Source organism: Podarcis melisellensis, assembly GCF_964234715.1.
Source record: "Podarcis melisellensis genome assembly, chromosome: 8".
Taxonomy (NCBI): Eukaryota; Metazoa; Chordata; class Lepidosauria; order Squamata; family Lacertidae; genus Podarcis; species Podarcis melisellensis.
In genome coordinates, this window is record NC_138540.1 from 34913277 (window position 1) to 34974224 (window position 60948).

The 60948-nt window shown below is 43.7% G+C and overlaps 1 protein-coding gene and 1 long non-coding RNA gene across 3 annotated transcripts; one reads left to right on the forward strand and one right to left on the reverse strand.

Annotated features, from left to right (window-relative positions):
* The first annotated feature begins 5238 nt into the window (after positions 1–5238).
* TENT4B (terminal nucleotidyltransferase 4B) lies at positions 5239–60663 on the forward strand. Of its 2 annotated transcripts, XM_081924038.1 has the most exons (12): positions 5246–6441; positions 38200–38323; positions 42563–42609; positions 44261–44381; positions 45527–45634; positions 48111–48239; positions 49363–49576; positions 50480–50606; positions 50714–50817; positions 53114–53295; positions 55659–55823; positions 57832–60663. In XM_081924038.1, exons 1-12 carry the CDS (start codon positions 5651–5653, stop codon positions 58009–58011), a joined length of 2292 nt encoding a protein of 763 aa, XP_081780164.1. In that variant the 5' UTR covers positions 5246–5650; the 3' UTR covers positions 58012–60663. The 2 variants fall into 2 exon arrangements, with proteins under 2 accessions (XP_081780165.1, XP_081780164.1); XM_081924039.1 differs by lacking the exon at positions 55659–55823 and having other exon boundaries at positions 5239–6441.
* On the reverse strand, positions 39292–40788 carry LOC309377180. The gene is made up of 2 exons (XR_014171472.1): positions 40338–40788; positions 39292–40245 (listed from the first exon to the last, which is right to left on the reverse strand). It is a non-coding gene; the product is annotated as an uncharacterized lncRNA (long non-coding RNA).
* Positions 60664–60948: the final 285 nt, after the last annotated feature.

Sequence of the window (60948 nt, forward strand, 5' to 3'; positions counted from 1 at the left end):
CCCGTTTGGCCTCTGACGAAGAAATGACCAGTCCATAATTTTAATGGTAGGTTTATTGTAGCTGTGAGAGACAGAATAACAACAAATTGCTTCAAAACAATTTGATGTTATTGTTGGGGCAGGTTCCCTGGGAATCTCCATAGGACTGTACTTCAGATTCCTTTTTATTCAGCGAAGTGTGTATTTACAAGAGAGAGAAAGAAAATGTTATAGTATCCAAATAGTAATAACTCTCACCTCAGATTCTTATTTTGATCAGACCAGATGATATGCCTTGCTGAGTGAAGGGTTTGGATGCTCAATTTGGGCAAGACAAAAAAGGTCAGTGCTTCTAGTGGAATATATTTGTCTTTTGCTACTGAGCAACACTAATGCCTTGGGTTGTGGGATTCACCTTACAATTGTCATGTGATGTCTTTGGCAATAAGTGTTTCCCCGTCCCCCATCTGTAAAACAAATTCCCAAAATTTGGGTGTTCGACCATTCTTTATGGGTGCAGTTTTCTTCATAGCTATCTACAATTTCTGCAAAAGCCAGATTAGATTGCTGCCAGGCACGCCACTGTAGGTGGTATGGTCTAGCTCAGGCTTGCTGAACCTTGGCCCTCCAGATGTTTTGAGACTACAATTCCCATCATCCCTGACCACTGGTCCTGCTAGCTAGGGATCATGGGAGTTGTAGGCCAAAAACTTCTGGAGGGCCGAGGTTGAGGAAGCCTGGTCTAGCTCAGTGAAGGGGAGCGTGGCCTTCTATATGTTGTTGAACTAAAGTTCCCATCATCCCTGACCATTGGCCATGCTGGCTGGAGTTGATGAGTGTTCTAGTCTAGCAACATCTGGAGGGCCACAGGTTCCCCATCCCTGTCAAGTGCAGAATGCATTTGAGTGATAGAGGGGCACAAGCTACAAGTAAATAGCGTAACATTTTTTGTTACTCGTTCAAATATTTTCACCTTGACAAACTACTTCTTCGTTTATGTGGCTTCATAGTGATTAAGATTCTGTGAATTATTTTTGCTAATGGTTTTGATGAACTTTTGTTTGTGGAGGAAGTGGTAGCAAGGTGTTCTCCAGAAAGGACACTCACATATTTAGCACTTAGTATGCTTTTAAAGGCCTGAAATAGCTGACCTGCAGAAACTAGTTCAGGCCCCGAATACTATGTTGAACAACATTATTATTAATAATTTTTATTGAATTTATATACCGCCCTATACCTGGAGGTCTCAAACAAATGTGTTCTGAAACACATTAGCAACTATAGAAGTTTGCACTTGAAAAGGACTATCCCTTTAGTCAACCAGACAGTTTATCTGGTTTTCTAATAAATCTACCAGTTTTCTAATACATCTACCAACACTGTCTTCACTTACTTGCATGCTGTATTACTGACCTCAGCTCTTTGGCTGCCCCCTCCCAGCATTTAATAAGTGTGTGTGTGTTTATATAACACACATTTCTCATGTTGAAATAATGGTTCAAAAAAGGGACCCGCAGAAGTCCCTTTTTTGAACCTGACCTTGTGATAGTGGAAAAGGGGTTCCCGTTTATCATTTAAAAGATATTTGCGGGGGTGGTGTGGGGACAAAGAAGTAATCTCAATGGATGTTCACATTCTTCCAGTGCCATCTAGTCTGGGCTACACACTTCTTTCACTTTTGTGAATAATAGCAAACATTTTGTATACTACAAAATATGTGAACATGATTAATAAATCTGGGAGGAAAACTCATGGATAAGAGCAGAAAGGGAAGATAACCAAAGCACAACATGAAGAAACAATCAAGTATGTGAAAAAGGAAGGATCACTCTAATGGCAGTGAGTGTGAGGATGACCATAGTCTAGAAAGTAAATTAAAAAGCAAAGAAAGCTGAAGAAAGTCGGAGCCACTGTGCAAGTCAGAAAAAGGCATAATGGTTATAAGCCAGTCTATGGATTGAAAGAAGCTGGGGGGGGGGGGATCGGAAGATAAAGCTGGAAAGTAAAAGGTGCTATGGTTTATGCATTTCTGGAAGCAACGTCATAAGACAATCCTGCAGTGCGGTTGACCCATGCTGAATATAGCTTGTTAGTCCAATACTACAGAGAGAAAGAGTTCAATAAAGCTTGCTTTCCTTACCTGCTTGGGATCGTAAAAATGAGACTAAAGGGGGAAATGGTGCACTTTTATCACAAATTAGTCTCATTTTATTGAATTTTGCAAAATTAGTCTCTTAATACCAGAGACAAATCATTGTTTCCAGATGGAAGATAGAAAGTGGCTTTATATTGGTCCATGTTGCTCAGTATTGTCTATACTGATGGTAGCTCTCCAGGATTTCAAATGAATGTTTCCCAGCCCTACCTGAAGATGCTGGGCATTGAAGCTGGGATGCTTTGCTACTGAGCTGCAACTATAAGATTATTTCCCATTTAATTAAATGATTTTGTCAGGCTTGGTTATTGTTCTGTCTTGACCAAGTCCTTAAATTTAAAACAAAATTGGGGGAGCTGTCAGGACCTTTGGCAAACTGTTATCTAATTCTATATGTGTTAGAGAAGCATAGCATTAGTAGGTAGGTAGAGAGCTGACCAATGCGCTCTAGTCATAATCAAAGTGACTATCTTTAGTATTACGGTACTTCACAAGTTCCACAGAGGAGGCATGATATGAAAAACCAATTGGTATGGTGGATAGAATGCAGGCAGGCCTAAAGGAGAGATGGCATGTCTGTTTATGAAGGTAGTGGACACAGACAGCAACTGAAGGAGAGTGTGTGTTGTTGTCTCACCAGCAAAAGGTTTGCGTGCATGGAGGTGTGTGAGAGCAGTAGGTTGTAAAGTGACATAAATGAACTATTAGAACAGGATGATCTAACATGCAGTCCAAGGGCCACATGAAGACCTCAGTGCCTTTTTTGGCAGCCCTTGGAAACATTTGACACCCTCCCCACAGCTTTTGCACTGCCTTCCCAAAGCCGGGAAAACAAGATTATGGGCTTTGGGGAAAAGGTCCTAGGGGCCTCTAGCCTAAGGTTACCAGACATCCCCGTTTCCTGGGGACAGTCCCCGGATTTACAAATCAGTCCCCATACAAAATCCATTGAAGTTGAAAAGTGTCCCCAGATTCATTGAAAAAAAACTGGTAACCTTACTCTAGCCTCCTTTCCAAAGCCTAGTTAGTGCGTTTCCAGCTTTGAGAAGAACATGGGAGAGTTCTAGGATCCTGCCTGACCCTTGTGCCACCTCCTCAAAGCCTGGTGCGTCACTTATCCCTTTGAGAAGGCAGCATGGTGGTCTAGTGGGGCATCAATTTTTGGCCTCACCGCCTCGCCCTCTGCACAACAAGGCAGTGTGCGGTTTGCAGGTTCCATGTTGAAGTGCTATTGTGGTCCACTTGGTATGAGAAGTTAGACTTCCCTGTATTAAAACAATCATAGGGATGGTTGGGTTGACAGATTTGGGGTTGGGGTAGCATAAAGAAATAGCAGCTTGTCAACAAATCAATTTATTATTGTGTCATTGCAGGCAACTTCCCTATGAAGAAAGGTTGCGATGTCTTGGATATTTTAGTTTAGAGAAAAGATGAGAAAGAGGTGTCATGATCAGGGTCATAGCTAGGGGTGGTGAGGTGGGCCTCCGCCAAGGGCGCAAGCGATGGGTGTGTGCGTGCGCAAAAATATATCCATAAATATAAATGTTGATTATTGCCTCATAAGAAATGGTTTTCAATACAGAGTGAACTGAATTGGGGGGGGGGTGGAGAGTTGGAAAGAAGAGCTAATTTGTCCATGGCTAGAGGGTGCAATCTGGACTGTTCTGCCAGGGGCGCAAGATCACCTAGATAGGCTCTGGTCATGATAGAAGTTTATAAAAGCGTACATGGCATGGAGAAAGCAGATAGAGAAAAGTTGTTTTTCCACTCTCGTAATAGTACAATTTGTGGACATCCAGTGAAGCTGAACAGTGGGAGATGTAGGACAGATAAAAAGAAGAACTTATTCATGCAGCACATAGTTAAACTATGACACTTGCTCACATACATGAGGCAGTGATGATAGCTACAGACCTAGATAGATAGATTAGACAACTTCATGGAAGTTGGAGGTAGCAATGCTTCTGAATACCAGTTGCTGAAAACCACAGGAGGGGAGAGGGCTCTTGTGCCCGAATCCTACTTGCAGCAGGATTCCCACAGGCATCTGGGTGAACAACAGGATGCAGGAATAGTTGGGTCATAAACCTGATTCAACGGGAGCTTCTTTTGTTCTTACAGGAGTACTGTTGCTAGGATTTTTAATGTTCAAAGCACCAGCTAGTTATGGTGAGACTTAGGCTGAACAGTCGAAGTACGCCTGAAAGTTTCTGCATTAAGTGAAGCAGTCCTTTTAAGGTGCCACAAGACTACATTTTGTGTTACACATATTTGAAATGCCTCGGATGTGTGTGTGTTCTGATAAAATGGCCTCTATTCCACAGAAACCCATGCCGCAATAAAATAATAAAATCAGTTTCAGCGCAACCCTGCGCCTGCCCCGCTCAGGAGTGAAGTCCTTTCCCGTTCAAATGGGACTCGCTCCCAGTTCAGCGCGTATACACAGGATGGCAGCCCAAGCCCTCGAAGGCGCCGAGAGATCTCGATTTTGGCGCTTGCCGTAACCAGGACTTAACATGGCTGCACCTCTGGACTCTTGCCATGCTGGGAGTTGCGTGATGGCCCCTTTTACGCGGCGGAAAGAAATGGGACGCGGGGGTGAGGGTGGGGGTAAGACGACACGACCAGTCCCATGATCCCGGGTCAGCCCTTTTAAGGGCTCCCCCTTCTGTGACCCCAGAAACGCGCCTTCCCCTCCTCCGGAAGAACGCGGGAGCTTCTTCGCTGTGTCTGTGTGTCCCCCCACCCCATCCCAAGTGAAAGAACGACGTAAGAGCTATTGTTATATCACGAAATAACGATGGTGATGGTAACAGTAATAATCTCGAAAGGAGAAAAGAAGCGTGCGTGCTTAGTGTACAGCGCGGCCCGTCGCCACGGTGCGACTGCCATGGTGGAGGATGTAACTCCATGGACTGGAGCGCGCCTGAGGGGGGAAAGGACGACGACGGCAGAGGCAGGCTGAGCCAGGCCGGGCCTAGCCGAGCCCTGAACCGCGCACGCTTTCGGCAGCAGCCAAGGTTCTCCCTTCGTCGCCGCCGCCGCCGCCTGCTCCTCCTCCTCCTCCTCCGTCTTCCTCCCACGCCTTTATTACGCGCGGCCCGTGCGGCGGCGGCGGCAGCCACCTCTTCGCCAGGGCCCCGCCTCGCTCGCCGAGAGGGGCGGGGGTTGCTGTGTGCTGGAGGCGGCGGCGAAGGAGCAGCGATAGTGGGAGCAGCCTAAGCAAGGAGGAAGCCACTCAGCGCCCGGCCGACCTCTCTCGCCCCGGACCGCCAGTCATTTCACTGGGCAGAGGAGGAGGGCGCCGCCGCCGCCGACACAGCGCAGCGGAGGAGAGTCTCCCTTTTCTCTCTCCATTGCTCGCCGCCGCCGCCGCCTTCGTCCGCCCGCCATTAGCGCTGCGAGCCGGTGGGCGCCGCCGCGCTCTCGGCCGGCTGGGCTGGGCCGGGCCGGGCCAGGCGGGGGAGGAGTAGCCGCCGCCGCCGCCCAGTCTCTCGAGGGCCGGGTCCCCGTTTGATGGATCCCCGGATCGCCTGGTTCCAGCCAGAGCAGCTCGGCCCCTCGAACCGCCTGTGGATGCAGATCTGGGAGACCACGCAAGGGGTCCGCAATCTCTACTTCCAGCAGCAGCAGCAGCAGCACGAGCAGCAGCGCGCCCAGCAGCAGCAACAGCAGCAGCCCGCCTCGGCCGCCTCCAGCAGCAGCAGCAACACCGCCGCCGCCGCCAACCCCGGGGTCGGCCCGGCCTCGCCGCCCGGCATGTCCCGCGGCCCCCGCTGCGACCCTCAGCCCGACTTCCTGCCGCTCGAGAGCGCCAACCACCAGCAGCACAACCACCACCACCTCCACCGGCGGCAGGCCTCCTCGCCGCAGCCGCCGGCCGCCACCGCCTGGGCAGGCAGGCCCGGCGCCCGGGCAGCGGCTGCAGCCCCAGCGCCTCCTGTCGCGGCCGTCTCTTCCTCCTCGTCTTCTTCTATTACTTCTTCTTCCACCGCCGCCGCCGCCGCCTCTTCTCCTTCCCCGGCCGCCGCCGCCGCCGCCGCCTCTTCGGCAGCTGGCCCTTCTTCGTCTTCCACTTCATCGCCGCCCGCCGGCTCGGGTTCTTCGGCCGCCAGCAACAAGAGGAAGCGCGACAACAAGGCCAGCACCTTCGGGCTCAATTACACCCTCCTGCTCGGGCCCGCCGGGGAGAGCGGGGTCCCGGCGCCGGGGGACGGGCCCCTGGGGAGGCCGCAAGCTGGCCCGGACGAGCCCGCCTACACCGGCACCCCGTGGAAGAAGGCGAACTACAGCCAAGGAGTGGTGGGGTGAGGAGACCAACATGGGGGTTAGGCTGGCGCTTCTTTCTCCCTCTCTCCCAACCCCCAGTATCTCTTTTTTCCACCGTGGAGGGAGGCCTCGGGAAGGGGATCACATCGGGGCGGGGGAAGTAGGGTTAGGGTAGGGAAAATAAAAGGGGCGGGCAGTGTGACTAGGCCCTAGTCAAGGTTATAAAACGGTGGAGCAGTTGCTTCCCGGCAATGTGTACTTAATGTATCGATTGGTAAGAGCAAGTATTCCAGGCAAAGGTTCATTCGTTCACTTTTCCTTTTACCTCCTTTTTTCTTTTTAAGTGTTTTTATACCTTTGGACCTAGAGGTAGGTCCCACAGGTCGAGTCCCAGACGCCTAGGGTGGCAGAAGTTACTCAGTGGCCAGGCTGTGCTATTCCACATGTGCTGGCAGATTCTTCTTTTTTAAGGATCCTTTAGCATTGAGGTTTCCATAGCTGTTCTCCAGTGCTGTTTGAGGCGTCCCCCTCCCCCATTGCTCATAGGCTAGCATTGAGAAATACTGGACAGAAGTAGAAACTTGGCCAAAAGCTCATACCTACAAGCTGGAGTGAAGAACTTGCGGCGGTGATACCAATGTCAGGAAGGTGCTTGGGATGCTAGCTAGGTTAGGCTGGAAAATATATGGTGGAGTAGGTTTGTTGAAGGATTGTTCTTGGGGGCTAGTCTGGATTACATGATTGCCACTCAAGGCAATGCTGTTGTGCCCTTACTTTTTGGCATTGGGGCAGGGGACAGAGTTGTCTTGCTGCAGAGGTCTGAAAGGGCCTGGAGTGTGTTTGGGGATTGGCCAGATTTGTCAGCTGCTCAGGTTTGAATTTGACAGAATTTGGGGTGCAGTTAGCATAATGGCCATTGGGTGGGTGCGTAGGGGAGAACATGTGGCCACCAAGACCCCTGTATTACTGTTTTATTTTTTTGTCTGGAGATCCACAATAACTCATATGAGTTGCGTATGTGAGATTCTTGTAGCATTTTTCATTTTGTTCTGCAGCAAATGATGTGCTTTAATAGGGGGTGGTCTCTTTAACAATGCTGTCTGGCAATCTTGGCCCAGGAGCACATGGCGTGGGAAGCAAGAATATGTTCCTGTTCCTATCTGAGATGCAAGTCAGTCTCTCTCTTTCTCTCTTCCTTCTCTCAAATTGGGATGTAGTGCACCCCTTTCTTTGTTTCTTTTGAATATGGGAATTCCTCTACCTTTGTGTGCTATGTGCATCCGTTGAAATGCAGGAAGGGGGGGAGCTTTCACATCTCCTGTTACGCAGATTATATATTTTTGCTGTGGTGTGCTATTTGGTCATTTCACATGTAAAAGGGGCGAGAAGCACTCAGGTGCATATTTTTTTCTATGGAGGGAAGAAAATTAGTAAATGCATGCTACTCATGTTCTTGAGTACCACAGCAATAGGAGCACATGTGCACGGTATCAAAGGACACGCTGAGGGTTGAGTCTTTCTGTGCTGTCGCAGCATGTGTTCCAATGCATGGTAGTGTGTGGGCCAGGAAGCCTACTACACACAGAGAAAAAGAGCATGGCATTCAGGGGCTATACATTTGGGTTTTTACCAAGGCCTGTGTGTTCAACACATCAGGGAAGGGGATGTTACCTCATCTATTGGCTCCTGCAAAGACTTGATTTTCTGTACAATCCACATTTTCTAAAGAGAATCTTTGTCACTCATAATGTTACATTATGCAAGGTCCCAGGGGATAGGTGCCTTTCTGAATACAAATGTTTTGCCTGTGTGCAGTACAAAGAGGGCGTGGAAGAAAGTCATCTGCGCAGTTGATGCACAACTCCTCCATGGCACGTTACACACACGTTTGTTAAATTAAATGTAAGGTATTTCAACGTGTCTTAAAATGCCCAACCTGTTCACAAAGCCCCATTCTTGTGCCTCCATCATATCCTGTCTGCTCTTTTTGCTTTTATTTTTTGACATTGCTAGCATTTTAAAGTTCTCTAGGAAGTGGCCATGCTGCCTGTTTCTTCTGTGCTTGGGATTTTTTTTTAACTGTAGTAGCATTCCACATTCACTGTGTTTTAGTACACTTCAAATGATTTTTACAGCAATATGTAACATCTGTCAACAATGTGTTAGTTATGCCCATTTAGTTTAGGGGGGTCTAACATTAGTTACAACCCTCAGTGTTCAGCAAAACAATTTAGCTTTTGGAGTTTCAAGGTAGTTTGCAGCTTTTACTTGTTTGATTTGTGTATCTTTAATCATAATAATCTTGTGTATATATGGAAACGTTTCAGTGATTTTTACCTTGACTTCTCATTACTTTCTAATTTTACAAATGCTGGTGCCATTGCAGAGTCAGCATTATTATTTTTCATTGCAGGGTGGACACATTGTCCCATAATCACAGAAGGTTAGAATGTGTAGAGGAGAGAATATTTTAGCTGCATATTTATTGTTGGCGTTGCGTGTGGATTTATTCAGGTAGCAGTATGTCTCTCTTAGAACCTGCTTCAAGGCATGTGGGACCCATATGAACCTTTGCAGTAAATGTAATGTTACCTCTGGAGTGCGAAGTGTTTGCTTAAACTGAAGAAAAGAGTTCCATTTAGAATTCCCAAACTTTCTGTTGACAAATCTGATTTCAAAGAATGGAACTCCTGTAAGTTTCTCCTGCAAAGCAGATTATGAAAAATCACCTCCCCTTCCATCTTGCAGACAGGTATAGAAGTCTTACTTTGCATTTTTATGATATAATATCAATTACTATTGTAGAAATTTGTAGTTTAATGGACAAACTTATTCTCCATGTGCACTGTTTTCTCTTCTGGGGAATCCTGTAATTTTGAGATATGCTTGTACTGTACTTCTGAAAGTGGCTAAGGCTTGATTGTCTGTTAGATGTTGTTTTTGTGCATTTCTTTAAGTACTGTCCCCTGTTTTAGTGTGGGTATTAAATTCAGTAGTTTGATGCTCTGCGATAAACATAGTTTAGATCCCAAGCCATAGTTTGTGCTTGCAAACATGTAACCAAATCATGGTTTAGAGCTGTGTGTCTACTGTCATTTAGGACCATAGGAAACTGCCTTCTATTGAGTCAGACTGTAGGCCCTTCTAGTACAGTATTGGCTATACAGACTGGCAGCCGTTCTCCAGGACTTCAGACCAGGAGTCTTTCCTATCCCTGGCTGAACAGGATTTTACCTGGGACCTTCTGTATGCAAAGCAAATACTCTTAACATGAAGCTACAGCCCTTTCTATCAGCTCATCGCTACTGTCTCTAGGCATAGCAGCCCCCAGATGCCAAGCTGTAACTACAGTCTGTCCATTCATACATCACATCATATCATAGTTCAGCTCTTTTTCTGGGGTGGATGCAAGGAAGAGATTGGAAGTTTTGCTTAGTTAACTGTGTTCTATTATTTATTTTATGTATTCAGGGGTATTTATACCCCACCTGCTAACCAAAGTTCTTGAGGGGCCTAAGCTCAGAATGTGGTTTGTTTCAACTGTGGTTGGGAAACAAGCCAGGATCATAAGCCACATTTTGAATTTGGCTTGTTTCCCAAATAATACTTCAGACTAACCATGCAAATAGAAATGAAAGCTTTTGGTCATGCCAGAGGGTAGAGCTAACAAGCCCAAGGGTCATGCACATAACTCTAAGCCATAGTTGAACATTACGTCCAAATGCAACCACAGTTGGGCATTGGGTGTTGAGAAAGCATAGGAAATAGTGTGTGCTACTCAGATGCATTGACCTGTGAGGTAAACTATGGTAATATTGTGCTCTGTAGTCGCAGTCAGAATAAGGCTGCATAAAAAAAACAACCTCAAGATAATCATCACCTCAGATTAGTAATCATTGCTCAAAGCAGATCTCATGTTCTTTCATTTTGGCAACTCCTATGTTGACCTAAGTGTTATAATGATGATCATTTAAAATGTAATCCTAACAAAAATATGATTATATTTATAATTTTATTATTTGTTAATACTCACTACATCTTCAAACCTTTGCGGATAGCTTTTGGATCTCAGAAAACTGGTCAGTATAATACTTGTGGACAAAATCTTCTGATGTTTTTGTTATGGTTGTAGAGAGCCTTGTAGGCCATCTATTCAAACTCCCTGTTCATTGCAGGAAATCAGAGCGTGAACATTCTGTATGGCAGAACCCACCATTCTCTCATGGGTTTCAGTGTTGAAATGTTCCAACTGTTGTGTGTATGTCCTAAACGCTAGTGTCACGGCCACCCCGGACTGGTCCCAGCTCACAAGAGACCTCACTCCGTTGCAGCTTATTTACAGGAAAACTTTATTGAAGATTTCTGCTTCTCATACAGCTCAGCATTGTGGCCGTACGTCTGCCACGTTAGACCGCTGAAGTCCCCTCTGACTCCTCCCCTCTTCCGCACCAACTTAATAGCCTGGCTCTAGACCACCTCTTCCTCTCCTTTCTTTTCCGCAGGGTCTTCCTGCCCCCCTGGGTTCCCTCTCTCCGTGACTCGCCTGAGGCTGAATCCTCTGCCGCCTCTTCCCCCCTCTTTCTGGCTTTAGGGCCGGGCTCCTCCCCTGAGCTCTCTCCACTTCCGCGCGCCTCTACGTTTGAACTTGGCGCGCGTACGTTGCTGCTGACCTTTCTTTCGACCGCTACACCACCCCCTGCTCTGCTCTCCACCCTTTCCGGCTGAACACCCTGCTGCAACCCCCTCTCTCTGTTCTCTCCTAATCCTGCTCCCTCCGAGAGACTGACGACTCCACCCCCTTTTCTCCGTTCCGGCTGAGACGTCTCTTGCTTCCTCTGTCTTCCACTGGGCTCCTCTCCGCTTCTCCCTTCTCCTCCCCTTTGCTTGATTAAGGTAACCCCCTTTTGAGAATCCTCTGACTCGCTGCTCAGACTCGTGGATTCCCTCAGAATTCCATCATCTTCTTCCTCATCCTTCTGCCCCTCCTCCCACTCGCTCTCCGTCTCCTCTGTCATCTCCTCCTCTCTCCCAGAAACCCTGACATCCATCCCCCCCTCGAAGCCCCCCCTTCCCCCCTCCCGCTCGCCGGGGACCGGTCGTGGAAACTGCGGCTCTTCGGGGGTAGGCTCAGGATACAGGTCGTCTACGTCAATGTTCTCTGCTGGCAGTTCTGTGTAAGTGTATTCGAAGTCGGGTTCTTCCCCCAAATGCTTCTCAGTCTCTGCTTCCATCGCTACTTCCTCCGGTGCTGCCCGCCAAGGACCTATCAGCCACCTCTTACGCCATTCCTCCTCTGGCTGCTCCTCCCACCAATAAGGGGTTTCCGTGTCCACCCCCGAGCACGATCCCCTGGGCGGGCTTGATTCTGGTGTTCTTTCCTCGGGGGAAGAGAAACCCCTGAACGTGCTATCTGACAATGTGGGTGTGAAAAGCCAGTCATCAAAGTACTCAGCTGGCATGGGTCTATGTGGGAAAAGCGCATGGAACTCTTCTTTCAAAAGGGGTTCGTCTAACTCGTAGCCTGGCACCCAACTATTAGCAGCGGCTGGTGTGCCCTCCCTGGCGAGAAAATATTCAACTCCCTCCTCCCCCCATCTCGAGTCCAGTATCTCTGTGACCTCGTTAAGAGGTCCTGGTCTTGGCGATTCCCCCCTCTCAGGCGCCCTCCTACGTGGCTCTGGGGGTGCTCCTGACTCTTGAAACCTGTGTGGGGTTTTGTAGGGAGTGAGCACCGACCTATGAAAGACCGGGTGCACCCTGGAACCTTCCGGAAGGGCTAGACGAAAAGCCACCGGATTGATCTTAGCCTCAACTTGATATGGCCCTAGCTGCCTGTGTCCTAACTTCTTCTTGGCCAATGACCTGGCCGGCATCGCGTGGGCTGCTAACCACACCCAGTCCCCAACCTGGATGTCCTCTCCCGCCCTCCTGTGCTTATCGGCCTGCACCTTATACGCCTGTTTTGCCAGCTCCAAATGTCTCCGCAGCTCCTCGTGCACCTCTTGCAACTCCGCTGCAAACTGGTCGGCATCTTGAGGCCCCCCCCCTCCTGGTGCCGCAAATCTCGGGAAGGTTCTGGGATGACGGCCATTGTTCGCGAAGAAAGGCGTCACCCCGGTGGAAGCGTGTTTCGTGTTGTTGTAGGCGAATTCAGCCATCGGCAGATAGTCCACCCACGCCGCAGGTCGCTGGTTGGCGTAGCACCGCAGGTACTGCTGCATGATCGCGTTGACCCTCTCCGCTTGACCGTTGGTTTGTGGATGCCTCGCCGATGTCAGGTTGATTTTGACGTGCAAGATGCCCAGAAGCTTTCGCCAGAAAGTGGAAACAAACTGGCGCCCCCTGTCGGACAAGACGGACTGCGGAAGTCCATGCACTCTGAAGACATGATCGATGAAGAGCTTTGCGGTCTGTTCTGCCGTCGCCACCTTGGCACAAGGGATGAAGTGCGCCATCTTGGTGAACAAGTCCACCACCACTAACACCGCCGTCTTACCTCTGGAGCTGGGCAGGTCTGTAACAAAGTCCAACGCTACCCTCTCCCATGGTTGCTGCGGTGTCTCCAGCGGTTCTAGCAATCCCGCCTGCTTCTGGTGCACTGGTTTGGACCTCTGGCAGATATCACACCTGGCGACGTAGTCCGCCACCTCTCCTCTCATCTGGGGCCACCAAAAGTCTCTAGCCACCAACTCCATCGTCTTCTCTTTGCCGAAATGGCCTGCACTAGGGGCGTCATGCAACTGTTGCAGAACCTTGGCTCGAAGATCGTCGGTGGGCACGTAAAGGGCACCCTTACGAGTCAAAAGTCCATCTTGTAATTGAAACTCATCGTTGTGTCGCGACCCTCCGCGTAGCTCCTCCATCTTAGACTGCGCAAACTGATCCCTTTGCAACGCGCGTCGCACCGCGTCCAGGTCGACTGCGATGGTAGCGCACGTCCACGCCTGCGGTGCGAAAATGTGCTTTGCTGCGATTGGAGCTGCTTCCTCCAAGTATTGCGGCTTTCGGGACAGCGCGTCTGCAATAACATTGGAGTCTCCTGGGATGTATTCTATTTTGAAGTCGAAGTCCGCAAAGAACTCCGCCCAGCGCATGTGTCGCTGGGTCTGCAACTTAGCCGTCCGCCAATACTCTAAGTTCTTGTGATCCGTGCGGACCTGCACCGTGTGCTTGGCTCCTATTAAGAAGTGTCGCCACGCCTTGAAAGCTGCATGAATGGCCAACAACTCCCTGTCCCATATGGTATAATTGCGCTCCGCCTTGCTGAGCTTCCGGGAGTAGAACGCACCCGGTCGCCAGTTGCCTTGTGAATCCTCTTGCAAAAGAACGGCCCCAACCGCTCTATCTGACGCATCGGTCTCTACCCGCATGGGTCTGCCGGGATTCACGTGGAGCAGCTGCTCTTCGGAGGCGAAAAGACCTTTAAGCGTCCGGAAGGACCGCTCCGCTTGTTCGGTCCAGACGAACTTCTTCTTCTTGGAACTGAGGGTGTCAGTGATCGCCGCCGTCGCGTTCGCAAAACCTTTAATAAACTTGCGGTAAAAATTGGCAAAGCCGATGAACCTCTGGACCTCTTTCCGATTTCGAGGGCTTTTCCAGTCCAACAGCGCTTGAACCTTAGCCCTGTCCATGGCCAGTCCCTCGTCGGACAACTTGTAGCCAAGGAAATCAACCTCTCTGACATCAAACTGGCACTTTTCCAACTTGGCGTACAGCCTGTGTTCCTTCAGCCTCTGCAGGACCTCCCTCACGTCCTTATCGTGATCCTCCGGCGATTCCGAGAAAATCAGGATATCGTCGAGAAAGCAGACACACTTTTTGTAGAGGAGACCTGCTAGCACGTGGTGCATAAATGCTTGAAAAACGTGGCTGCCATTTTGGAGGCCGAAAGGCATGACTCTGTATTCGTATGTGCCCAGAGGGGTGAACATGGCGGTCTTCCACTCATCTCCTTTCCGGATGCGGATGAGATTGTAAGCTCCACGTAGGTCCAGCTTGGTGAAAATCTTGCCCCTCCTGACGGTCGCTAAAAGGTCGTCAATCTTGGGCATGGGGAAAGCTTTGGGCTTAGTCAAGCTGTTGATGAACCTGTAATCCACTATAAGCCTTTTTTGGGGCGTGTCCTTCTTCTTCACAAAGAAAACAGGGCTGCCTCCCGCTGCTTTAGATTCCTGGATGAAACCGCGCTTGAGGTTATGGTCTATGAACTCCCGAAGCTCTTGCATTTCGTCCTCCGACATGGAGTACAGCTTGGCAGCAGGCAATTGCGCCCCTGGCACTAAATCAATCGCGCAGTCGTAAGGTCTATGAGGCGGCAACTTGTCAGCTTCCTTCTCACAGAAAACCTCCAAGAATTCCTGGTACTTGTGAGGCACTGTTTGCACCATACCCAGATGCAATGGCTGCTCAGCTTCTCCTCCCTGATCGGTCTGAAAGCAATGCTGAGCACAATACGATGAACAAAAGTTGATCTGCCTCTGGTACCACGCAACCGCGGGACTGTGCCTCTCCAGCCAACTCATGCCTAACACGATGGGTGTGTCCGATAAGTGGGTGACATTGAAACTAATAAGCTCTCGATGGTTGCCAATCTGCATCATCATGGGAGGGGTTTGCTGCACCACTTGCCCCCCCAGCAACTTCCTGCCGTCCACCGTGACCACGTTCAGAGGCGTCGTTGCAGGCAGGAGCGCCATGTTGTGCTGCTTAACGAACTGCAGTCCCATGAAGTCGGCGTTGCTTCCCGAATCGATCGTTATTGGAACCTCGAGGAGTCTCCCATCAGGCAACTGGAGTGTTGCTGTGAGCAGAACTGCCGGTTTGGGAGGCAAAGGGTCCACGCTCTGCAGTGATGCTGGGGGCTTGTCTACAGATCCGCCTGGCTGAGCCCCAGTAGCTCTGCTTCCAGCCAGGCACTGTCGTTTCCCTGAAGCTGCTCCCCTGGTTGCACCTCTGCTGTTACAGTTGCCAGCGCTGCAGTGTGCTTCTGGAGCCTCTGGGGGCACTCTTTCGCCATATGGTGCGCACTGTCACAGATGTAACACTTCCTGGTTCCTCTAGGAGGCTTCGCTTTGGCTGCACCAGGGACAGGGCTCTGGGATGGCTTCTGAGCCCTAGCACCACCAATCTCCATTGGCTCCTCTCTGTCCTTCCCCATTGGCGAGGGGTGCGCACGGCTGAAGTCCCTGTGCACAAAAGGGAGAGTCCTTGCTTGCGCACGCGCTTGGGGCCCGTCCTCCTCGTGCCACGGACGCCCCTCATGTCGAATTCCAAGAGCTAAAGCCCGTTGCACCACGTCTTCTAGGGTCTGGGGTCTGTCCCCCCTAGCGATCTCATCCTTGATGGGGGGGCTCAATCCCTCCCAAAAAAGATCTCTGACCGGTTTACTGTCCTTTGGCCAATCTAAGGCGGTGAGCAATGCAAAAAATTTAGAGTGGTATTGGCGCACAGTCGCTTTCCCCTGCCTCAGCCCGTGCATTTGACGGCGCGCAATGTCCACATCCACAGAGGATTGAAAACAAGAATCCATCGCTTTGATGAACGCAGTTGAATCGCGACGGGCCGGTCCATCTTCGCGCCACAAATTGCGTAGCCAAGCCCTGGCCTCCCCATGCAGGTGCGAAACAATGAACCCCACTCTCTCCTCCTCATCTTTAAAATCGTGACGGAGTAAGTGCAGTGCATATACAACGTCCGCTCTGAAATTGGGATAGTCTTGCAAGTTGCCATTAAAATGCGGAACTAGGGCACCCCCCCTCCGTCCAAGCGCAATGCCCTCCGCTCTGGATCCTGGGGCCCCCGCCTTGTCCGCGCGCTCCCACCTTGCCTGCAAATCCTGGCACGTCTTCTCCAAGTCGTCATTCTTCTTCTGCGAAGCAATGACTGCCGATGTGAGAGCGGTAACCTGATTCCGCAATGCAACCAGCTGCTCCTCAGCGCTCATGGCTGCTCCCGTTCGTGAGCTTCGCAAAAAAAAATTTTTGCTTTCAGAGAGGGGACTTACTGTCACGGCCACCCCGGACTGGTCCCAGCTCACAAGAGACCTCACTCCGTTGCAGCTTATTTACAGGAAAACTTTATTGAAGATTTCTGCTTCTCATACAGCTCAGCATTGTGGCCGTACGTCTGCCACGTTAGACCGCTGAAGTCCCCTCTGACTCCTCCCCTCTTCCGCACCAACTTAATAGCCTGGCTCTAGACCACCTCTTCCTCTCCTTCCTTTTCCGCAGGGTCTTCCTGCCCCCCTGGGTTCCCTCTCTCCGTGACTCGCCTGAGGCTGAATCCTCTGCCGCCTCTTCCCCCCTCTTTCTGGCTTTAGGGCCGGGCTCCTCCCCTGAGCTCTCTCCACTTCCGCGCGCCTCTACGTTTGAACTTGGCGCGCGTACGTTGCTGCTGACCTTTCTTTCGACCGCTACACCACCCCCTGCTCTGCTCTCCACCCTTTCCGGCTGAACACCCTGCTGCAACCCCCTCTCTCTGTTCTCTCCTAATCCTGCTCCCTCCGAGAGACTGACGACTCCACCCCCTTTTCTCCGTTCCGGCTGAGACGTCTCTTGCTTCCTCTGTCTTCCACTGGGCTCCTCTCCGCTTCTCCCTTCTCCTCCCCTTTGCTTGATTAAGGTAACCCCCTTTTGAGAATCCTCTGACTCGCTGCTCAGACTCGTGGATTCCCTCAGAATTCCATCATCTTCTTCCTCATCCTTCTGCCCCTCCTCCCACTCGCTCTCCGTCTCCTCTGTCATCTCCTCCTCTCTCCCAGAAACCCTGACAGCTAGTTTATCACATAGTTATTTATTCTTACAGCACCTTGTTTCCCTAATAACCTGTCTATTTTGCAAAAATAAATTGCTTTCATGGTGTAGCATTATAGATACAGTGCATAATTACCCACTGCTCTGGCCAGCACTCTGATCCCATTACAGTTACAGATGCTTCAGGTTACAGACTTCACTAACCCAGAAATAGTGCCTCAGGTTAAGAACTTTGCTTCAGGATGAGAAAAGAAATTGTGTGGTGGCGCCACGGTGACATTAGCTTCAGGTTAAGAACGGACCTCCAGAACGAATTAAGTTCTTAACCCGAGGTACCACTATATATCTTTCCTGACTGCAATGTTACAAGATGCTAGCAGTTCTGGCTACTTAACCTTTTAGCTTGCTTTGAGTAGTATTAGTATATTCTGCTAGTGGTGCTCATCCAGTTTCAAGCTTTGGTTAAAGAACAGTCTTACATTGGGTCAGGCCATTGATCCATCTAGTCAAATGCTGCATGCCTTGACAGCAGTAGATCTCCAGCATTATGGGTATAGAATTATTCTATACGCCCTGAGACCCCCAGGTATAGGGCGGTATATAAATTCAATTGATGATGATGATGATGATAATAATAATAATAATAGGTTTTGCTCTGCTATCTCAGATCCTTTTAAGTAGCAAGATCAGAGATGGAAATTTGGACTTCACACATGTGAAGCATGTTGTACCCCCTCCCATTGAATCAAAACCATTTCCTACCTGTACTGTTTCTCAAGCTGATCAGCACTACCACTTACAGTGGCACCTTGGGTTAAGTACTTAATTTGTTCCGGAGGTCCGTACTTAACCTGAAACTGTTCTTAACCTGAAGCACCACTTTAGCTAATGGGGCCTCCTGCTGTTGCCGTACCACTGGAGCACTATTTCTGTTCTCATCCTGAAGTAAAGTTCTTAATCTGAAGCACTATTTCTGGGTTAGCGGAGTCTGTAACCTGAAGCGTATGTAACCCGAGGTACCACTGTACTAACACTCCTCCAGCACTGGAATTTCAGTGAACTCAAGCAAGCTTAGCTTCCTTCCTGGTCACCCATCAAGCTACAGGGTCTGATTTAGACATATGAAAGACATGTTAAGTTGAAATAATAAATTGTAGGATTGGAAGGCCCCAGCCTTCAAAGCAGGGTCATCTCTTTGCCAAAATGCAGCTGAATTTACTGGCCACGGTTACCTGTACTTCATGGAGAATATAATCTTGCAGTACTTTTTTGCCCATAAAAGTATTGTACTATGTTCTTTCACACCACCCATTTTAATAATTTTCATTTTAAAAATAGTTTTTCATTGTGCTTTGAATTTATTATTGAAGGGTCAGAAATAAAATACATGAGACAGTAGCTGGTTTAGCAAGGTGCATCAGCAAAATGCATGTCTTAAAATAATTTGTACATACCACAGAGCAGTTGAACCCATTCTGTATCGCTGACTAATGGAACAGCTGTAGACAAGGCGATAAAGTTCTTATACAGGGATATCCAGAGAGGCTCCTGAGTAATGTTATCCATTAGTTGTCTACCAATAAATTGAAAGGTAAGACAGTCCATTTGAATCTTTGCACAATAATCCAGTATCAGTTTTCCTCACCTGTCTAATTGTATGCTTCTTTTCCACAAAATTGTTCCTCAAGCGGCTCACCACATATCAAATTAACAATAAGTATAACAGTTCAAAAACATATTGGAAATGGTCATAATGTCAATAAGTAAACAAAAAAATCCATACAGCACTGTATAAAGCAAGACAAGCTGAAAACTAAACAGAGAATGATGCCTAGCAGAGAGAAAATGTGTGTTGGGCAGGGAGAGGGGGAATCGCCATTCCAAAAGGGTGTTTGTTCCACAGAGGTTCATTGTAACTAAATTGCATGCATTGGATGGGAACCACACTCTTATGTGTGGCAGTCTTCCTTCCCTGCTCTCATGTGCCTCCCCTCCCCTCTCTGAACATCTCCACCTTTCATTTAGGAAGGTAAAGATTGCAGCTGCACCTTCAAGCTCCACATGCAGTCATAATTTTAATACTGTTCACATTCTCCTACATCCTACATCGCTTTCCAGGCACTTAAGAAACCACAAGCCAAATTTGACCACCTAGACTTTTGCCTGATAGCGTGTTGCCCAAGGAAGCCCTCCTCCTCTTTGCCTTGCACTTCATACCAGCCTTGATCCAACAAATTTCCCTTGACAGCAACAGCAAAGAAAAGACAGTGTGGACAGGGATTCCCTATAACCATGTTATCCGGTAGTTGAGATCCAAATTTTCCAAACATCCAGGGGACCCAGAAGCATCTCTCATCTGGGATTATGCAGATGTTCTAGCTCTCACCCGGAGGGCCCTTATGCCTCCTCTTTTTGTAGGCTCTCACACCACGTGGTGGCCAATAACTTTCACATTTGCTCATCAATTCAGGAGGCGGGTAGGGCTCTCGTGGTAGTCTTTGAAGTGGCAACACCTCTTCCCTTAATTCCAAAAATACCTTCTAATCTGAATAGCTGCCTTAGTAACCAGCATTTATATTTTATACAACTTAGTGACAAAAACAATAAGGATTTCACTTTATTATGGCCTGTTTCTGACATTCTATATGCGGAAATCTAGCAACATAGAATCAGCTGTCATGCTACTACATTTTGAAAACGCTTTGGGTCAACTGTATATATTTCATTATTCTCCAGAATGGTACGAGTAGCTATTAGGGTGATTTTTTGGTAGATTGATGATATATGAAAAAGTTCACAGACCCATCCATTGATATTGCCTTGAGATTTATGGGTATGGTATGGTATACAAATTTAATAATAATAATAATAATAATAACAATAATAATAATCATACCAGTAACCATTTTTTACCCAAATTAAATCACATTGAACATATCCCTGCCCTGCTCATTGTTTGATGACAGAGTACTTCAGCGTATTTCCCCCAAAAATTTTATTTCTTATTGTTAATTCTACCAAAGCACATCACCTTACTTTCTCTAAAATTAATTTGCATTAACCATGCATTTTTCCCCATCCAGAGTTCATTGGTGGAAATGAGCTAATTTTCCAGTATTGCTGTGCAAGTAAACATGAAGTTGCTATAATAGATTGGAGACAAATTCATCTTTCCTTCCTGTAGCACAGTTCAGCAAAAAAATCAGTCCACTTTGGGGAAATGAGATGGTAACAGTCTGAAATCTCTTTAATTTCCTCATTTTAAGGCCAAACACATAAACTATATGAATATTTTGCTGTTTTTATTATTTGATCCCCAGCACCATTGGTATTAAACTTTTTTTTCAGCACTGAAAGAGGGAGACAACACTATGTGATAATAGTTTAGTGTTCAGTAATATGAACATGACTGTGAACAGTGTCAGAAACTGGGATAGGAAAGCTAGGAGCCAAATGGCTTCTGAAACCTGGATTGTGAGCGCCAAAACAGAATGTCTAATCACCATGGGGTGGGTGTGTCAGCAACACTTTTTATTTATTATTTTGATCAAAATGTATTAATACGCAATTCACTTAAGTGACACATTGTTAATATCACATTTTTAGCAGAAATGGTTAAGACATGTTTAATTTGGTGTTTACAGTAAGAATATCAGTACCATACTTCAGTTTTCAAAACACTCTACTCTTTATTGTTAAACTCCTTAACATACTGTCGATCCTTAACATATACTTTGAGGCTTCAAAGAAAATACATTTCAGTAATTCTTGAGTGTTAGCCAGGTGCAAAAAATGGCACCCAGACTTCTGGAGGTACTCACAAATGGAGAATGTTTAGGCGCAAAATGCACCCGGCACCCTGCTAATTTCAAACCCTGCCTGTGAATAATCAAGAGAAGTAAATGATAGGGAAATCATTTCTCCTACTTTAATGTGCAATAGGGCCCAGGCATAGAACTAGGACATCTGTGTCTGAATCTTCCAGTGGAGTGTCTGAAATGGGTTCTCTCTCACTAAGCTATGAAGTCTCCCCTAAAATGCATACCTGAAGGTGTGCAGACTCTTTAATTTCTGCCTCTTCCAGAATACTTCAAACTGCTGAATGAGTGTGGCCCATCCACAGCTTAACTAGTCCTTTTAAGGGTTGATCTGTTTTAAGGGAACCATTTATCTTTCCAATCCCTCTGTACCCTTTTAAAGGAATCTTGAGCTGGAGGGTATCGTGGTCATGATGCACCCCATCAGTGTTAGGTTCCAGCTGCCAATATGAATAGTCTTGTGTTGTTCCTACAATCTGTTGTCATGCTTTCAAAAGTTACAGGGCAGCTTGAGAGCAATGCACAGGTGTAGGTGTCAGCCTTCCCTTTATCCTTCCACACTTCCCCATAGGTCTCTTGAAACCTACGTGTACACACATACACAACTTTTTCTGCATACCTGGAGTGCCTCTTGTGTTTGCAGGAACTTTTCTCTCTTGGAGGCTGAGTTTTGCTGTTGTACTGGTAGGCAGGGGCTGCCAACTTCACAATTAGAAGAAATGATGTTGAGGTTTTTCATCATTTCCCATATATATTCTCAATCTGAAGGGCTTTTGAATTAGCTACACTGTTAACAGGGGTCAGCAACCTAAGGCCCATGGGCCGGAAGTGGCCCGCGGAGGTAATTTGACTGGCCCATGAGCCGCCCCCGAACTGAGCTGCCCACTCGCGTGTGGCGCTAAACCCACACAGCGCAGGGACTCGCTTCCGCGGTGTCAGAAATGGCATCTCCGCATGTGCAGATGTTGAAAATCACAGGGGTGTGCGCACAATCCGGCCCACAGAGGGATCTCCGCAGGACCGATCCGGCCCAGACAAGATAAACCTTGCTGACCCCTGACTATTAATTTTACCTTTCTCTAACCCTGTTAACGTGTGGCAGATTTCTAGCACTAGCTAATCCATTATTGCTATCAATCTGTTGGTGCCAAAAAGTACTTTGCAGACTTTCACCTTCAAGCTAGCTAATTACCAGCAAATCTGATAATGCCACATGTCCCATATAGAGTAACTTAAAGCCTTCAGATTGTCCCATTTTGAGTGTAAGCTTTTCCATAACTTTTATAGCAGTTACCTTACTCTTTCTGTGCCAGCTATGTATTTATATTCAAAGATATACGTGTACCAGCCTTTCAAATAATTTTCAAGGCGTTATATATATTAATGAGATGTAAAACAATGTGAAATCCAATAGAAATATTTTTTTAAAAAAAAACCCGAACACCATAAATGACACAGCAGTTGATAAAGTTGAAGCCAGAATTCAAATGTGAGCAGCAATAAAATTTCTAATGATTGAAGGCCTGGGCAAATAAAAAAAGTTTATATGGCAACTAAAGGTCATGAAAACGGGTACCAGGTGAGCCATCCTGGGCAGGGGAGAAGCATCCTATAGCTGGGATACCAGCACCAATGAAGCTCTCTCCCCAATACCCACTTGCCTTGGATCATTATAATTGTCATTCAGGTTCATGTGGTAGCAGATTCCTAGGTTTCATTCTGTATTCCAGGGGTCAGTAACCTTGATGGGCACATTTGGAATTTTGAGAAAGTGTCACAAAATGGATGCTATGGGGGTGTGGCATAATACAAAATGGCAGCCACATCTAAAGAAGCAGAAAAAGACAAATCATGCAAGTATTTCCTGCCCACCGACACACTTCTTTAACAATGGAAAAAAGGCACCTATATCAGCCACCACTGTACTTGCTCACATGAAGAAGGTCTTTATACCTCTCCTCTGTTCGGAGTGGGAGGGAGGGTGGATGAACAAACCTGGCATCCAGTGAAATTCAGGCATGTTTAAGAGTGTGTGGTCCATGTAGGAGAGGGTGAGCCAGTGCAAGTAGGAACTGAGCAGAAAGAGCACTTTCTGGTGCATTGTTGATTTTATGGGGTTATATTTACGGAGACATTTTGCAGGCACCATATTCGGTACTGGCTTTGGTGCCTGCAGGTGCCATCTTGGGGACCCCGCTGTATATTATGCAGTATAAAAGGTAAAGGTAAAGGTACCCCTGCCCGTACGGGCCAGTCTTGACAGACTCTGGGGTTGTGCGCCCATCTCACTTAAGAGGCCAGGGGCCAGCGCTGTCCGGAGACACTTCCGGGTCACGTGGCCAGCGTGACATCGCTGCTCTGGTGAGCCAGAGCCGCACACGGAAACGCCGTTTACCTTCCCGCTGGTAAGCGGTCCCTATTTATCTACTTGCACCCGGAGGTGCTTTCGAACTGCTAGGTTGGCAGGCGCTGGGACTGAGCAGCGGGAGCGCACCCCGCCGCAGGGATTCGAACCGCCAACCTTTCGATCGGCAAGTCCTAGGCGCTGAGGCTTTAACCCACAGCGCCACCTGCGTCCCTTATTATGCAGTATACAGGGGTTTAAATATTAAAACCAGCACTTTGAAACAGTCAGGAAAATACTGCAGTTGATCCAGAACTGATGAGCTTTACAGTGGTACCTCAGGTTACATACGCTTCAGGTTACAGACTCCGATAACCCAGAAATAGTGCTTCAGGTTAGGAACTTTGCTTCAGGATGAGAACAGAAATTGTGCTCTGGCAGTGCGGTTGCAGCAGGAGGCCCCATTAGCTAAAGTGGTGCTTCAGGTTAAGAACAGTTTCAGGTTAAGAACGGACCTCCGGAACGAATTAAGTACTTAACCTGAGGTACCACTGTATTTATTTTTTTAAAAATAAGATTTTATTAAACTGTTTTCATAATACAATAAGATAAAAGAAACCAATCCAAATAAAAACAAAAATACAGAGAAAAGGGAAACAGAAAATGCAGAGTCCTCTCTTAACCCATGTCTCACACTGAGTGATGGACCCTCACAGCTCTTACCTGGGAGCTTTCCTTTCCTTTTCCTAGTCTCTCATCCTGGAAGGTCTTCCCTTCCCTGCCTCTCATTCAGGGTCCTTCCACCAACCATCCACCCCCTTCATGTGTGTGTAATCCTTAGACCCCAAAAACGGCCCAGAGTAGGGGACACCAAAGGAAAACCTAAAAAGAAAATAAGATACATGCAAGAAATTATTCAAAATATCCACTTTACAATGACATCCAACTGATCTACTTTCTGTTAGGCAATATTTCCTCAATCCTCTGACCCAAATGTCTTGGATTATTTCCTTTTCTTTTTCACACAAATGTCAGCAATGGTTTTTCTCTTCTCAAACCTATCTGCTTTGTCTCCAGTAACCTCAACAACCATTCCTCCATATTAAACAATAAGTCTTTCCATCTTTGTCCACACAAGTCTCTCTGCTGTAATCATATATTGAGATAATATTCGATAGTTCTTTTCTTGTTATGTAGTCTTTAATTCACACCCAAGAACTGGTGAGATGTGTTCCGACTGGCCAGTTACACGTTCTGAATCAATTGTAGTAGCCTAGTCTTCAAAGGTATGTACAACATCCATTAAATATGACTTGGATGTTTTAGCGTTATGGGTCACAAAGACCAGCCGGGGTTTATCTAAAAGGGGCGGCAACTTGTGCTGCTTAGCTGCTGAAAGGCCCTTTGTACCAGAGATGCTACTCAGACATTTTTGAAGATACTTTTGAAGCCTCTGGGCTAGTGTGGTGCATGCCGCAGGCTCATAATGTCTTCCTTTGTCTACATAGGAAGGGGGAGTTGAGCCTGGGAGCTCATGAGGAATCATGGGAGTGGCTCATCCCAACAGCTACCATTGAGGTGATGCTTTTGTGGCCAGTTACATAACCTGATTTAGTTGTCCTGTTTCACTTCACGGGCAATACTTTCTCCTGAAACTGGCATCTGCGCTGACAGGTATAGCCGTTTTGACAGAGAGCGCCAACAAGGGAATGATGAGGTGCAGCTATCACATAAAATCAATGGTGTGATAATTATGGATTTTATGGTTTAGGTTTCGTTAGTTTTTACCTTCTGATAGAATACTCACTCACAGCAGAAAACTGCCTGTGTTGCACAGTAGTCATTGACTTGTCATAGTGTGGTTCCAGTTATAGAATGCATTATGCTCCTCTGTGACTTCTGCCATGTAAACTACTTTACTTGGATGCCAATCTGTTTGTCTGTCTCTTTGACTGTCTGTCCCATTCAGGCAGTAATTAGTCTCCTTTATTACAGTTTATTTTTGTGACTCTATTATTGTGAGTTCTCTTCCAAAAAATGGGAGCTCATAATGTGAATGCAGTTGTACTTTTACACAGGAGCAAATTAAAAACAATTATAATGAAAGTCTGGCTACTTGTACATTGCTTTTTCAACAGATAGTGTGAATTATTCCTACAGATCCTGCTTCAGGAGATGGTTACTGCACTGGGGAAATGAAATTAACATTGCCTTATGTTCTAATTGGCTACAGGCCATGCCAGTCTTCGTTTGATTGTTTCCCTTTGCTGATAAGGAAATATTTATCAAAATCTTGATACTTTTGCATGTGTAGATGGAGCAGGGCAGTTAAAATTTTAACATTTTTCTTTATAGTAGCCTATGCTTTTGAAATCCACATCACGGAATGCTTTTGAAGACTGGATTCCTATTGAGCAAGTGGATTTTGCTGATAGCTGCTGAATATTGAATGCATGTGCCCTTGTGCAAAGATATTTGGTCAGTTGGCAACCCATATTTCTTATATGGTTGGTAGTATGAGGCCAGTCAACAGTGGTCTTCAGAAAGAAGGGCTTTTCCTTAGCTGTGAGGAAAACCCAGTTATTGTTGGACCTGAAAGAGAGTAGTATTCTTCTGGGATACATTGTAATTGTCGTTTGAAATGTGCAAGCATCTAGGTCATTTGTGCTGGCTGGTCACGCAGTCGCGGATACTGAGAAATATGTGTTGATTTTAGTTTCTGGGTCCTAAATCGGGTAGGAAAATGTTGGCCCTTCAGAAGTTTCTGAACTTCAGTTCCCATCAGTCTTAACCCGCATGGGCAATCAGGGATGATGGGAGTTGTTATCCAGAAGCACTTGGGGGCATGGCGGCAAAGGTTTCCCAGCCCTGTCTAAATAAAAGAAGTGGATTGCTGTCTAGGAAAAATGTGCCTAAAGACTGATTTTATTTTATTTTATTTTTAAAAAAAATATATTAGATGTAAATCGTTAAATCAACTACTATGCCTGTGAACAAAAATACTCACCTGATTGCCTGTGGTGTAGAAATATTGCTTTCCGGTGACTAGGGCTGTCCCTAGTTTCTGACTGCACTTTCTGCTACTCTTTATGGCTGGGGGTGGTGGTGACAGCAGACAGGGAGAGAGAGCATGAGCACTGCAAACCCTGCTCTGTTTGTCCACCTGAGCAAACACAGTAGGATATCTTGGCTGCACTTTCTCTTCTCCACTGTTGCTCCAAGTATAGATGGACACAGAAAGTCAGCTCCATGTTCATTCATAACAAGGAGGGCTATCTTTTTCTTCTTCCAGCCTTTGAGTCTATAACCATAAGTTTGAAAGGGTGGGAAAGCAATTGTTGTTAGCCATGAAAACAATGTAGTACAAATGGCAGCTGTTGTCCTTGGACACCCCCTTGTTTATTTAGCTAGTCCTACTGATTAATGTCAATTAATTTCATTGATTCTACTCTGAGTAGACCAAGCATTAGCTACCACTCTTTATTTTTACAAGGCAAGTTTCCTAATTTTCAAAGTACTTTATAGTCTTCATATTTGTACCTGTAGAAGTAGGACTATTGTTTCCATTTTACAGATGGCAAATGTATATCATGGCAGAGACAGGAGTCAATCTCAGGTCTACCAGATTCAGATTTGCAATACTATCCACCCACTCATGTTTGCTTTCACTGTCCATTTGGCCTTTGACATTTTATTTCATGTTCAACTTGAAATTTGTGCCCTACAATGACCTTCAGGGCAAATTCCAATGTTGCAAAGTTACATAACTTTACAAGTGTGCAACTGCTGTTTTTGGGGTGTGCACATATGTACAGGGTTGCAAACTGAATGAAAAATTTGTGTTCTTGTGACAAGTTACTCATGGAGATTTTAATTGCATTCTTATATGCCCAGAGGAGAGATGAATAGCTCAAAAGTAATGCATACTACTCTCCATCATGTTTCTGCAAGTGGAAATATTTTCAAGCAATTGGCAAGGCATGGTTGTAGAAACTTGGCCTTCCTATATTTGGCAGTGCTCCTATCTTTGTTTATTACTAGAATTATATGGCTACTTATCAACACATGTTCCCTGGGTAGCATACGGGGCAGAGAATAAAATGCAAGATAATAATTACAAGCATCAAGAAAGATAATAAAATGCAGCATAGAGCTTTTTAAATAGCTCAGTAAAATAAAGCACACTTACACAATGAGAGCCCAGAATTTGCAAGTTTAAAATGCTAGGTGTTTAAAAGGCCTGGATGGCTATGAAGATCTTCACCTGCTGCCCAAGAGACAATAAAGTAGGTACTAGGAGGGCCTCTATTTGGAGGTTATTCTACAGCAAGTGTTCTACAACCAAGAAGACCCTCTTCCTAATAGTCACTTGTATCACTTTACAGGGGCACACAGACTCCAGTTCTATCAGCCAGCATGGCTAGTGGTCAAGGACGATGAAAGTAGGAACCCAACTCCATCTGGAGGGCCTCATTTTCCCAACTCTTGCTTTAAAGTTTCAAAACACCACTTTAAATTCAGCCCAGAAGCTAGTGAAGCTGATAAAACCCTGGCATAATGTAATTGAAATGGCCAGCTCCAGTTAATAATCTTACGGTCCTATTTTGAACCAACTACAGTTTCTAGATAATCGTTTAAAGGCATTGCAGTAGCTGGAGATTACCAGTGTGTCTGTATCCATGGCCAAGCTACCCCCATCCTCATATGGTCATAGCTGGTGTATCAGATGAAGGTGATTGAAGTTGTTTTGAACCACATAAGCTCCTTGTGCTTCTAGTGACAATGTTTGATTCCCAAACCTTTGTGGGGAGTGCAGCCCCTTTCAGAACAGTTTGAACACCAACCACCAAGAAAGACCCACCAGCAATACCTCCTTTGTCTGAACTGAATATCAGTTTAACCCCTATCCAGTCCTTTACTGTACCTTAGCACTGCTTCTGGAAGTGATAAGTCAGTGTCTGTGAATCAAGTGTTCACCAAGATTTCTACCCTGACCCATACAAAGTCCTGCAGTTGCATAGGACAACTCACTCCTTGGCTAAAAGCTATTCCAGACGAAATTTCTTGGCAGGCAGTATGTAGCTTGTTGATAATACATTGTTTATGCCTAGTTTAGAAGGTTTCAGCAGTGCTTTGTCTTACTCATTTTTGTTGATTTTTCTGCAAATTGAACATCTTTCTTAATCCTTCTCCTTTCCCAAGGAACTTGGCATAGTAAGAATGAAAAACTCAGCTGACTTATCCCGCTGGGCAACACATTGAGCTATGTAACCTTCCAGTTCTTACATTCCCAGGGATGAAATTCCTAAATGACCTTGTCAATTCTTTGAAATGAAACTTGATAACAATCTGAGCTTTGGTGTAGTATTAAAAGACTTACTAGACTGTTTTAACATCAAATATCAGTTGATCAAGATTGCCCAAACATTTCTTTAAACTCTGCTTTTAATAATAACAAAGTAAAGAAATGTAGTTCAAAATAGCCAAAATAGGTTGAGTCTGTCGACACAACCAAATATCATGGCTTAAAAGGACAAAATTGAGATGCAAATCATGTTTTGGCTTCTTTTGGCCATACAATTGCATTGATACGCAACTAGGGATAATTGCAAATCATGTGGTCATATTCTCTCTCACTCTCACTCTTACTCTCTCTGGTAGTTCAGTATTAGTACAGGGGAATCCTGCTTCCACAGGGGTTCCTGGCTGCCACATGTGCCAGTGCGATGGGTGCAAATCCAGTCCATCCCGCTCTGCTGCGTTCTGCTCCCACCCTGCTCCCTTTGAGTGCTGAACACGGCATGTGTGTCAGCAGTCATGCACATGCTGATCGCACACGCAGGTGGGAAGGTGCCTGTATTACTTTAGGAGGCATGGCAAGAAATATTTTAAATCCTGTTATACTAGCATCAAATGTATAGGTGACAAGCTTACTACACAGAGATGATGAAATTCATAAGCTTCAGTGCCAGGGATTTTTCCAGCGCTATTGTTACAATACCAGTACTATCTACTTCTGGTGTTAAAATTGAGCATTGGTTGATCATATCTATACTTTTGTCAGGAGTATGTACTGCTAATAACCATTAATCACACAAGGCCAGATTCTTTTTTTAAAAAAAACCCTATTATTGAAGTTGCATGTAAAAAAGATGCATTTAAAGATACAACTATTGACTCAGTATAGAATTTATGGGGAAATCTGCTTTTAAAGTGGTGGCATTTATTTAAGCATTTCCCTCGAGTCTAGCTTTAATGAAGAAAAGATCATTCAAATGGAAATATTTTGTGAGGTAAGACGGTGAATGTTAGGGTGTCGGACTAGGACCTGGGAAACCAGGGTTCAAATCTCCACTCAGCCAGGAAGCTCCCTGGGTGACCTTGAGCCAGTCATTGCCTCCCAGCCTAACTTCCCTCACTAGGTTGTTGTGGAGATTAAATGAGGACAGGGAGAACCACGTAACCACTTTGAAGTCATTGAAGAAAAAGGTGGGATACAAATGCAATGAATGAATGAACAGCATGATAAGAAAAACTATGCAAATAGTTTATAATAGCAACTGTTGAAAATTATCCTTTTTTTTCTTAAGTTATATAAGAATTAATGTTGAAAATACTGTATTGGAATTGTCCTTCAGATCACTGATATGTCGGTTTCTCTGTTCTCCCATTGGTGAAAGTAATATTTAAAGAGCTGATTCTTGTCTGCTGAGACAAAAAAAATAAAAATTAAAAATTTGACCCTTCTCTAGCTAAACGTAGTAGTGACTACGGCCCAAACCAAATGTAATGGGCCAACCATGTTTGCATTCATGTGTGTCCCCTAGTCACACTTAAAGCAAATGTGTGTGTCTTTTCACCCCTATCTTTATTATTTTTGCGTGAAAAACAGTGTATGGGCATGGGGAGCAAAATCACACACCCCACCTGCCCATATCTATTCAAGCAGCATTTTCACCAGCCTGACTCACTTTCCCTTAATTATGTGATGGGTTGAGAGAAAAGCACTTGAAGCATCAGAGCAAAGTGAAATATGGTAGACTAAACACATGGCTAAGCTTCATTCCCCCCTTAGTTCCATTTCATGTGGATAAGGCACCCCGCTTTATATGTGAATAAAATTATTGCATTTGTCTGGTGGCATGCAATTTAGCCCCAAGTTCCATTGAAATTAGTGGAGAAAGTTAGTTGCCACTATCCCATTATTTTTTGTAGGACTTTTCATTGGATTTGGGCTTTTAAGTTCAAGGTGTGTTAAAATGTGCTCCTGAGTTTGAAAGACGTAATACAAAAATAGAGTACACAGCAAATTCTCAAGATGAGCTGTGAGTCTGGCTTCCTCCCAAACAGACATGAATACTGAAGGATTAATGCTGGCATAGCTGTCAGTCTTGACTCTTGCAGGCTTTGAGTAAGCTATCTTTTTTTTTTTTTAAAGTGTAAAACTGCTTCAGGCACTGGCGGGGAAGGGGGACAGAGTTTCTTGGTGTCACTATAGGGATCAGCCAGTTGATGCAGTGTGTAGCCAGCTGCTGTGTTAAACTTCCATGACTGTTGTTTTTTTTAAGAGCCTGACCCCAGTAACCGATAGGTGTGTTTGTATTAAACAAAAGCAATTTTTTTCTAAAAATATCACACAGGTCTTTTCACTAAAAGTAAGAGATGCTTCTTTGTGAACGACAAATCTCATGGCCTTCAGTGAGTCTTTCATGTAATGATAATAACTAGCTAAAGGCTTTGTAAGAAACTCTTACAAATTACTCCAGAATTCATTTATATTCAGTATTCTTTAAACCTAGCATTGCCTTCAAAATGACTTGCAGGCCGCTTACTTTTCTACAGCCGTCTTTTTTGAGTTTGAAATAATACATTTATTGTGCAAACTGCACTAAAGGCAGCTTGGGGAACCTTTTATGAAGTTGAAATAAATAAAAAAATTGTCCAGTAGCAGTTGGTCTCTAAGGTGCTAAAGGTAAAGGTAAAGGGACCCCTGACCATTAGGTCCAGTCGTGGCCGACTTGGGGGTTGCGGCGCTCATCTCGCTTTATTGGCCGAGGGAACCGGCATACAGCTTCCGGGTCAGGTGGCCTGCATGACTAAGCCGCTTCTGGCGAACCAGAGCAGCGCACGGAAATGCCGTTTACCTTCCCGCTGGAGCGGTACCTATTTATGTACTTGCACTTTGACATGCTTTTGAACTGCTAGGTTGGCAGGAGCAGGGACCGAGCAACGGGAGCTCACCCTGTTGCGGGGATTCGAACCGCCGACCTTCTGATCGGCAAGCCCTAGGCTCTGTGGTTTAACCCACAGCGCCACCCGCATCCCCTCTACGGTGCTACTGGACAATTTTTTATTTTTATTATTTATTTTGACTGTGTCAGACCAACATGGCTACCTACCTGAATCTTTTATGAAGTAATACTGAAAGTATTCTAGAACACTTGTGTTTGAACTTCTAACTTCTTGGAATTATATTATTTATGTAGGTTTCTTTCTTTTTTAAAAAGGGAAATCTTAAATTATAATGAATTATTAGTGACGTAGCAGAAATAGTTGGGGTTGGTGCAAATGACCCTACAAGCAGGGCTCCACAGCTGCTGGCTGAGCTTGGAGCTCTCAACATCCCCTTGTTGGTTGACGCTGCTTGGAGCTTGGGAGGGGGCTGATTGGGGAGAGGGTTTGCCTGTGTGGTTCTACATTGCCAGTGCACTCCAGGTGTCTCACCAATGCACCATCCGAAAAGACGCCAGCCTTCTTCCCAAGCTTGGAGCTTGGGAGGGGGCTGGATATCTCCATGCGCCTGTTGGGGCAGAAATTACGCGGCTCTACAGTTCAGGGGAAAAGCTGGGGGCTCACCATTCTTGCCAGACGTGTACAGCACACTTGGCCATGGTGAGTGAAGATGTGGAAGCACAGTTGCTACGTTGTTCTTATCAAAAAGGCTCAAACCTTCTGATGAATTTTAAATTTTTTTGAAATTAATCTTGAGAATTAAGACAATGTGCCACTCTTCCGTTTTCTCTACGATTCCAGTCCATGCAATACTGGTGACACTGTTCTTGTTGAATGGGTGCCTCTGTGGCAGACATCTCTGATCAGGAAAGGAACACAAGTAGCCATCAGTGTCAGAGATTGTTGCCTAGGACAAGCACTGCTGTCTCCATAGCCCAACTACCTTTCATACTGAGATATATCGCTGGGTTTTTTGTTTTTGTTTTTAAAAAAAGGTAAATTAAGAGGTGGCTGACTCAAGTGTTTCAAAAACAACAGCAGCAGCAAAGGAAAGAACTGTTTTGTGAATTCTCCAAATTTACACAAACCTTAGTTAACACTGTTCAGTTATAATATTGCATTAATTACATTTTAAAAATACATTGTTTCACAATAAAGGTTCACTAGTTCGTGTCTGTATCTAGGAGATGTAGCAGCTCTGCTGATAATGTATCTTTTTTGTTCTAGCAAGAGGTAATGCTTTCAAAATACTTGATCTCTGGTAAGTTTTAAAAGCAAGACTGAGGGAGTTTTTTTAAAAAAAAAACAACACACCAAACATTTTGATGTTCTGATTGAGGGAGTAAAACACCCTAATCCTCAAGATTCCCATCAGTCCTAGCCAGCATGACCAGTAGTCAGGAATGAAGGGCAATGTAATCTTTGAGGCAGCCCCTGCGAGAGCATCTGCCTTGGTAGTGGTGCCTGCAACAAAAGTGAGGTGGAGGCTGAATCCAGCAACTTATATGTAATTGATGAAGCTCATCATCATGGGTTATACAGCTCTGCCTTATGTTGAGGCAGAATACAGTGGTACCTCTGGTTGCGAACGGGATCCATTCCGGAGGTCCGTTCGCAACATGAAAAGAGCGCAACCTGCAGCAGCGCATCTGTGCATGCACGGGTTGCGATTGCTGCTTCTGCACATGCGTGTGGCGTCATTTTGCGCTTCTGCGCATGCACGAGCGGCGAAACCCGGAAGTAACCCTTTCCAGTACTTTCGGGTTGCCGCGGGACGTAACCTGAAGGAACATAACACAAAGCAGACGTAACATGAGGTATGACTGTAGTGTTCAATAGGAAACTACTTTGCTCCCCAAAGGAAGTTCATTTTTCTACCTTTGTGGGTGGTGTGCAGCAACATCTGGAGAACCACAGGTTCTTCACCCCTGCCATAATTCAGCCAAGTTTGACATGTTTGGAGGAATGCATACTATGCTAAATGACTGTCAGTTTATTATATTTTATGCTGTCTTTTTAAAATACACATGTCCCCATTATGAGCTATGCTAGAATTAGCATTTCTGTGTTCAACTTTGGATATAAAGATGTACTTTGGAAACTATAAGTGGCACCCAGTGCTAGTCCTACTTAGAGTAGACCCATTGAAATGAACAGACATGGGTAATAGGCCATCTGCATTTTGAGAAGATGACTTTCACTCAGTAAACTTGCTGCCAGTGCAATCTCCATACTCCGTGTCTATTGTGGTATAAATTATTTAAAGATAGGAACATATCTTCCAGAATTAGGAGAGAAGCAAAATCACAAGATGTGGCTTTCTACTAACATGCATTCTTGGGCTGAAATAAGTTTAATGAGTAGCAACTTGAACTTTAATCAGTTGGGAGAAACTGAATGCTGAAAGAATAATCTTCTTACCGCTGTTGTGTATTGACATGTTTGAAAATCATATGTTTCTGGCTATTTCAGATTAACTATTAGTGCTGCTTTTCAGGATTCTTCAAGGTTTTGTTTGTTTGTTTGTTTGTTTTGTTCAAATACAGTTTGTGTGCATAGGTAGTAAAAAAACCTAAAAACTTAAGATTTAAAAAATTAAGATTCATAGGTGTCACCGCCATATTTTTAGGCACCTGCAAAATATTTAGTCCACACCTTAAGACGTTTGACTAAAGCCTACAAATTATAGAGGAGACAATTTCCCATTTGTCCCCAACCCAGTGGTTATAGCAAAAGCTATAAATGCATTTGAAAAACACACATCCAGGCATTTTGGCCAGTTGTGAATCCTGTGTGTTTGCCAAAATATTAACTGTGTGTGTGTGTGTGTGGTGAATCTTTATAGCTGAGCAGAGTGTGACTCTCAGACATTTTGTATGTTCCTCAGGGTACTGAAATTCAGAGAAAGATTTACTGATTTTTGGCTGATTCCCTAGAAAATGCTAGTTATTTCTGACCAGCACTGTTTAGCAAAGTTTCCTGAATTAAGAGTTGTACTTACTATACTTGAAAGAACTGTTTATATCAGTGGCTGCTAGTTTTGTACTCAGAAGTATTAAGTGGAAGTTGAAAAGAGGGGGAGGGGGTGGAAACTTGATTGAAACTGCTAGTTGGATCTCCATTCCTCCATGTATCAATCCAAGTATTTATGACTGAAATAGGATATAGTTGTTTGTCCTACAGATTGTGGGTTCTGAATGTTGAAGGATGACAGAAAACCCAACTGACTTGTCATAGATGGTCACTTTAGGGCTTCCTTGGAGACAAGAAGACTTACTCTAATGTTGGGAACATACTTCTACACTCTTCTTCTGCTATTGCTAGTAGAAATAGGTTTTGACCCTTTGTGGTTGGTTTTCACCATAAAGGCTTGCTGAAATCCATAATAACTCTTGTTTGGAATATGTGATTGCATTTGATGCCCTATTGTCTTTTGAAACATGAAGATGATTGAACTACTTTAACTTAGGAAAGCCAGTTAATTATCTAACCAGCTTTACTGAGTTTAAAAAAGTAGTTAAATCCAGGTTGTCTACCCCAAACTAGAGCAATGAAATTTACATTTTGGGGGAACTTAACACATATATTACAGCAGTTCTTAAAGAGGTAATCTTTTGTAAGTATCAGAACTCTCATTGAACTGCTTTAATATTGACAAATGTCCCCCAAACTGCAGAATTCATTGCTCTAAGCAAGGAGCAAACAACCTGGTGCCCTCCAAATGTGCTGGACTACAACTTCCATTATCCTGGACCATTGAAGCTGGCTGTGGCTGATGGGAGTTGGAGTCCAGGGCATCTGCAAGGTGCTGGGCTGCCTACCCCTGCTCTAATCTGTGCACGACTGCTGCTATTTGGAAATTTAGGAAACTTGTTCATTGCATTAGTGTTACGTGTGAAGAAGTTACAAATAAAACTAGCATGGTAAAATAGGCCTGAGTCAATTGAATTTTATTGATGTTCAGTTATATTATTTAGTTATATTTGTTTCCTCTCTTTTTTGTGAGTAGATCTTTGCAGCTTCACAACTTACCTGTGAAAGTAGATGAGCCTGAGAGAGAGCAACTTGGTCACCTTTTAAAATTATCCCTCTGCTGCTAGAATTAGACCTGAAATGAGTCTCTAATACAAGGCTTTTTGGAGTTGGGATCGGATTTTTTTGGCATGAGGGTCACAGCTGGAGGAGGAAATGGTTAGCCCTTACCTTCCCAGCTGTGACCTGCCCCCCAATTCCCCCATGCTTCAGTCAGCCATGAAAAAACCTTGCCTTGACTGCAGTATAGGGTGGAGGAGTAGGGTGAAGTGGGGAGCCTGGACACATGCTTAGTGTAGATGCTTAGTTGGCAACTCATAAACTTGACAATGAGTACTTTGGAGCACCTTTAATAAAACAATTGCTCAAGTAAACTCTAAACGGTTTGGGTTTTTTTGGCTTAGTTCCATATCTTGATAATTCCCATTGTTTGTGTATCATGGTGACTTGTAACATTTTCAAAAAATAGAATACTTTTCTTATAAGCTTCTCTTTTTATTTGCATTTTTTCTTGATTCTGAAACTTTTGGAAAGCTTTGCATGTTTTCACTTATGGTGAAGTGGACCATAGTGAAAAGGGGAAAAAATTGTTTTCTGAACAATGTGATATGTAACCAGTGTGCTTTTTAAAATTAACTCGGGAAAAGAACTCCTAGAAGAACATTGTAGACATTCCATAAATATAGCTAGTTAACTCAAGAGAAGTCTGCTTTTTCATCAAAAGGAAGCAGTTAGATGCACTAGTTCTTGCTTGAGAAAGAGAGAACTGTGGGTTCTTGTGGAGTAGACAAAAAGCAACCAACACTAACTTGGCCAGAATTTTTTGCATTCTGTATCCTGTGGCTACAGCAACTCTGGATGTGTGTGTGTGTGTGGCTAACCATTTATATTTATCCCAGAGCCTGATGTGGGTGACTTCCATGCTCTTTAGGCTCAACTTCTCCGTAATTTTTAATGCTGATAATTGGGTATAGGCTAAACCAGGGATGGGAAACCACTTACTCTCCAAATGTTGGATTCCAGCTCCCATTAGCCCCAGCTTGTATAGCCAATGGCCAGGTAGGATGGAGCTGTGGTCCAGCAAACATTTTGAGGGTTCAACTGTTGTTACACTGGCACAAAATTTAGAGTAGGTCCCATTCCCTCTCCTTCAATCCTTTCATCACACCCTTTCCAGGGCAGTGTTCCTGCAGACATGCAATAGGCGTAAAAGCTGGCATATATTTATTTAACTTATTTCCAAACTACAGTTTGTATAATTACCTGGAACATAGCCAAGCTTTGAGTTACTGCTCAGAAATGTGATGTAAAAAATGGCTATTCACCCATTCCTCATAGGGATGACACTTCTTACTGGAAGAATCAAGCAGGGTCCTCAAAAGCCATTTGCCTAAGAAATGGCTGCCTTGGTCTGAACAGTCATAAAGGTTGGATAGTTGGTATAGGGTTCCCCGTATACTCTGAAACTCTCTGCCCGTTGATACCTGGGGTGACACCTTTGCTGCATTGTTCGAATCCCCGCGATGGGGACGCGGGTGGCGTTGTGGGTTAAACCACAGAGCCTAGGGCTTGCCGATCAGAAGGTCGGTGGTTCGAATCCCCACAACAGGGTGAGCTCCCGTTGCTCGGTCCCTGCTCCTGCCAACCTAGCAGTTTGAAAGCATGTCAAAGTGCAAGTACATAAATAGGTACCGCTCCGGCGGGAAGGTAAATGGCGTTTCCGTGCACTGCTCTGGTTCGCCAGAAGCAGCTTAGTCATGCTGGCCATATGACCTGGAAGCTGTACTCTGGCTCCCTTGGCCAATAAAGCAAGATGAGCGCCGCAACCCCAGAGTCGGCCATGACTGGACCTAATGGTCAGGGGTCCCTTTACCTTTACCTTTAAAAGCTTTTACTTTGGGGGGGGGGAGAGTAGATCAGCTTGTTTTTTTACCATTTTGATTTGTATTTTTAATGTGTGCTTTGTTTTATGTAAACTGCTTAGATGTTTTGATGGTTTAGTGGCACGCAAATCTGGTTAAATAAAAAAACAGAAGGAAGTCCTGTTGAAATCTGTGAGACCAAAGACACAACTACACTTACCCAGCAAAGTGTGGATTTCTGGATGAGGGGCAGTTGTGGGTTACCTGTTAACCCCAGGATTGCCTCCTCTCAACCCACACCTCCTGCACAGCCTGCTTTTTATCTCAGAGCTTGAAAAAAATAAGATGAACATTGTCCAGTGGAAGGAGTTGCAGAGATGAATCTTGGGGTGACAAAAGTATTAAAAGAGTCCCTCCTGCCTGCTAGTATCCTGCCTGCCAGTATTTCTCTGCAAATACTTCGCCTCAGCATAGCATTTTGAGGCAAACACTAGTTTGTACATTTCCTTTTCCCTTTATGAGTTGTAGGTCTGCTCTTATAAGTGATTTTAAATTGTTTGAGACTGCTATCCTTACCAGACTTGGGCTGTAATCCAAAGCACACGTAATGTGTATGCAAGTCCCATTGAACACAGTTGGACTTACTTCCAAGTATGCATGTACAGGATTGGTGTTAAAGATTACAACTGAGACACTGTTCTTATTTTAGTCATATTACTGTGTAATTAGTCTAACTCATCTCCCTCTTCTTTTTCAGTCTTCATGAAGAAATCATTGATTTCTACAAGTACATGTCACCCAGACCTGAAGAAGAAAGAATGCGAATGGAGGTGGTGAATAGGATAGAAAACGTTATAAAGGGTCTATGGCCCAATGCTGATGTAAGGTTAACAAAATTCTGTTGTACTTTACTATTTTAAATATTTCTATGTCTGCTTGATGATTGGGATGTTCCTCCCCCCCCAAAAAAATTCCACAACTAGAAAATGTAAGCCCTAGAATGAAAAATATGTAAATGAGGCAAATATGAACAATTTCAACCTCAGTTGATATTAAGGTTATGATTTGTTGTGCACTTATTCTCAGACTCAGTGTGTTAGGAGCATATTAGAAGAAAGAACAAATTCCTGTACTGAATGGAATATCACTGGAGATTGGAAGCTCCAGCAGCCAAAGTTTAGCAGCAAGACTGATGCCTGGTGTTTTTGTGTACTAGGGGTTGTGGGTCCGCAAATCACCCCTTACATTCCATTTCACCACTTGCATGCAGCAGTTGCCTTCAACTGCATAGAAGGAAAGGGAGCAAAGGTAAAGGGAAGAGAGATAGATATGCCCCAAAATAATTGTAAAACAAACAAGCTGCTGAATTTTGGCTATGATGAGCTTTGGGTTTTATTCTGTAGCTGCATAAATTCTGTGACTTAAGTGATTTGCAAAAGAGTAACATGTAAGCAAAACTTGAGGGACTGTTTAATATGTCCTTTACATAAGGTAGTAAAAGCATGCTCTGAAAGCTGGTTGAAAAATTCATTTAGTTGCTTACTGGCTTAACAGACAAGCCATCTTCACTGGCAGTAAGAGCACCTGTACAAAACCTGCCTGCCCCTTCCCTCTACTCATTCCTAAATCCATACTTTTCCTGTTAACTTGATCCAGTCATACTTGCCGTCCACATCTGGACTGAAATGAAAACACTGCAGTCTTATATTCCATAGAAATATTTCCTGTGGCTGCACAATTCATAGAAAGCTCTTGAACCCTGCCTCCTTTTTAGGGAAGAGGATTTCTTTCTTTCTTTCAGGAGTTTGCGTACACTCGGTGTGTTTAAGAAAAAAGATAAAACAGGATCGATGGCATTAAGCAAGCATTTATTAAAACTATGCCTTTATTTATAGAAGCCAGCAATTGTGTCATTTGCTCTATTGCTCCAGGGAATGTGCTTAGACGGAAACATTCCTAGTAAGTGAGAACTGTTCTTGGCATCAGCTGGGCTCCACCATAAGAGTGGCTGAGAGAGGCTTTAATTATCCTGGGGTTGGGACGACAGCACAGCTGACATGAAGAGGAAACATGTTAGATTGGTTTTGAAAAAGAAAGTAAACCTTGTTAAAAAGAACAAACAGTACACCATCGCATTTTAAAACTCTAAATTGTCCTTAGCATGACGCCATGCAGTTTCCTGCATAGGAAGCCTGGCGCATGCTTACAAACACTGTTATTAAATGTGGGGTGGCTAGGAGGGTGTGCACATGCCAAGAATCTTTCGGCATCTATCACAGTGACTCTCCCATGTCCACCAAGGAGCCTTGGATAAGGAGCACAGCTAGAGTTATGCCTGGATTTGCATCACAGAGTCCTCATAACTTAAAGGGCTTTCTAATCTCTGCACACTAGTATTTACACTAAGTCCAGGATCAGTCTTATCACTGATCGTTTCTATATAGCTGGTTCCATTGAAAGAGAGTTTCAATTATAAGGTGACCCAGGGTCCTCAAAGCTGAGCAGAATTAGCTCTCTCAGATAAAACCTTGTGTTGTTTTGACCACATTGACTTCACATTGTGTATTGCGTAATTACGATAAGAGTGTGTGAAAGTTCAGTACAGGAAAACCTGCTGGAGGAAAGGGTTTGGCCTCTGAAAACTGATCGGAGGAGCCATAGCTCAGTGGTTCAGGTCATGTTTTGCATGGAGGAGGCCTGTGGTTCAAACCTTGATGTCTTCAGTAGCAAGAATCTCATAGAAGATAAAAGATTTCTCATTGCCTAAAATCCAAGAGAGCCACTGCCAGTCAGAATAGACAATCTTGAGCTAGATGGGCAAATAATTCTGGCCTAGTAAAAGGCGGCTTCCTATGCCTCTAAAGATATTGGCTTGCAGGGCAAAGGGAGAGCTACCTGGGGGAGTTGTGCAAGATGGGTGGATCCTGGCTTGCTTTGTCTGTTTCAGTAGAAGGAAGCTTCATAAGTTGATTTGGCAAATACTGTGCTCCTTCTTAAAAACAAAGGTTGAATACGCTTTACAAATCCTGCGGGAAAGGGGTGGGACATACGACTGGCTATTTGGATCCCGAAAACCACTGGGTTCAAAATAATCCTGAAGGTCACTTCAGGTTCTGCAGAAAAACTTGTGTGCTGCTGCGGCCTTCCCCAAAGAGCACATCTTGTCGATTTAAATTGTAGTTTGGAGAACCTGCAGTTACTGTGATTTGTTTGTGCTGGAGCTGTTTTCACACTGTGTGTGTGTGTGTGTAGTGACTGTGTTTTCTCTGTTCTGCACAGCTCAGCATGATGACGACACAAAATGTCTAGTTAGCCAATCTGTTTGAAGAGAGCTGTTAAATTATGGCACGTGAAGGATATACAGTGGTGCCTCACAAGACGAAATTAAAGTCTTTTCGTCTTGCGAGTTTTTTGTCTTGCGAAGCACGGTTTCCCATAGGAATGCATTGAAAATCAATCAATGCGTTCCTATGGAAACCGCCTTCAGACCAGGTCCGGGGACAGTCTGTCCCCCGACCTCTTCTGAAGGCTGGCGGGGGGCGAAAGTCTTTGCTCCCCCCCCCCGCCTGCCTTCCCGGGACAGCGGAGACTTCTCCACTGTCCCGGGGCGATCTTAAAAAGCTGAAGGGCGGCAGCGAACCCTTCGCTGCCGTCCCCCAGCATTTTAAAAGCCCCTGGGACAGCGGAGACTTCTCCGCTGTCCCGGGGCGATTTAAAAGTCCCCGGGAAGGCAGGCAGGGGGGAGCATAGACTTTTGCCCCCCGCCGGCCTTCAGAAGAGGTCCAGGACCTCTTCTGAAGGCCGGCGGGGGGCGAAAGTCTTTGCTCCCCCCCGCCTGCCTTCAAAAGCCGTCCGGGATAGCGGGAAGCGCTTCCCTGCTATCCCGGACTACTTTTAAAATGCTGGTGGTGGGGAGCAAAGCCTTTCGGCCCCGCCAGCCTTCCTGGACCTCTTCTGAAGGCCAGAGGGGAGTGAAAGGCTTTGCTCCCCACTGCCATTTAAAAGAGGTCCCTGGAGATTTCCCTATGGGCTTTCTTCTTGCGAAGCAAGCCCATAGGGAAATTCGTCTTGCAGAACAACTCAAAAAACGAAAAACTCTTTCGTCTTGCGAGTTTTTCGTTTTGCGAGGCGTTCGTCTTGCGGGGCACCACTGTAATTGGAATTCATAATTTTCTTACAAATAGATGGCATTAGGTACATTGTAGAAGGCTGGCATAACCTGATCAGACTATTTGCCTACCTCAGTTTTGTCAATTGTTGGTGGCACCAGGTGCCAGCTCTCAGGCATCTGATATTTTTATTTAATTGAACCTGGAACTTCCTTCATGCAAAGCAGATGCTCTCACTGAGCTTTGGCTTCTTCCCATTTGTCCAGTCGGGGGGGGGGGATGGATAAAGCAATGCTCATCTCATTTTCCAAGTGTGGTTGAGAGCTGACCCCATCTATTCTATCTAAAGCAGTATCATACCAGTTTAAACCAAATAATCCAGGGATATGTAGTTTGATAAAGGCACTGAGAATTGTTAGGTGACACGGTCACCTTCCAAGAGTCCCAGTTCTCAGAGTGATTTAACAACCAGTGACTCTTCCCAAGGAAATTGAGGGAATTGGAGCGCGAGCAGCTCGTGGCACCTTCACCCAACCACAGTTCCAAGGATTGTGAGGCAAGCAATGAGTGTTTAAAGTGCTATGATGCTGCTTTAAATGTATAGTGCAGATGGGGCCATAAACAGAAACTAGGTTTTGAGTTGTAAAGGCACCAAAAGGAGCAGTTTATTTCCCCCTCCACTTTCAATTATTTTTGTAAGGGTTTGTAAGTTTTAAAAATTGAGTATAGTGTCACTGTTCTCAATCATTACAATTCAAGTGGTATTTGGAATATAACAGTTATCTAGTTTTGAAATAATTTTGTTAAAGTGCCTACTTAACAACATTACTTTTTAGAATTGGCAATTAGCTGCTATGGTGTTGAATATTCAGAGTTCAAACTCATGTCCTATATTATTCTTCAAGCTTTTCCAAAGTCTGCCAGTTGAGGGCAGCACATTCAATGTTAATTTTTTTCTCCATATGTTTTTGGTGAAGGATTTTAACTTCCTACTTGCATGTTTTTTTCCAGGTACAGATATTTGGAAGTTTTAAGACTGGTTTATATTTACCTACTAGGTTAGTACTCTTTAATTTCCCCTTATTCTTACACTGAATATCACATTTTTCCTTCCCTGCTTATATTTAACTTGTAAGTCATACTGAAATTGCATAACAGCTGTTTTGATGTTATGGAGATGAAAAGTTATATAATTTCACCGGAAAGCAAATTTGAAGTTCAAGGGAGTCAAAGTCGCTGTCAACATCACTTTCCCTTTACTGACCTGGCTGTTGACAGAAGATAGTCCTGCACATTTATAAATTATTGTTTCTAATTATGTATTTCCAACCTTTACCAGTGGAAATCTGGCCAATGTGACTTGCAAGTACAGTCAGAATACAATAATAAAACCGCAGTAAGATTTATTGAAGCTCATCAGAATCCAGGGGAGGAGAGTCTAGCTGGAGCAGACACCCAGTTTATCTTTTGTCTAGTCCCCTCAATCTCCTGTTCATTTCAGCAGGACATTTTGTGATCCTGTGGAGAGGAGAAGGGGCAGTCTACTTGGAGTAGGCATTGGTTGGTATATTTGCATGCCTCCCTTACTGTCTCTCACTCCTTTCCACAGGGCAGCTTGTGTCAGGCAATGCCCTGAGTAGACACTTCAGAGACAGCTGCTTGAACTGTCATTTAGTATTTGACCTAGATGATGCTGTGTAATAAAATACCTACCTGCTTACCCACCTGGCCACCTACTGTGTTCTAACACCAGGCTGGTGATGCATTTAAGCTGGAGGATTAACTGATTTATCGATGCTTCTAACCCACATTTCAACCGTAAAACTCCTTGGGGCGGTTTAAAGTTAAAAATCACAATAATAATAAATTCCAAAAACAAACAATGACAGCGGTGTCAGAAAAGAATCGACACAGGGTAGAAGTAGCAAAATGAAACCATTAAAAGCTATGGATGTGAGTTAAAAGCTCAAGTAGGTAGGATGTACCCAGCCTGGTATTTTAATGGTAACAGTGAAGGCTCCAGGCAAAGTTCCCGTGGAGGGAATTTCCAAAGATGGGAAGCTGCCATAGAAAGGTCCCTTTCCTGCAGTTGATACTTGCTTTATATCTGAAGACAGGGGAATTTGGAGAATGACCCCAGAAGGTTCACTTGGGTAATGATGGCATTTCAGGTACTTGCTCCCAGATTCTGTAGAATGGCACAGGGGGTGGGTTATCTATGTTGGAGCTATTTGTGTCATGTTGTACCTTTGCTGTAGTTATGATTTTGTACATTCCCCTGCACATTTAGTTATATCGCCTCTGTGGCTGTGTTCAGGGAGTCATACTGTGTTTCCCGCCCCACCCTATCTTGGATCCTGCAGCTGAGAAACACTCTGTTCCTACAGATTTCATTGTAACCTGTGAGCTGGGAGATATTTGCCTGAGAGACTTGGGGACTTCAGAGCCATAAGCCACCAAACTGCCAGGGATATTAGTTTGTATATTAGGAGGTGGCCATAGAGTGCCGTTTCTCGAACTCTCACTGCCAAGAAAAGTGTTTTGAGTCACTTCTGTTCACTTCAGAAATACATGGCTTGAACAGGATTTTAGACCCCTGCCCTAGAAAAGCTTTGTATCAAATTTAATCACAGTTCTATGATTAAAAAGAAAGGTCTTTCTGAATTTACTTCATAGAGAGTCTATTAATTTGCTGCCTCTTAATTTCAGTGATATAGACTTAGTTGTGTTTGGGAAATGGGAGACGCTGCCGCTTTGGACCCTGGAAGAGGCTCTCAGGAAACACAACGTGGCAGATGAAGGTTCAGTAAAGGTTTTGGACAAAGCAACTGTAAGTTTTCTCTCTCCCTCTCTCTCTCTATGCTTTACTAAAATTGGGTATTCTTTAACAAATAGAAAAAGAAAAAAGAAATACACTAAAGGAACTTTGTACTGTACAGCTGCCCTTGATCTCTGAAAGTTGCAAGCCGAATCAGTAAATTATTGTTGATTGCTGTTGCTTTTTAAATTATCTGTATCTATTAGAAGTGGGTCCTCACACATGCAAATAAGCCCAAAAGATTGAGGAAGGGGCAATAGAGTAAGAATGGGCTTGGTAAGGAAGGTTCTCTTCCTCAGCAAAACAACTATGGGGGAGGCTGAAGAACACAAACCATGAATCTTTTTCATGGGCACAGTTACTGCAAATGTTGCCAGTGTGACAATTTGCAGTATCCTTTTAAAAGAAGCCTTCCTTGCTTTATTACTGTTCTTGCGCCAGAATCCAGAGAACCACACAACTGGTTGTGCATGCCGAAAGGAGCTTTGGGTTTGCATTTCCCAACAAACACATCATTCTGTACAGCAGAAGGACTGCCAAAACCAGTTTGGGAACACCGCATTGGGGGTTGTTGTCATTGGTGGTCTGCAGTTCAATGAAAAGTCTGGTTTCAAAGGGCATCCTCAAGCCTCTGGTCACAAGTTTTGTTACATTCTGGTCTCAGTAGACAGCCAAATAAGCTAGACTTTAAACAATTTTTAGAGACGAATTTCAGATCCTTGATGTACTTTAGCGCTATGAATTTGAGTCTAGTTGCTATTGCTTTTTTCAATGGTATTTCCTCGAATCCTTACATGTGAATTCAGCTCCTGATGATAAAGCCACATTTTCTTTCTGAAGTAACATGAGAAGCACCTCTGGGATGTGAATGGCTTGCTTCTTATGTCAGGCCTTACGTGAAGAATAGCTTTATTCTGTGGCCTCCTATCTCCCCCTGCTGCCTGTTCATGACTGAAAAGCAACTGCTTTGTGACTGGAGTACTATTGCATTCCTCTATGGTTGTATAAAGGACCTCTTGTATGTAGCAAAAGGCTGAGCTCTGTGAAGATTGTTTTGTTTTAATTTTAAGTGTGTGCTGTCCTTGTCTAACACTAAGCATATATGAGAAAGAGAGTTCAGCCTTTTTGATAAATGTGTTGTTTTGCTTTTTCCTCAGGTCCCTATAATTAAACTGACTGATTCCTTCACTGAAGTAAAGGTTGATATCAGTTTTAATGTACAGAATGGGGTAAAAGCTGCTCTTCTCATCAGAGATTTTATCAAGGTTAGTTGATACATGGAAACATGGGTTGGATCTAGACACATCAAAGAAGTGTTTCAGTAAAACGCATTGCAAACTTTGTATGAGAAATTGGGTGAGCAAAAACAGAACTCCATAGCGCCTTCTGGTGTCATAGTGTTAGAATGCATAAACAATGCATATAAAGTGCTTTTTTTTGCCAGTGTAGCTGAGGCCATGGCTAAGCTTCAAGAGGTGTAGGCAACAGGAGATTTGAGGCATGTTCTTGAAAATTCATGTTGTTTCTCCTCTCTCTGTTTCTTAAGAAAATACATTGTATTTCTGATGGTCTCCATATGTTGTTGGACTCCTTTCCCCCCCCCCCATCCTCAGCAAGCCTGGCCAGTGGTTGGCATAGATGAAACTGTGCAGTCCAATAAAATCTGGAGAGCATCAGGTTGGAGAAAGATGCTGCTAGAAAACCTCATCGCAGCCATGTTTAAAAGAGTGAAAACAATGAAACAATTGAGAGGGGGCAGAGCATTTATATAGGGTATCTCCAATGGTAGATTTGCTCCAGTAGAAGCTCTTGCAATCTGCCTGCCTTTCTCCAGGCCTTCCTACATCATATTGTCTCCCAAAAGCTTCTCCTGATTGTTTGAGAGCTCTCTGGTACAGTGCGATCTGTATTCTGGTGAAAAAGAAGCCTTAAAATGGGAAATGGACTTAATCAGAGCCTGTGAGAAGTTGTATAGAAGGGATGGTGGTCCTGGGGTCAGGCCTGGCCTACCCATGAGGCGGGGTGAAGCAGCCACCTCAGGCGGCAAAAGCTCAAGCAGTTGCCCTAACCCTAACCCTAACCCATCCACCCCAGCCTTTTTGCTGCAACCGGAACACACACACCCCTGCACAGTTTTGGGAAGAGGGAGGCGTCCTGGTGCATGACATTGCTGCTTGTCTTCCCCACCCCTGGGAAACACCCCCCATCTCAATGAGTTTTGGTAAGAGGGGGGCATTCTGACAGCAGAAGAAGTGCTGGGATGGGCGGGGTGGCAGCAGCAGGGGGCAGGAGGTGGCACATTACTGTTTCGCCTCAGGTGGCGAAACGGGACGGGCAGTGCTGCAACTACAACCAAGTTGAACCTGCCTGCATGCCAAGGCTATTCACAAAAGAATAGAAATGGAAGTGTTAGGTTTTTGTTTGCCGAAGTGGTCCTTAGCACTCTGGGGCCTGTAAGAAGGGTAGTAGAGTCCTACGAGAGGGGCCGGTAGGGCTTGTCAGCCTGGGAAGGTAGCCCATCTAGGAGAAGGACAACTCTGATCCTAAACCTCCACTGCCTTGTGGGATATCTTTGGGAGAAGAAAATGCTAAGGAGTAGACCCTACACAAATCTGGAGTAGAGTCCCTAAGATGTTTGAATGGCGCCTTCCAGCAACACATGCAGCTAAGCTGGTGCCAAATGTATTGCTCTGCTTTCATTTGGACCACATCAGCGAGGCTGAGAGGGGCTTCTTATCATCTGGGCTGCCTGGTACCTCCTGGTACACACTGCTCAAGCTTGCGTCCTGGGGAGGTCACTCCGGTGCCGCTAACACAGAGGTTTGACTTCAACCCCGGAGGCACACTCCATTGTCTCCCAAGACAGAACACCTGACCCTGAATGGTGTTGCTTCTTGTTTTTAATTATTATATCACTAGATGGCACCAGAGGATATGTGTGGATCTGTCTGTGTCTCTCCCCAGTTAAAGTAGACTTTTTGAGCAGTCTTCCAGGTTATATTATTATTTATTACCAAATTTGATTGTACAATTAATCAAACCGTTTGGTATCTCGTACTATTTCCAGTGTAGAAAGCTCTTATACTTTTAGCGTTGGATGAGTTTCCAGAGGAGTTTTGTTTGTTATTAGACAGACAACCAACAGGTTGTACATTTTATGGTGTCTCTGAGAGTGCCTGTAAGGTGGCTTAGGGCAATAAGTATGAAGGCTGATTTCACATTTTGTTAGCAAACTGGAAATTAAAGTTCAGTATGAGAAGGAATCTAGAAAAGGAACCATACAGGCTTGTCCACTAGTCATGCTAGTCTATTATCTGTTGTTTCAGCAAGTAGCAAATCAGCAAATAAATTGGCAGGCCTCTGGCAAGGTATGAGTACTTTGAACACCACTGAGTGACAGTTCACCTCTTAAGCTGTCAATATCTGCTGAGATCACAGACCCATATTCTTTGTGGAATACAGTGGTAACTCGTGTTAAGAACTTAATTCGTTCCGGAGGTCCGTTCTTAACCTTAAACTGTTCTTAACCTGAGGTACCACTTTAGCTAATGGGGCCTCCTGCTGCCGCCGCAGCGCCGGAGCACGATTTCTGTTCTCATCCTGAAGCAAAGTTCTTAACCCAAGGTACTATTTCTGGATTAGCGAAGTCTGTAACCTGAAGCGTCTGTAACCTGAAGTGTCTGTAACCTGAGGTACCACTGTAAATGGAAGTCTAATTCCCATCTCCTTTTTCTCCCACAGAAATATCCTGTATTGCCATATCTAGTTTTAGTATTGAAACAGTTCTTGTTGCAGAGGGACCTGAATGAAGTGTTTACAGGTGGAATTGGATCTTATAGTCTTTTTTTAATGGCCGTCAGTTTTCTCCAGGTAAGTTGAGAGGAATTATTATGTACCAGGTCATTAGGTCATGAATGGCCTTTCCCTCCTTTTAAGTGTAATATCACTTTAGGGTACACAACATTGTAGTCCACCCATTGGCTGTAATAAAATAATTACCATAAAAATTGCATATAATGGAACTTAGTATGCTAACTAGTACTGTAGTTAAATTTTTTTGGGGGTAGCAGAATAGCTCTGAAGTGGAATGAGCACTGCTTTAGTAATAGCAGTTCTAAAACATTCACTTGTTTAAACTAATTATTTGCTTTGAATTATTTTGTACTATTTCTGCCATTTCTGTTTTGGGGATATTTTTATCTGCAAACTAAAAAGTCAAAGACACATAAAGGAAAGGGTGTGAAGGGAAGAAGACAGAGAAGGAAGATCAGTGTGATAACATCAGAACAATGTGGTGAGGTAGCCTCACCCCAGATACGCCCATTCAGCTGCTTTGATTTGCTGAACTGCCACTGTTACGGGTGCTACATAATTCTTGTTCCGCATTTTGTTAGAAATTGATCTTTTATTGTGGCAACACTTAACAATTTGGAACTCCCTTCCTATTGACATCCGGCAGGTGTCTTCACTGCACTCCTTTCAGCATGCCTGCTGTTTGTTTGTTTGTTTGTTTAGGCAAGCCTGACCAGATATGTAGAATATTGACAAGTGTTTTAGTCTGGTTTTGCATATCCCAGGTCCCAACTTCAGCTCACTCACTATACAGTGTGCTTCACTCACAATCTGGTTAGGTCTTTTTCGTGTGTTAAGTGTGTATGTTGCAACTTTGCATTTCATTCCTCCTTCAGAAGAATCCTGTGAAGGTTCATCATTTATTTTGTTCTATTTTATAGATTTGGGGCAGGGGGCAGAGTAAGGTAATGACTTGCCCAGACACCCACAGAGTCTGAGTGGAAGTCTTGGGGCATTTTGCATCGGAAATAATTGAGTGATGGGATATGTGCAAAAGCTTTTTGTGTTTTGTCCCCTGAGCCAGCTATTAAATTGGTTGATTCTTTAATTTCACTATTGATTTTAGTGTTTACATGGATTGTAAAGGAATCTGGAGATTTTTTGTAAATCATTTTTTGTTTTTGTACCCCCCCCCCAATAGCTACATCCCAGAGAAGATGCTTGTACGCCCAACGCCAACTACGGTGTCCTTTTAATAGAATTTTTTGAATTATATGGGCGTCATTTCAACTACCTGAAAACAGGAATCCGAATAAAGGACGGTGGCTCATATGTGGCTAAGGATGAAGTGCAAAAGAATATGCTAGATGGCTATAGACCATCAATGTTGTATATTGAAGACCCACTGCAACCAGGTATTTGGGCTTTTCACTAGGCCATAGGAAAGTAAACAATTTCTTGGAGACTTTTAACCCAAGGATGCAACAAAGCAGCAGTAGTTCCTGAATTGCATACAATCTAGTTTCAGGTGATTCCCAACAAATTGGGGGTCTAAATGGTACAAAATGTAGTAATATAAAACTGGTATTTAAAAAATGATTTTATATCACAAATATATATATAACACAGATGACCCACGAGGATGACCCTAAGACCAAAATGTGTCTGAGTTTATTTTAGAGTTGAGTTAATTTCAGGTTATGTTTGTTTGGAATTGTTTATATTATATAGAGTTTTAGAGTTGAGTAATATATATACATAAGCCAAAAGTAATAGCACATATGTCTAAAAGTGACCCACCTTATATACACATGTTCACATATTTGTATACATACATACACACATGCTCTCTCTATGTGTATAATGTGTGAAATTTGCAAATATCTATATTGTGTGTTTTAATACATTGCCATTCCGTAGCTGCAACTTGTACAGTAGAAGCTGGAAAGCAAAAAGCTGATGATTTATCTCTATGTATATGTATATGTATATGTATATGTATATGTATATCCCTCACCTTAAGGAACACTGAGGAAGACCATAAAGTCAAAAAGCATTTGGCATTATTTTATTGAGTTGAATAATTTCAGGTTATGTTTTTAACTGTTTTTATATTTGTGATATAAAAGTGCAATATTTGTGTAATAAAATTGCTTATTACTTCATTTTGTATTATTGGGATATTTAGATCCCAGTTGATTGGTAAATTACCTTGTTTTGTTTTGTTGGGACTAATTTCCTTTTTCCAAAATCATATTATATTCAGAGAAAATGTTTACCCGTTACAATCACCCTAATGGTTGTTTTCTTCTTTTAAGGTAATGATGTTGGCAGGAGTTCTTATGGTGCCATGCAAGTGAAACAGGCCTTTGATTATGCATATGTTGTTTTGAGCCATGCAGTATCGCCAATAGCTAAATATTATCCCAACAATGAAAGTGAAAGGTAAACATTATATGTCCCAAGTTGGATCCATTAGTGATGTCACTCTTCCCCCCCCCCCATCCTTTAAAAAGCCAGTTAACCTTTCCTTTCTCTTAAAATGTTCACAGTATATTAGGAAGAATTATCAGAGTAACACAAGAAGTCGCAACATACAGAGACTGGATATCAAAGCAATGGGGAATGCAGAATAGCACAGAGACGTCATGCAATGGTAAGATTTTCCTATATGTAGGTTTGCAAAACCCTTGAGGCCAAAAGTTCACTTTAGAGGCCTGTAATATAGGTATAAAAGCTTCTTCCGATTCAAAAAAGCTTGATTTGCATTATGGACAGTGGCACAAAAAGCTTCAGGCATAATGGAGCTTGCTTCTTAGTAAACATATATAAGATTGCATGGACAGATACAGAAAAGCACAGGCAAGAGGCCTGCAAGCGTAGGTTCATGATCAAGAGAGAAAACGTTGACTTGATAACTGACTACTTTGATAGAAAAAACACAGGGAGTAATAAATAGTGACATTCTCAAATAGAATAGAACATAGGCTGTGGAAGTTCCATAAGCAGTATAAGATACTTTGGGTTGTATTTGACAGATTTTTTCCTCAAGAGTGGGCTTGCTGAAGTCAGCGGATGTGATTTAAGTCCATTAATTTGAGTGGGTCTACTTGAGTATGACATACTGTAGTTGGGAGTTCTCATTTTAAAACAAGTTGTTAACCCTCATGTGTTGCAGACTGAAATGTTGACAGCAGAATCTGCTGAAGGCTTGATCTGGCAGTAGTCCCTTCTGTTGTCATAACAAGTCAAAAAGAAAACCAAAGCTGCATAAACTTAAATTGGCCACTCACTAAATCAAGGCCTGTTATTCCCAGATATTCTTAACAGCATAAAGCCTGTATGGAAGCATGCAGACTCTGATGATCCAGACTACGATATATTGAAAGCAGAGAACAGGAGGTAGAGGAGAAACAAGAGTGTCAAAGATAGCTGAAAGAAGTGCAGTTGACCATGCTTTTCAAACCACCTGTGGCTGATACCCTGTGCCCATTTACTTAAAAGTAAGCCCCATTGAACACAGGAGTTGCTTCTAAGAAAACATGTTGTTGGGATGCACTGGAGGGATGACAGAACTGCTGCAGGCAATTTACTAAATACTCCTATTCAGCAAAGGTTGATTTGTTTTATTGATACAGACCTAGGCCTGAATTCTAAATACACTTACTAGATATAATGGAGTTTGCTTCTGAATAAATGTGCATAAGATTGCACTGATGGACACTGAGAAGAAGGGTGGAGAAGCCTGCAAGGAAAAGAAAAACCATGGTCCAGAGAGATCAGAAAGGTTATTTGATAGCTGACTATTTCAATGCGAAGAACTGAGGAATAAAAATAAAAATGAATTGGGATAAATGATCATATCTATACCTTGACAGAGAGTCCCTGTTCTATACAGCATGTGTCAAAACATGAGTCTCTGAGGAGTGTGTGTTTCTGGTTACAGAGATAATGCCTTCCTCCCAAGAGTAGTACATGTGTTATAGAGAACCACTCTGCCAAAGAGTTGTTTGTGCAAATCATGGATTTTAACAGAAGTTTTAGCAAATTCTTTTGACACAGCATTAACTGAAAAGTTCCATGTCTGTAATAGGCACTTGGAGCACTGTGTCTCTGACAGCAATCTTTGTTACGCCATTTATAAATACTTTATGCAACTTTCTCAAAAGCTCAGAAGTAGTGTACAACCAACAAAAATGCTCCCAAGTTCTAAAGTTTAAAACGACAACATTTCACTTAGCTTTCCATCATGTCATCCTCTTTCAGTTATGCTATGCCATCCTTGGTGTGTCTTTAATGTAGCAAATCTTATTAATCTGTCCTGCCTTGCACAAGCTCTGTCAGGATGAAGCAAAGTTAGATCAGACCAACGCTTGGATAATTACCTAGAATATTTTAAAGAAACTTAACTGGATTCAACTAAATACCCCCCCCCCAATCCAGCTAAAATTAATAATGAAGAAATCCCTTGGGGAGTAACAGATCTACATTAGTTGTGTTCATTGTGTTAACACCGGTTTCAGTAGTACATAGACATGACAGAGTTATTTGGTTAAAAGCCACGGTCTCAGATATGACTGGATTGCTGCCCTGAATGCCATTTAACACCTATTGTCATTCAGGGCTTTGAAACAAATTAAACCCGTCTTGCATTTCATTTTTGCACTAAATGCATCTCAGCTGCAAGCATGATGCAAAAGTGGAAACTGATTTTCTTTACAACCCACTGTTGGTCTGAGAACGGAGCACAGTGTGTGTTCATCTAACACAGGGGTTGGGAACTTGTGGCCCTCCCTATACTGCTGGTGTACATTTTCCCCAGACTATATTCACCATGCTGCGTGGGGCTGGACCACATATTCCCCGGAATCCAAAACTCTCTATACTGTTGTGAGCAACTTCATTGTTGTGAAAGAATGCTTATGTGCTCACTATTCTGTACTTTTTAACAGGTAATGGGGTGACCTTGATAGACAACCAGCAGTTGGACAAATGCAACAATAATCTTTCTGAAGGGAATGAATCACTAGGGAAACCTAGAAGTAAAACAGAGACACCAAGCAAACACTCATCAAATTCTTCATCAGGCCCTTTATCATCGTCATCTTCTACACTCTCCAGCTCCAGCGACGTAGTAAGTATCGTGCCCTGGTCACTGTCCCATTGGATTATTGTAATGCACGCTAGCTTCCCTTGAAGCAGTGTAGTTACCCCAGCTGGTCCAGAATATAGCAGCCAAACTATTGTCTGGAGCTATATGGAAGTCCATATTATGTAATTCTTGTGTTGTTTTCACTGGCCACTGTTTCCGGGCTCAGTTTGAAGTGCTGTGGCTCTGGTCTTTTAAAATAAAAACCTAAGTTGTCAGGGAACATGGTATCTTGGGAATTACCTTGTCCCATATGAACCCATTCAGAAACATTGCTCATTTTCTGAGGCCCCCCCTTGTAGTACCACCGCTGGCAGAAGTTCAATTAATGGGAGCAAGAAAAATGACCTTTTAAAATTGTGGCATCCAGGTTATGCAATGGCTTCCCCATAGAAATGTGCCCACCCCTCCAGGAACACCAGCTTTTAAAAGGGCTCTAAAGACAGCCCTGGTCCAAGGGACATTTTAGTTAAAGATTTCAGAATTGGATAAGTTATTCCTTTTGTCTGTTTTGTATTGTGCCAATAGTCTTTTTTATAGTAGTATTTCCCCCCCTCTTTGCTGCTTTGCGTCTTCATGCAGAGAAAGGCAGAATCAAACTGATTTGCTCAGGAAAACCCCCTCCCACCACCACAAAGTTGTTTTGTGTATTTAGGGATGGGCTGCTTTGAATTTTCCTTGCCTCAAACGGTATCCTTATAGCAAACAGTTTAAAAACGAAACAAAATTGTGAAGAGTTGCAAAGGCATATTTGTTTGCACTCATTCTTATCTTTTAGCTCCCGAAAGCTGTGCTTACATAATCAATTAAAACAAGACATAATAAAAAAATGAGATACAAACCTGTGAGAGGGGCAAAAAAGCATAGGACAGTTCAAAAGTTTGGCAAAACACAAAAGCATGTAACAAATTAATAAAAAGCCAAGGCGAAGGCTAGTAGTCTGCCTTCTTCAGAAGAAGTTCTGAAATCTGGATGCCATAGTCAGAAACGCCATTCTGCCAGTCCCAGCCACCTAAACCTCCAAGGCAGTGGGAGATGGAACATGGCAGTCCTCTGAGAAGAGTGCAAAGGGTGGTTAGTGACGCCAGGGTTTATATGAGTCTGATCTTCAAGGAACATAAGTTTTAAAATGAAACAAAACCATACAGAGCAAGCACCTCTAAGCATACTTTAAAGCAGCACCTTTGTTTATGCAGCCCAGCAATTATGGCAATACCTGCTTTTCTATTTTATGTTCTTAGAAACTATATATGTTAGTTTCAGTGGATGCCCTAAAATTTGGTGAGCGTTGATTGTTCACATGGGAATTCCAAAAACCACATTTTAAAATTTCCAGAAAGGGATATACTTTCCCCTACTACTCATACAGTAGTGAATGCTCGCAATAATTATGCAATTGTCAGGATTCCCTGGTGTACCCTTGCACACATTCAGCATCTCCCGGACTGAGATGGTCTCAACCTGGATTCAATATGATGCTTTTGGGTTTGATATAAGCAGCATGTGCTTATACAGCTGCACTTGTAACTGGCAAGGCATATAGCTCACCAGCCCTGTATGGGAGCCCAACAGAGACTAGGTGATTCTCCAGCTTTCACTGCCTGGGACAAAAAACCAACCCAATGGGTGCTGAAGCTTCCAGCAGCCCTTAGTACATTGCTGGTGGGTCAGTGGTTGTGCAGGCCTAGCCTTCTAGATCTGGGTTTCCTGGAAAGTGTATTGGCATCTGTAGGATATGAAAGAAATTTATGTTTGTATAGGACCTGCCTCCTTAGGCATTCCTGGTGCCAGACATGAGCCAAAATGATCAGGACAGCAAATATTTGCCAGACTTGCATTAGCCTCTGAGATAATTAAAAAGAGGGGAAACGGTGTATGAGTTGGGATTGTCTTAAAGAGCTCTCTTTCCTCTAGCCTCATGGCTTCCATAGAAGCAGATTATCCAGAAAATGCAAAAAGAGCTAATTCCTTAGGCCTCTCTAACACGATAAAAGCTAGTTACATAAAGAAAAGGCGGGGAAGTGTTGCATTTTATGCAGCTGTTGGTGGGTCTAAAATAATTAGATGGATGCTTGCATCAATCCAGCATTTTAAAAGCTCATTTTTGTGGATAATATTTGCATAGTACATACATGAAATGTGATTTGGAAACATTCCCTCGGTACAAATGTGATTCTGATAGGTCACTGGATCTGGGAGCAATAAAGGGCCCTTATCACGTCTTATATTTGAGAGCAGTAGTCCCTTACCTGGTTGTAGTTTTGAAGGTGCTGACCATCTGAAAGAACCGGCCTCTCCTGTCTTTCCCCTTAACTGACATGTTCCTGCTGATGCCTGTTTCCCAACAGGAGTCTGATGGAACACCATGCAAAACCTCTAAACAGCTGGGCTGCCGCCAAACTACAGCAAACAGAATGGCTACTCAGGACATATCACTGGGATCCACGCAGTTGAGTGGGAAAATACCAAGTGGCCAAACAGTGAATGCATCCAGTGTTGTAAACAAGTCCCAGGTTGGTAGGGCATTGGGCTCAATCACCTTGGTCCCCTTCCTTCTTCCACTGCCAGCATTATTATCCTTAAGTGGCATCCCCACCCTGCCCGGGATTTCAGTACAGCATTTTGTTGCTTGCAGAAATTCTGTAACCTCACGCTTACACAAGCTAGCACATTTTCCCATGAGGTTGAAATCTGGAGGGATGGGGTCTCTTCCCCCTGCCCCTGCCTCTTCAGAGATTGATGGTAATGAGGAGGCTACTAAAATAAGACTTCTCTAGCAATAGGAAAGGGATCTATAAAAGGGGTTTCAGTGGTCACAAAAGAAATGTAGAGAAGTACATTTTTAGGCCGTCGTTCTGAGCAAATGCCTGTCCAGAGCGACGTACAATTGAAACCTAAGATAAAAAACAGTGCAAAATTTAAAACTCTAAAAGCTCAGCTATTGTAAGTCATCAGCACCTGACACAGAATGTTCTGCCTATATGCTTTGAATCGTTATGATGTGTTCACACACATTTTATGGGGTACCTGTGTAACATCCTAAAACGGTTGCCTTATTTGCTTCTTCAGTTTTTTCTAGGCCACAGAGAATCAAACGTATTTTGGGAGCAATGGAACAGTAACACAGTCTCCGCAGGTGTAGATCTCCTTAGGGCCTTTGCGTATTTTTATTTAGAGGCATTGTTTTGACAAGTGCAGTGGTACATTAGGGTGAGGCTATTGCCATTCATCTATACCACAGCATACCTTCATTGAGATTCCTGCATTGCAGGGCGTTGAACTAGATGACCCCGGGGGGGGGGGGGTCTCTTCCAACTCTATAATTCTTTCCAGTGAACATTGTTTTAGCTGTGTATTTTCCCCCAATCAAGTAGCTATTTAATTACTACTTATTCGCCTATATTTTTTAAAATATTTGATGGTGCAATAGCACAGAAATGAAAATGCATTTTCAATAACTTATTCAGAAGGGATTAAAAACCACGGCCTTTTGCTTCTTTCCTGTCAGTGCCATGCCATTTAATCTTTAAAATGTGGATGTGCTTTTGCTCTTCCTCCTCTTCCTCTTTTTTAACATGATTGGAGTAGTTGCACAATAGTGCTGAGATTTTGAAAACTCCAAGCCAAAATTTTAGACATCACTTTTAACAATTGGTCAGTAGTTCAAAAAATGGCATTTGCCCACTAGCTTGAATAGCAAGTAATTGAGGTGCATTAAAAGAGATTCATTCTATATACCCTCTGAATTCAGGGTGAGAAGTCTGTTGAGATTCCATATGTAATAATAATAATAATTTTTATTTATACCCCGTCCTCCCCAGCCAAGGCCGGGCTCAGAGCGGCTTACAAGCAATAATAAAAACAAGTTGAATGATTACAACTTAAATACAACATTAAAAGATTGAAACATTAAAATATTAAAATGTAGCCTCCTCACAGGAGGAGAAGGAAAAGAAAAAAGAAAGAGAGGGAGGGAATCAAATTGGCTCCAAGCCAAAGGCCAGGCAGAACAACTCTGTCTTACAGGCCCTGCGGAAAGAAATCAGATCCTGCAGGGCCCTGGTCTCATGAGGCAGAGCGTTCCACCAGGCCAGAGCCAGAGTTGAAAAGGCCCTGGCTCTGGTTGAAGCCAATCTAACTTCCTTAGGGCCCGGGACCAATAGGGTGTTGCTATTTATGGACCTTGAGGCTCTCCGTGGGGCATACCGGGAGAGGCAGTCCTGTAGGTACGAGGGTCCTAGGCCGTGAAGGGCTTTAAAGGTCAAAAGCAGCACCTTAAATCTGACCCTGTACTCTACAATGCAAGATTAATTATAAAGCTGCTAGGAGCTGCTAGTTTGGAGTAGCCCTGGAAACTTCACATAATCTTTCCTGGTCTGTATGTGACTTCATTCCTTGTGTGGAAGTACCATGGGCTACTTGCCTCTCTGCTCATGTAACTGTGGCTAATGTGTTGCGAGAGCAAATGACCTGTACGTAGCGAGGGTGCTCACACTGGCTTTCTCGTCCTCTCCTTTGCAGCACGGATCCACGAGGTTATTCCGCACTTCTTCCAACAAAGGCTTCCAGGGTCCAGCAAATTCAAGCCATGGCACCTCGGTCATGAACAAACAGCACCAAGGCAGCAAATCACACCAGTTTTTCCACGGCAAAAAGAGGAAACACAAGAGGGACGTGGTCCTTCCAGACCTTTGTAGATAGTTCTCCTATCTGACAATTTTGACTGTTCTTCTGTGTGCAATGATCTCTCTCATGCTACAAGAGTAAGTTGGGACAGTGAATCCCCAGACCTCATCTGGAGTCTCAAAAGACTATGGGAACGTTGATTAGCAACGCATTTTAGTTTTTATTTTTTCCAGCTCGCCACGGAACAGATCATGAAGACTGATAACGGCAAAAGGGGGGAGGGAGGGAAGAGGGAGCAGCAAAAGGCCACTTACGTGGCGAGTTATATGCTACCACAGGGTTGTTTAGGATATAAAAGCTTGAATGTAAAATAAATATTTCCCATCAGCTTTTAGGCTGACCTGTAAGGGGGGGGGGTAGTATTCAATGTGTTTAAGGGGTTGGTAATGAACTAAAATAAAAGGATAAAAAAGTGAAAAAAAATACTATATTTTGAGGGAAGCCCAAAGTTCAAAGGAGAGTGAGTAAATTCACGCATGATAATTTTTAAATTATTTTTGCATATATTTACCATTTTATTGTGTATCTATAGACGACCATATAGGAAAACTGACATTTGTAATAGTGGATTTGTTAATACTTTTTACATAACATTGCCATTTAAATTGTAGAAACATCCCCCTCCTTTTCCCTCAGGACTAGCTTAAAAATAATAATAATCTGAACTGTCAGCTGAACATCGGACAACGTAGTGAGTTATATGGCTCAGAAATTGTGGTGTGCTTCCCCCACCCCCACCCCTTAGCATTGAAATGATTTAATAGCACATTTATGTGTCTGTACATGTTGCTTCTCTGAAGGAAAAAAGGCAGATAAGATGCAGGGGCGCAAAGACTTGTTTATAAAGTGTAAAAATGCATCATGTGTCAACTTGGAGCTTGTATTTCCTCTCGCACGAGTGGAAAATGAACTCTTCACCTTCTTTCTGATGTGCCATCTTCTCAGGCAAAAAGGGTTATTCCAGGTTAGTTTTCATCAGAAACCATAGGGGTTTTTTATTATTATTTGATAGGAAACCAAGCTACTTGAGGGGGGGCAGGGAAGGAAGCACTTTGCTACATGAAGGAAAACATCTCAAGTTCATTGGTGATGTCTACATTTTGGGACCTCCTCTAAACCTTATGTCTTTTTTTTGTGCCTTCATCCCCATTTTTTTTCTCCTTTACCTTGCAACTTTGTATCTTTTTCTTAAAAAAAACAAAAACTTGAGAAATGGAACTGTTAAGGCAGTTGGAAAAAAAAAATTCCCTTGTTATCTCATTCCTTTTTCGGTATATTTTTAAATCCACTCAAAGAATTAAACGGTCTTCAATAATGGAAATAAATTTGTATTGCTGTCAAAAGAGCTGAAACCTTTTTCATATCCAAGTACTTCTTTGTCAAAAATCTCCCATCCCACCTTTTAAAAACATTTGAACATTTCCTAAGCTCAGCCATGCTGTGGGTTTTAAGACTGACAAGAAGTTCATGCGATGAATGCAAAATGGGACATGTAGGTTTGTAGTCACTTGCATTGTTTGCAAAAAGGATTTGGAGCACTTTAATTGATAGAATGTAAAGTGACCTTTACTGTAACATTTTTCTTTGAAGAGGAAAGTGTGTTTGCGTGCGTGCGTGAGTGTGTGTGTGTGTGTATTCAGTATGTAAGACTGTTCAGTGTATCCAGTCTGGAGAATGATGATGATCCTTTTATGAGGAATAATAATTAGCTTTTAGATATTTTCTTTTATAATTGCAGACCAACTTGACCTTTAATAAGCACTGATCTAGTGCAAAAGCTTTTTAAGTAAAATAATGCAAAACGACCAAAAACTGTCATCACTGAAAACTTAATAAAACACACACTCTTGATGGTAAGGCATTTATTTAACTTCCAAGGAAATGGAGGAGGGAAACACAACCTAGCCCACCCTAATGCTCAAGAACACTAAGCTTAAAGGAAAAAGAATGTTAACCTGTCAATGTTTTCAATTTTAGATCCATATTCTGTTATGATCAGTTTTTATCAACAATATTTTTGTTACTATAATTTGCTGCAAGTACATTATGCATTATTGAAAAGTATTTATTTTGAATTTTAAAAATGTTTTATAACTGTGTAGGCCTACCTTCACTGCTTTGGGAACAAATTCTAAATTATAGTAATCCAGTATTACTAGCTGCTGTTATCAAACGCTGTTACAAATGTGTAATACATCAATCTGTATTACTTAACCACACTGAAGGGTTGTTGTTATTATTTTTATCATTATTTAATTTTTCTTCTTCAAAGAATCACCCTCATTGTTGGAAACAAATGTTCTGTCGGGATGCAGAGTTTGGTGTTCCAATAAGCATGTGATTATTTTAATGTGGTGGTAGCGGGAAGATAATCTTGATTCCGTTGTGAATCTTAGGTTTGCCTCAATTTATGGTTTTCATAAATTTTAATGGAAAATTAGCTTTTCCTGGACTGCTCGAGTTTCATTTTGTAAACAGTATATTTCTTAACAGAAGACAACATCGAAGAAAAAAAAAGCATGAAGGAGAAATTGAGGTATTTACTTTGCCTCAGATTACCAGCATTGTATTCATGAAACACTGTATGTCTAAGCAAAACTTTTATTTAAACTGGACAGTTGAACTGTTCGCCTTTTTCAATCTGAAGTAAAAAGAAAATAGCTTCGAGTTTTGCCTGCTCATTTATCTTGTACATTTCATCTCTGTATTCAACTCAAGTCTAATTCCTTTTTTGAGTTTGAATACTTTTTTGTGAACGTTTTGTGGAAATATATATAGATATAAAATAAATGTTTAAACACCCACATTTTTAAAAATCATTCGTGACATCCATTTTCTTTTGAAAGGCATGCGATTCCACCCCCACTCACCCCCCATATCCACATGCGCACAATCTCCAGCCACCCACTGCAAACTCCAAATGGCCAGACTACATAGGAGCATAGGAACACT

Bases quoted from the DNA above. Each gene is read 5' to 3' on its own strand.
- TENT4B (XM_081924038.1), top strand. From the start codon at position 5,651: ATGGATCCCCGGATCGCCTGGTTCCAGCCAGAGCAGCTCGGCCCCTCG. The intron at 48,240-49,362 runs GTAAGTTGAGAG...CCCCCCCAATAG, and splicing joins TGGCCGTCAGTTTTCTCCAG to CTACATCCCAGAGAAGATGC. The intron at 50,607-50,713 runs GTAAACATTATA...AAATGTTCACAG, and splicing joins CCCAACAATGAAAGTGAAAG to TATATTAGGAAGAATTATCA.